The sequence below is a fragment of the Anomaloglossus baeobatrachus genome, chromosome 3 (assembly GCF_048569485.1).
Source record: "Anomaloglossus baeobatrachus isolate aAnoBae1 chromosome 3, aAnoBae1.hap1, whole genome shotgun sequence".
NCBI lineage: Eukaryota > Metazoa > Chordata > Amphibia > Anura > Aromobatidae > Anomaloglossus > Anomaloglossus baeobatrachus.
In genome coordinates, this window is record NC_134355.1 from 357,732,859 (window position 1) to 357,804,947 (window position 72,089).

Sequence of the window (72,089 nt, forward strand, 5' to 3'; positions counted from 1 at the left end):
TATGGACCTTCCAACCCTGAGAATACCAGACCACAGCTGTCCGCTTTACCTTGGCTGGTGATCCAATTTGGGGGGGACCCTACTTTTATTGTGTAATTATTAATATTTATAAAATAATTATAAAAAAAGAGCTTGGGGGGACCCCCACATTGGATCCCCAACCACGGTAAAGCTGCCAGCTGTGGTTTTCAGGCTACAGCCATCGGCTTTACCCTAGCTGGCTATCAAAAATGGGGGGACCCAATGTCATTTTTTTTTAACTATTTTTTAAATAGAAAAAAAGAATGGGCTTCCCTGTATTTTGATTGCCAACCAAGGTAACGGCAGGCAGATGGGGGTGGCAACCCATAGCTGTCTGCTTTATCTGCGCTGAGAATCAAAAATACCGCGGAGCGCTACGTCATTTTTTTTAAAGATTTATTTTTACAGCACTGTGATGTCCAGCAATCAAAATACAGGGAAGCCCATTTTGTTTTTAGTTATTTAAATAAATAATTAAAAAAAATATATATGGGAACAATTGTAGAAAAAGGGTTTCTGTACCGCGCCAATGATCACAATTCTGGAAGTCGGATTGATGTGGCTTTATTGTAGCACAGGTCTACGCGTTTCAGGAGCTCTGCTCCCTTCCTCAGGACCATAGAAACAACATCAAATCTACCACGATGGATACACACATACATTAAATAGAACCAGTGACGTCATAGTACCTCCCCGTATAGAAAAAAACGGCGGGAAAGGATGCAACGTGGAAGAAAAAACATGACGCAATACAGAAAAAGCATGATCAACAGAGAAAATACACAACTCTTATTTGGTTTAAGAGACCCAAATTCTGACAGATCATAATAAATTCAATGAACATTTAAAATGAATTTACATATAAAAAAAACTAATTTCAATTATATCTGCACAAATGAACACAGTTAATAAAATATATGGGCATATCCATACATATATATATATATATATATACATATACCCAGATCAATGAAACAACCCAAATCAAACAAGTGCTAAGTACAAAGTGGGACCAGAACTCGAGAAAGGTGAATGATATTTCAATAGTAAATGCCTACAAATCCATCTTAAGCGGGTAAAGCCCGCTATACCATGAGGACAATTGTAGTACAAAACGTGCAAAAAAACAGCAGCAAAAACCACCGACATGAAAGGTGTGCAAGGATCAGACAAAAACCACAAGAAACCCCCGATGTGGATATTATACATCTTATTTACCTGATGAGGAGTGACCCTTATACAATATATAGGTATTAAAAACCAATACCCCCACTCGGGCAATAATAACTAAGAAAAATGATATCGTGTTCATTTATTAACATGTAACACCATACACTCCTTTCACTATGGATTGAATGTCAAAGGATTCCAGGGAACCGCTCCCTACCCTCATTTTCAAAGTAGGTTCAAACAAGTTCAAAACCGTGGGAAAAAAACCAACTGCGGCTGCGCAAGCCGCTAGTATCAAAGGAGCGAGGTGAACAAAGTTCATACTCGTGGAAAAAAGGCAGGCGCGCATACGCTCGCGACTACCTAGTGCTCAAAGAAATAGAAGGCGGTCAAGGAGCACCACCAGTGTACAACACCGCCAAAAAGGAAATAACTGATATTTGTGAAACCACTACCATATCTAATAAGCAATGAAATATTAAGGCACATTAGCACAAGATACGGAGAGAGCCAAAACAAAAAGGGGGGGGGGGGAAACAACACAACGGGGAGTGAATAGTGGATAATTAACAGACATGCAGACGGAAAACACTCATACGGGACCTGTATCAACAATTGTCAATCACAAACGCGGATCTAACAAATTTTAACCAGTAACCAGAGAAATATACGGAAGACACCAAACATTTCATCCTATAACATCAATACCGAAAATACTAAACTATTTAATACTGGTCTATTAAAACCACATAAGAACGGTTAAAAATGTTCCCCAACTCCTAATTCTATGAATGCAAATATAGTTATGCCAGTAAAGATCAAGGAACATAGACAACATAAAAGAATATAGAAAATTATTAATATTAAACATACTTTCTCCATAGTAACTTCCGTTAGGAGTGGAAATAATTGAAGATCAAGGAACATAGACAACATAAAAGAATATAGAAAATTATTAATATTAAACATACTTTCTCCATAGTAACTTCCGTTAGGAGTGGAAATAATCTAATTATTTCCACTCCTAACGGAAGTTACTATGGAGAAAGTATGTTTAATATTAATAATTTTCTATATTCTTTTATGTTGTCTATGTTCCTTGATCTTTACTGGCATAACTATATTTGCATTCATAGAATTAGGAGTTGGGGAACATTTTTAACCGTTCTTATGTGGTTTTAATAGACCAGTATTAAATAGTTTAGTATTTTCGGTATTGATGTTATAGGATGAAATGTTTGGTGTCTTCCGTATATTTCTCTGGTTACTGGTTAAAATTTGTTAGATCCGCGTTTGTGATTGACAATTGTTGATACAGGTCCCGTATGAGTGTTTTCCGTCTGCATGTCTGTTAATTATCCACTATTCACTCCCCGTTGTGTTGTTTCCCCCCCCCCCTTTTTGTTTTGGCTCTCTCCGTATCTTGTGCTAATGTGCCTTAATATTTCATTGCTTATTAGATATGGTAGTGGTTTCACAAATATCAGTTATTTCCTTTTTGGCGGTGTTGTACACTGGTGGTGCTCCTTGACCGCCTTCTATTTCTTTGAGCACTAGGTAGTCGCGAGCGTATGCGCGCCTGCCTTTTTTCCACGAGTATGAACTTTGTTCACCTCGCTCCTTTGATACTAGCGGCTTGCGCAGCCGCAGTTGGTTTTTTTCCCACGGTTTTGAACTTGTTTGAACCTACTTTGAAAATGAGGGTAGGGAGCGGTTCCCTGGAATCCTTTGACATTCAATCCATAGTGAAAGGAGTGTATGGTGTTACATGTTAATAAATGAACACGATATCATTTTTCTTAGTTATTATTGCCCGAGTGGGGGTATTGGTTTTTAATACCTATATATTGTATAAGGGTCACTCCTCATCAGGTAAATAAGATGTATAATATCCACATCGGGGGTTTCTTGTGGTTTTTGTCTGATCCTTGCACACCTTTCATGTCGGTGGTTTTTGCTGCTGTTTTTTTGCACGTTTTGTACTACAATTGTCCTCATGGTATAGCGGGCTTTACCCGCTTAAGATGGATTTGTAGGCATTTACTATTGAAATATCCTTCACCTTTCTCGAGTTCTGGTCCCACTTTGTACTTAGCACTTGTTTGATTTGGGTTGTTTCATTGATCTGGGTATATGTATATATATATATGTATGGATATGCCCATATATTTTATTAACTGTGTTCATTTGTGCAGATATAATTGAAATTAGTTTTTTTTTATATGTAAATTCATTTTAAATGTTCATTGAATTTATTATGATCTGTCAGAATTTGGGTCTCTTAAACCAAATAAGAGTTGTGTATTTTCTCTGTTGATCATGCTTTTTCTGTATTGCGTCATGTTTTTTCTTCCACGTTGCATCCTTTCCCGCCGTTTTTTTCTATACGGGGAGGTACTATGACGTCACTGGTTCTATTTAATGTATGTGTGTATCCATCGTGGTAGATTTGATGTTGTTTCTATGGTCCTGAGGAAGGGAGCAGAGCTCCTGAAACGCGTAGACCTGTGCTACAATAAAGCCACATCAATCCGACTTCCAGAATTGTGATCATTGGCGCGGTACAGAAACCCTTTTTCTACAATTGTTCCCATATATATTTTTTTTAATTATTTATTTAAATAACTAAAAACAAAATGGGCTTCCCTGTATTTTGATTGCTGGACATCACAGTGCTGTAAAAATAAATCTTTAAAAAAAATGACGTAGCGCTCCGCGGTATTTTTGATTCTCAGCGCAGATAAAGCAGACAGCTATGGGTTGCCACCCCCATCTGCCTGCCGTTACCTTGGTTGGCAATCAACCTTTTTCTACAATTGTTCTCTGTTATCTGCCGCCTGGGGTTGCCGCTGCCTGGATCCATTTGTATATGCGATTACAGTTGTTGTGACTATCACAACTACAGTTGGTGAGTATAATTGCTCCCCTTGCCTATTACCCTGTGCCTATAAGGGTAAGACCCTATTGCGCTTTATCCTCCACAGCTCTCCTTTTTCGTTAAAAAATATATATGGGCTCCCGCTGCATTTTTTGTATTGCTAGCTAAGGGTAATCCAAGCAGCTACTGGCTGCTAATCCCCACTGCTTGGTGTTACCTTCACTGGCAATGGAAAATCCAGGGAAGCATTTTTTTTTTTTTTTGCCAAAAAACTACAAAAAAAGGACGTGAGCTTCGCCATATTTTTGTATGCTAGCCAGGTATAGCAGGCAGGTGCTGGAAGAGTTGGATACAGCGCCAGAAGATGGCGCGTCTATGAAAGTGCCATTTTCTGAGGCGGCCGCAGACTGCAATTCACAGCAGTGGGGCCCAGAAAGCTCAGGCCAACCTGTGCTGCGGATTCCAATCCCCAGCTGCCTAGTTGTACCTGGCTGGACACAAAAATGGGGCGAAGCCTACGTCATTTGTTTTCTAATTATTTCATGAAATTCATGAAATAATAAAAAAAGGGCTTCCCTTTATTTTTGGTTCCCAGCCGGGTACAAATAGGCAACTGGGGGTTGGGGGCAGCCGTAACTGCCTGCTGTACCTGGCTAGCATACAAAAATATGGCGAAGCCAACATAATTTTTTCAGGGGGCAAAAAACTTCTGCATACAGTCCTGGATGGAGTATGCTGAGCCTTGTAGTTCTGCAGCTGCTGTCTGTCTGTATGGAGAAGAGCAGAAAGCAGCTGCAGAACTACAAGGCTCAGCATACTCCATCCAGGACTATATGCAGAAGTTTTTTGCCCACCAAAAAAATGACGTGGGCTTCGCCATATTTTTGTATGCTAGCCAGGTACAGCAGGCAGCCACGGGCTGCCTCCAACCCCCAGTTGCCTATTTGTACCCGGCTGGGAACCAAAAATATAGGGAAGCCTGTTTTTTTTAATTATTTCACTTATTTCATGAAATAATTAAAAAACAAATGACGTGGGCTTCGCCCCATTTTTGTGTCCAGCCGGGTACAACTAGGCAGCTGGGGATTGGAATCCACAGCACAGGTTAGCCCGAGGTTTCTGGGCGCCTCTGCTGCGAATTGCAGTCCGCAGCCGCCCCAGAAAATGGCGCTTTCATAGAAGCGCCATCATCTGGCGCTGTATCCAACTCTTCCAACAGCCCTGAAGCCGGGTGGCTTGTTGGGTAATAATGAGTTAATACTAGCTTTGTTTTGCTAGCTAGTATTAAGCCAGAGAATCTTAATGTCAGGCACGTTTGACCTGGCCATTAAGAATCTCCAATAAAGGGTTAAAAAAAGACACCACACAGAGAAAAAATACTTTAATAGAAATAAATACACAGACACATTAGAGACTCCATCTTTATTACCCCCTGTCAGCCCTCCACGATCCATGGTCTTCTGTCTTCCTCGTTCAACAAATGCAGCTCTGCTCCATCACTGCTGCATGGGGGAAGACGCTGCTGCTCCCCGTGCAGCCTTCACTCCATGAGTGATCAGTGCTGCTGGTTGTCAGCGGCAACGCTGACAGATGCGTTACCATAGCAACGGTGCTCCCGGAGCCGCGGTTAGCGGTGACGTCACCGCTAACTGCGTTGCTATGGCAACGGTGATCTCCGTTAATGACCGGCTGTGTCAGCCGGTCCCTAACGGAACGGGGAGTCGACCGTGTGCTAGAGCATGTCGCCGGTACACGGCGATACACAAATGTGCACCGTGTACCGGAGAGATGCACTCGCAGGTCCTACATGACGCGTCATAGTCATGTGACCAGTCTGTAGCCAATGAGATAATAGCCACGTGACTGGTCACATGGCTATTTTGATGTCACGATAGGTCCTGCATCTCTGCTGGCAGTGCTGGTCACCGGGAGGATTCAGCGATCATCGGATGGAATAGCGGCAGGAGACAGAGTGCAGGAGGGATCGCGGGGACCGGTAAGTGTTATGGCAATGTTTATTAACTGTTTGTGTACATTTATCATGCATTTTTATGTGTTTGTGATTGCCTCCCATTATATCCTATAGGTTCGAGTTTGGTTCGTCGAACGTTTGACGAACCGAACTCGAACGAGACCTCCGTTCGGCGAACCGAACTCGAGCCGAACCACGGCCAGTTCGCTCATCTCTACTTAACAGGTTCATTTGCAATGTTCTGACATGTTGGAATTCCACTCTGCACATGTTGCAGCGACTGTGGCAGTAGTAGCAAACCCTGGTGCACTATGCCATGATGCATAACCTTGGACAACACAGTACGGATGTGGGGCAAATCACAATTGCAGAGTTGGTAAAGATGAAGGACCGCTCCACCCTCCTGCACAGTTTCAAAATGGCTACAAAGATGATTAGCGTCGATGATGCTGTCATCAGCATCACTATTCCATTCATCTACATGTTGGAGAACACTTTGAATAGTCTGAAGGAGGAGGTGGGGGTCACAGAGTTAGAGGAGGAAGCAGAAGAGAATGAGGACAGAAATACCATTTCTTGAAAGGTTCGGTTAGTCTTTGCACTGGTGGGTGTCATGGGAGGGTAGAGTCCATTGATTGAGGCGGGCTCATGCTAACAGACAAAGTGGTAGTAAAAGTGCAAAAGCCGAGGAACAAATAGAGGAAGAAGAGGTGATGGGCGCAGAAAACTCTGGAGACAAAGAAGATATTGAACCCATCTCTTTTGTCAATGGTTGGTGGGAGGGGACGGAAGAGGCAAGCTTGAGCATTACCCCGCCACCAACACAACTTTGACTTGGACCGCATGGAAGCGTCTGACACGTTAGCACCTTTTTATTTCACTATTTGCAACATGATGTCCGTATTGTTAGTATTAGAAATAGTGCTGACTACTGAGTGGCCACTCTGTTAGATCCATGGTACAAAAGTCAATTTAACAAGATGCTTCCACCCCTAGAAAGGGAGGAGCCAATGCTGGATTATCAAAACAAGCTTGTAGACTATCTGAAAAGTAGTTTTCCACAAGACAGCATTGAGGCACACAGCGTGAATTTCCCCCACAGGAATGTTGCATCATTAACACAGAAACATTAGCAGCAACAGCAGTTCAAGTGCCAGAAGCAATTACTGGGATTTTTGTAACACACTTTTTACACCATCTCATTCACCAGCAGAACAGAATAGAAGTCTGACACATAGTGAACGACTGAAGAGGATGGTGCAAGAGTATCTACAGTTCAACATCAATGCCATAAGCGGGGATTGGATCCTTTTGCATCTTGGTCTTCAAAAATGAAAGATTGGCCTGAGCTCGCCAGTCACACCTTGGATATTTTGGACTGCTCTGCTGCCAGCTTTCTCTCAGGTTTTCAGCGCTGCTGGCAATGTATTGACAGATAAGCGCATCCAGCTGTCCCCTGAAAGCATAGACTGCCTAACATTCATAAAGATAAACAAGTTGTGGATGTCTAATGACTTTACCACCCCAGTCCCAGACAGTGCAGACTAGGCGATCATGTACTGCCAGGCTTCTGTGAGCAAGAGACTAACGCATGTATCTTATTTTTAAAATCTAAATTCCAGGCTACATCTGGTGTGTTGTACCTCCCTGCTGTTTTAAGATGCTTTGGAGAGGGGGGGAAATTGATGCTACTGTACTACTGTCTGCCTGAAAGGTTTTTAAATGTAGAGACTCTAAGATGGGTCTCCAAATTGTGTCTTGGGGTAATGCCAGTGTTCTGTGAGCAAGAAGCCTATGCCTGTCTGTCATCTTGCTGTCTCTGGTGAAGGTAGAAATGTTGATTCGAGTCTTGTTAATGGCTGGTCCCACTCTGCCATGTTGCTTTGTTGGGCTATTTGTAGTGTGTGCCAATTGTTGACACTTTTCCTGTTGCCTGATCTTAATTTTTGGAAATGTGGAGACTCAAAGTAGGGTCTCCAAGTTGGCATTGGTCTCTAGTGTCAGTCTTCTGGGAGCAAGAGGCCTACGTCTGTCTGTCATGCATCTCTAGATTTTTCACTTTTAAATACCAAGCCAAATCCTGTGGGTTGCATGAACCATATCTCCCTGCTCTGTTAAGGCCCTATGGGGAGGGGGGCAATTGATACTACTGTACTGTGGTTTGCCTGAAAGATTTTTAAACATTTCTGTTGAACTTTACAGTTTAAATGCCAGGCAACATCCTGTGTGTAAGTCAATTCAATAAGGCAGTGCTTCAATTAATATGAATCAGAGAATGCAGTGACACAGATGCAGAGTTGTGAAACACTATCCAAGGTGAGTTTGATAAATGGCTGTCTCCAGTGAACCTGAAGTCAGGGAATGCCATGTGCGATTGCGGTGCAAACCTGGTGGCGTACAGAGATTTGTAGGACACTATGATGTCCTGGATGCGCTGCTGTAGAAGGCACAGTCGCTGTGTGCTCACTTTTAAAAATTAAGCTGCCAGGCACACAGCCTGTGTGTTGCATGGACCATACCTCCCTGGTCTTTTAAAGACCTATGAGGAGCAGGGCAACTAACTGTACTGTAATGCTATCTGCCTGAAAGGATTTTGAATGTAGAGATTACAAGTAAAGGTCAGAAAGTTGTGTCTTGTGGGTAGTGCCAGTCTTCTGGGAGCAAGAGGCCAACACCGATCCCTCTAGTATGTCTTCTTTTTTAGAATTGAAATTCCGGGCCACAGTCTGTGTGTTGCATGGACCGTACCTCTTTGCTCTTTTAACATTCTATGCGGAGAGGAGTAAATGATGCTACTGCACTGCTGTCTGCCCGAACAGTTTTTAAACATTCCTGTTGAGTTTTAAGATTGAAATTCCAGGCAACACCCTGTGTGTAAGTCAATGGAATCAGGCAGTGCTTCAATTATTATGCATCAGAGTTGTGGAAAACTATACAGACTGAGTTTGATAAATGGCTGTCTCCCCTGAATCTGGAGCCAATGAAAGCCATGTGTAATTGTGGTGCAAACTTACTGGTGGTACTACGCCTGGGCTACATTACAAGTGCACTGCATGGATCAATTTGATTGTATAGAATTTTTTAAGGCACTATTATGTCCTGGATGCACTGCTGCAGAGTGCTCACTTTTTAAAATTAAAATTCCGGGCCACAGCCTGTATGTTGCATGGACCATACATACCTCCCTGCTCTTTTAAGGCCCTATGGGGAAGGGGACAATTGATGCTACTGTACTGCTGTCTGCCTGAAAGGATTTTGAATTTTGGAATTTTGAGACTATTAGAAATGTCTCAAAGTTGTGTCTTGTCTGTACTGTCAGGGATATGGGCACAGCTGCCTTATACCTGTCTCTCATGCACCTCTATATTTCTTATGTCAATAGCCTAGGAAGCTAATAGCTATGCCTAAACAGTGGTACTGCACAGCAAAACACATTTTTGCCATTTTGAGAATTTTTTGACCTTTCTAAAGGTATTTTCTCTGCCTTATGTTTGGCTTTCCGTTTCATTCAATGGGGATTGGAAAGGTCCGATAAAGGTTCGACGAACATACCACTTGTTTGGTTGGGTTCTGCGAACCGAACTTTTAGAGGTTTGCTCATCTTTACTCAAAACTGAAGATGAGCAAACCTTTGGAGGCTCTGTTTGCCAGCACTAAACAAATCGAACCTCCATGTGTCCGAACCTTGCCCAAGGAGGTTTAAAAACAGTGATTGGCACTTTTGAGTCTCTGCCCACATACAGCCATCCATAAGCAGATCACTTCTGGTAGAGAGAGGGTGGGCATTTTCACATTTGTTTTTCAGTTGCACACTACATGTGATCATGCTGTTGGTACCCCCAGTGCGAGCAAGCCATTCAAACACTACGAGCGGCCCCATAGGGCTGAGCACCAAGCAAACCTGAGCACAGCATTGCTCGTGCGAGTTAAGTTCACACTTAAAGCATTCGAACTCTGAACCAGAGTCCTGTGTTTTTAAGTTGGTGTTTGTTTCAAAAACTGAACCTCAGGTTAAAAAATCTCTACTCATAACATATCTTGTCATAGTTGACCAAAGAAGTTGAATGCAAATGGTCATTGTCATATCCAGAGGCTGTTCTTTCAAAATAGATAATATATATATAAGTGCTTCCAGCATTGCTGCAGACAGTACGGGGCAGGGGGGGCAGCCTGTCAGTGGGAAGACTTTATGCTGGATACTGAATCAAATTGGTCTGAATGGCTGTCGTTCTATAAGGAAGGCTCCTCTAAAGATGATGCACAAGAAAGCCTGCAAACAATTGGCTGAAGATAGAGTAAGGGCATGAATTCCTAGAACCATGTACTGTGATCTTCTGATCCAAGATAAACTTATTTGGTTCAGATGATGTTAAGCTTGTGTGGTGGTAACTAGAGATGAGCCACCACCCTAGTGTTCGAGTTCGGTTCGTCAAACGGCGGGTGTGTTCATCGAACGTTCAACGAACTTTCGTCGAACACTTTCGAACACCATTGAAAGCAATGGCAGGCAAACACAAACACATACAAACATGCACAAACACGAACGCACACAACCATATTATGCTCACTTTACCTCCCGTTCCATCGCCGACCTCCTGGGACTTGCAGTTTGCCGTTACAAGATGTGTATCGGGTAACCATCGCGACCGATGCCAGAATTTCCGCTGACAGAGCGCTGACGTCAAAAGCAGGAGCCGCTTGCCTCTGATTGGACAGCGTGCTGCCTTTGAGTAGTGTATGACAGAGGAAGTTCCTCCCTCATCGATAGTTACCCGATACACATAGTTCGCCGCTACAGGATGTGTATCGGGGAACTATCGTGATGTGGGAGAAAATTCCTCTGTCAGACACTACTCACAAAGGCAGTGCACTGTCCAATCAGAGGCAAGGGGCTGCTGCCTTTGACGTCAGTGCTCTGGCAGTGGAAGTTCCGGCATTGGTCGCGATGGTTACCCGATACATATCTTGTACCGGTGAACTGCAAGTCCCAGGAGGCCGACGATGGAACGGAAGGTAAGGTGAGCAAAATATGTGTGTATGCATGTATCTTTGTGTATGTTTGTGTGTGTTTGTGCATGTGTGGAATGGCACAATAGGGGAACAGGATGGGACATTTAACAAGTTGTGGAAGGAATTGTCTGCATTGCAACAATTTCCTATGGGAAATCTTGCTTTGCTAAATGAGGAACTTGGTTAACAAGCACCCTCCCAGAACGGATTGTTCTCATTGTTCCACTGTATTAACATTGAATTACAGTATTACTGTGAAAAGCCAGTTACGCTTTTGGCGATCGAACCGTTATCGAACATAACCTCGAACTGTTGAACTTGAAGCTAACTATTCACATTCATCGAACGACTCGAACATCGCCTAAAACAGGTCAAATTTGAGATTGGCGAACAGTTCGATTTGAATACCGCTCATCTCTAGTGGTAACCAGCTGAGGGATACAAAGACAAGTGTGTCTTGCATACAGTCAAGCATGGTGATGGGAGTGTCATGGTTTGGGGCTGCATAAATGCTGTTGGCTGTGAGGTGCTACAGTTCATTGAGGGAACCATGCCAACTTGTACTTTGACACACTGAAGCAGAGAGCAAGATCCCCTCTCTTTGTATTCCAACATGATAATGACTCCAAATACAACTCCAAGAAGACCACTGCCTTGCTAAAGAAACTGAGGGTATAAGTGATGGACTAGCCAGCATGTCTCCAGACCTAAACTTTATTGAGCCTCGGAGGGGCATCCTCAAATTTAAGGTGGAGGAACACAAGATCCACCAGCTCCATCATCATGGAAGATTGAAGAGGATTCCAGTGGCTCCAGTGAAGCTCTAGTGAACCTCATCCCCAATAGAGTTAAGGCAGAGCTTGAAAATAATGGTGGCCACACAAAATATTCACACGAGTAGCACAATTTAACCATTTTCACTTAAGGGTGTACTCACTTTTTTACCAGCTGTTTAGACTAATAGCTGAGTTGCATTATTTAGAGGGCATACCAAATTTACACAACTATAAAAGATTTACACTGATTACTTTACATTGTATTAAAGTGTCATATCTTCATTGTTGTGCCATGAAAAGATACGATAAAATGTTTTAAAAAATGCGAGGGGTGTACCCACTTTGTGACATACTGTATTTATCTATCTATACGTACTGTATACCGTATTTTTCGGACCATAAGACGCACTTTTTTTCCCCCAAATGTTGGGGGAAAGTTGGGGGTGCGTCTTATGGTCTGACTATAGGGCTGCGGCCGGGAATGAGGGTGCTGCGGGTCATCGGGGGCACGAGCAGGCAGCAGCAGCGCCTGCTCGTGACCACGTGGGCCCGCTCATTACATATGCACGCCCATCCTCCCGCCCATCTCTCAGCGCTGAAGCCGGCACTGACAGGTGGGCGGGAGGATGAGCGGGGACGCGCGCATAGCAAAGAGCCGGCATGATCACCCCTGGCAATTACAGCCTGGAGTGATCATGTGCGGCTGTATTCACTGCCCCCCGCGCGTCATTACCAGCGCGGGGAGCAGTGAATCAGTACACTCACCCGTCCCCGTGTGTGGAGCCGCCCCCCTGCTGCACGCGATGACTTCCTGTCTGTGCCGGTCAGCTGATCTGTGCTGGTCAGCTGATCTGTGCCGAGCTGGTCAGCTGATCGGCACAGACAGGAAGACATCGCGATGTTGCAGGGGAACGGCTCCACACACACAGATCAGCGTGCCAGAGAGGAAGATGATCGGTGCTGCAGGGAGTGAGGAAAAGGTGAGTATAAACGTTTATTTTTTTCTCTGTGCTATAGGATACAGGCCATATACCAGGATGGTATATGAGCACGATGGGAGTATATGAGCAGGCAGGATGGGAGTATATGAGCAGGCAGGATGGGAGGGCATGTGAACAGGCTGGATGGGGGGGTATGTGAACAGGCTGGATGGGGGGCACGTGAACAGGCTGGATGGGGGGGCATGTGAACAGGCTGGATGGGAGGGCATGTGAACAGGCTGGATGGGAGGGCATGTGAACAGGCTGGATGGGGGGGCATGTGAACAGGCTGGATGGGGGGGCATGTGAACAGGCTGGATGGGGGGGCATGTGAACAGGCTGGATGGGGGGGCATGTGAACAGGCTGGATGGGGGGCATGTGAACAGGCTGGATGGGGGGGCATGTGAACAGGCTGGATGGGGGGGCATGTGAACAGGCTGGATGGGGGGGCATGTGAACAGGCTGGATGGGGGGGCATGTGAACAGGCTGGATGGGGGGGCATGTGAACAGGCTGGATGGGGGGGCATGTGAACAGGCTGGATGGGGGGGCATGTGAACAGGCTGGATGGGGGGGTATGTGAACAGGCTGGATGGGGGGGTATGTGAACAGGCTGGATGGGGGGGCATGTGAACAGGCTGGATGGGGGGGGCATGTGAACAGGCTGGATGGGGGGGCATGTGAACAGGCTGGATGGGGGGGCATGTGAACAGGCTGGATGGGGGGGGTATGTGAACAGGATGGATGGGGGTTTATAGCAGGATCATATACAAGGCAGGAGGATCATTACCAGGATGGGGTACCTTAGTAGAGAATTTGGGGACATTACCCCCATAACAGTGTCAGCAGCAGATCCTCGCCCTATAACAGTGTGTCAGGACCACATTTTTTGCTTAAAGTTTTATTTTCCCATTTTCCTCCTCTAAAACCAGGGTGCGTCTTATAGTCCGGTGCGTCTTATAGTCCGAAAAATACGGTATATATATATATATATATATATATATATATACATACAGTACATATAGATAGATAAATAGATAGATAAATACAGTATGTCACAAAGTGAGTTTACAAGCACACTCCCAGAACGGATTGTTCTCGTAAACCAAGGTTCCACTGTATATATTGTGCCATTCTACACATGCACAAACACACACAAACACACACGCACACACCCATATTATGCTCACCTTACCTTCCGTTCCCTCGCTGGCCTCCTGGTTCTTGTAGTTCGCCGGTACAATTGGGTAACCATCGAGACCAATACCGGAGCTTCCGCTGCCAGCGCGCTGACGTCAAAGGAAGGAGCCGCTTGCCTCTGATTGGTCAGCGTGCTGCCTTTGTGTATATTTCACATTGTTTTGTTTATTTTAGTGTATTAAATACAAGGATGCCTTTCATAATCTGCTCTATAGAGTATAAAACCATAAAAAGTATAATCTTTGCAGGTTATTTCCCATGTCTCATTGAACTTTGCGGTTTATTACTTCTGTAATAGATCTTCTTAGAATTTAGATAACAATGCAGCTTACTAAATACTGAAAGAAAAGAATTGGATGTGACCTTTTACTCCTTTTTAGTCAATAGCGCTCTACATGTAATAATTATGCTAACATCCATTTATAATCAGCTGCTAGTGTCCACACTATAGAAATGGAAGTATGCTAAATGGTTTTCTCATTAATATATTTTTAAATATCAAAAGCATTATAGATTGCCTTAACATCTTGATTATTCAACTTTCGAGGTTGTTAGCTTATCAGAATCTCTCTATTTATGACTGAATTAGACTGACTACAGACGGGTAGTCCACTTAACATTTACTTGAGTGGCTTTTGTTATAGAATTGTGACTAATAGAGAACAGCTGTACGTGTTCACAGCAAATCTGAGATTTGAAAAGATTTATAAGCATGTTATGGAAGAAGCTAAAAACTAATTCTAGAATAGGTCATAATTGTTGAGTGCAGGAATGTAGCTACTGGGGGGGCAAGGGTATAGTCGCCCCGGTACCTGCCCTCGGAGTGGCCCACATGAGGCAACTGCTACTCTTTACTACCATATATCGGCGTGCTGCGCATGCCAATATAGTTAAACTCTGTGGTAGAGCAGGTAGACATCATCTCCCTGCACTTGCCTCTCTCCACTCTCTGACTCTGGCATTGTTTAGCCTGTGGCCTATAGAACAACAGGGCCCTTGATGGAATGGAATTTTTCCTGTGAGAGGTGACATCACAGGAAGGGGCAGAGCCTTCTCCCACAGAGCTGATGGCAGGAGGCATCATTGTGTTGCAGCTGCTAGTGAGATAAGGCTCCTGGTGAGATTGAACTTCAAGAGGGCTAAGCTGCTGTATAATGGAGCCATGTTCTTTTATACATAGGACTAAGTGTGAGTGATCTGAGACAGTGTTTTCAGGGCACAGATAAGTGGATATTCTTACATGGGGGCTTCATATGGAGGGGTTGCATAAGGAAGGGGCTGCATATTGGGGAGACTGAACATAGAAAGGGGTGATTATACATCTGTCTGGCTGTTTGTAGAAAGGGGTGATTTTGTATGTGTGGTACTGCATGCTGGGTGCTGTGCAGGAAAAGATGTGATGTTACTCCCATAAGGCAGCATGGGAAATAGGGTGACGTTACTTGCTTGGAGTTACATGTTGGATCAATAATATTACATGCATGGGGAAGGGTGAAGTTATACAAGGGGGACTAGGTTGGGGGGCTGCGTGGTGATGCACGTCATCGTGCTGGGGCTCTGATGTCCTGTGCGTATATCGGTACTATGACAGCACGTTGGTGTGCTCTAGTCTTGCTGGTGGACATGTCAGAATCCTGGATTAGGTAAGTGAATGATGTTTTTTATTTACAGTTAAACTTGTGTTGCAACTTTGTGGCATGATAAAAATGGGGGACCCTCATAAATTGTGCTGGACTCGCATACGTTGTAGGGACTACTATAAAAGCCCTCATAAAGTGTGATGGCCATTGTACAGCCTTTAAAAAACTTGTGGGGACCATTATTTAGCATGGGAACTTATGGGAGGGCCATTCTACAGCTTGGGGGCTAATGCGGGGGCTATGATTTTGTTTATAGGTCAATGGAAGTACAGATGAGCAAACCTGTTTGGTAAACATTCGCCAATTTCAAATTCAGTACAAGACTTAGTTTGTTCTTTTGGGCTCAGGAACACCGAGCACTTTCCTCAAAAGTCGGTAATGTTTGTTTTTGTTTGTTTTCTGCCACTGTACACTGACCACGTTTCCAAAAGTGCTTTTTTAATAGCATTTTCTGCTTTTGTATAGGATTGTGGTGCTGTCTGATGTGCTGATGTGTTAAATCAAGGAGAAAAATTGTAGGAAAAATACCCTGACTATAAATAAATAAATTGCAAGTGCTTAATAACAGGGTACTTAGTATATACATTTTTGCAAAAAGGTAAGAAGCAATTCACATGCTTGTAATGTTGCATGTTTATTGAACATTTGTTACAGCTTAGTTTTTTGGTGTTTTTTGATGTGTTAAATCAGTGGAGGAGGCAAGGACTCTGGACCAGGAGAAGGCTTTTGTGGTGCAGCACCATTTATTTTTTCTTAACTTTATTTGTGGATGCTGCCGCAGCCAATTACAGCCCAGAAAACATCCACAAGGTTCAGACAGAAGGGCTTCTGTGATTGTCTGCACAAGTCACATGTCCGTGTGCATAGAAATTGTGGACATGTTGCGTCGGTGCTATTTTGTGAATGTGAAACATTAGGGAACGTGCTGGTGCCATGGCTGCTAAACACTGAACTTAGCTAGGGGTTTAATGCTAGGTAGTTGAGATAGATAGGAGACCAGTTATTTAGAATAGGGACTTGCAGTGTAGGTGAGCTTAGTTAGGGGTTTAATACTAGGCTGTTGAGATAGATAAGAAAGCGATAGTTTAGAATAGGGATGTGCGGTGTAAAGAAAAGTGTGTGTGTGTGTGCCACAAATCAGCACATTTCATGATCGAAATAGGGATTAGTACTTGTAGTGCCTGCTTAAGAGTTGCCAGTGAAGCATGTAAATACAGTTAGGTCCAGAAATATTTGGACAGTGACACAATTTTCGCGAGTTGGGCTCTGCATGCCACCACATTGGATTTGAAATGAAACCTCTACAACAGAATTCAAGTGCAGATTGTAACATTTAATTTGAAGGTTTGAACAAAAATATCTGATAGAAATTGTAGGAATTGTACACATTTCTTTACAAACACTCCACATTTTAGGAGGTCAAAAGTAAATGGACAAATAAACCAAACCCAAACAACATATTTTTTTTTTCAATATTTTGTTGCGAATCCTTTGGAGGCAATCACTGCCTTAAGTCTGGAACCCATGGACATCACCAAACGCTGGGTTTCCTCCTTCTTAATGCTTTGCCAGGCCTTTACAGCCGCAGCCTTCAGGTCTTGCTTGTTTGTGGGTCTTTCCGTCTTAAGTCTGGATTTGAGCAAATGAAATGCATGCTCAATTGGGTTAAGATCTGGTGATTGACTTGGCCATTGCAGAATGTTCCACTTTTTTGCACTCATGAACTCCTGGGTAGCTTTGGCTGTATGCTTGGGGTCATTGTCCATCTGTACTATGAAGCGCCATCCGATCAACTTTGCGGCATTTGGCTGAATCTGGGCTGAAAGTATATCCCGGTACACTTCAGAATTCATCCGGCTGCTCTTGTCTGCTGTTATGTCATCAATAAACACAAGTGACCCAGTGCCATTGAAAGCCATGCATGCCCATGCCATCACGTTGCCTCCACCATGTTTTACAGAGGATGTGGTGTGCCTTGGATCATGTGCCGTTCCCTTTCTTCTCCAAACTTTTTTCTTCCCATCATTCTGGTACAGGTTGATCTTTGTCTCATCTGTCTGTCCATAGAATACTTTTCCAGAACTGAGCTGGCTTCATGAGGTGTTTTTCAGCAAATTTAACTCTGGCCTGTCTATTTTTGGAATTGATGAATGGTTTGCATCTAGATGTGAACCCTTTGTATTTACTTTCATGGAGTCTTCTCTTTACTGTTGACTTAGAGACAGATACACCTACTTCACTGAGAGTGTTCTGGACTTCAGTTGATGTTGTGAACGGGTTCTTCTTCACCAAAGAAAGTATGCGGCGATCATCCACCACTGTTGTCATCCATGGACGCCCAGGCCTTTTTGAGTTCCCAAGCTCACCAGTCAATTCCTTTTTTCTCAGAATGTACCCGACTGTTGATTTTGCTACTCCAAGCATGTCTGCTATCTCTCTGATGGATTTTTTCTTTTTTTTCAGCCTCAGGATGTTCTGCTTCACCTCAATTGAGAGTTCCTTAGACTGCATGTTGTCTGGTCACAGCAACAGCTTCCAAATGCAAAACCACACACCTGTAATCAACCCCAGACCTTTTAACTACTTCACTGAATACAGGTTAACGAGGGAGACGCCTTCAGAGTTAATTGCAGCCCTTAGAGTCCCTTGTCCAATTACTTTTGGTCCCTTGAAAAAGAGGAGGCTATGCATTACAGAGCTATGATTCCTAAACCCTTTCTCCGATTTGGATGTGAAAACTCTCATATTGCAGCTGGGAGTGTGCACTTTCAGCCCATATTATATATATAATTGTATTTCTGAACATGTTTTTGTAAACAGCTAAAATAACAAAACTTGTGTCACTGTCCAAATATTTCTGGACCTAACTGTAAATATTGCTATGTATTACTGCCTGCTCAAAAGTTCTAGCTATTAATATTTAGCTGTGCATGGCCTAAAAAGTTGCTAGGGTAGTATGTAAAAAGGGGTTCTTGCCAATTTTAATTGCTTGCTGAAATTTACTCAAACACATATATAGGCATTGCTAGTTAACCGTGCATGGCCTAAAAAGTTACTTGGGAAGTGTGTAAAAAGTGGATCTTGGCAATTTTAATTGCCTGCTGAAAATTCCTCATACACATTTATAGGTATTGCTAGTTAGCCATGCGTGGCCTAAAAAGTTAGTAGGGAAGTATGTAAAAAGTGGTTCTTGCCAATTTTAATTGCCTGCTGAAATGATGCTAATACATTTAGGCTATGTTCACACAGGACATTTTTGCAGTGTTTTTTTCCTCACCAAAAAGCCTGATCTCTTGGCAGGATGTCTCCTGGGAGTCATCTGCAGTTATGGTGCGCTTTTTGGTTTCTATGGCTTTTTTATGGCCTTTTTACAGCGTTTATTCTGTCATGTCAAGATCAGCAGGGGTTCAAAAGTACCCGAGTGCTGGGCCGGGATTGACCTTGATTCGACACTCCAAGAGTAAAAAGAAAAAAGGTAGAGAAGAAAAAGTAAAGCAAGCGCGCTATACTTACAAGTCTCCGACATAGCTGTACCTGCTCCGTAGATGCTAGAGTGTATTGGCTCCTTCCAGGTATGACGTTGTTTCAACATACCCCTATTACATGAGGGGCAGGGGAGCAAAGCATGACATAGTGGATGGGAGAAAACATTGCCAAGCTCACTAATGAAGCCAGTCACGCCCACTAACCCAGCTGGTCACGCCCACTAACCTGCAATGAGCCCATATATTCTATGCTCAACCGTACCTGCTCCGGCGGCCCCTCCTACTTCCTAAGCTGCTCATTAGCCTCATGCATATTCCCTGCTCTCCCAGTGCACCGGCATCTGTGATTGCAGTCAGATGTGCCCCAAGCTTTTGTGATAGCGTCAGACTACAACCAATTGATTGTTCTCAGTGAGAGAAACAAAATTATAATTTTGTAGTTGTGATACCTTTTAATCGCTAACTAAATAAAATAAAATGGCGTTACAAAGCAAGCTTTCGAGACTTCTCAGGTCCCTTCATTAGGCATGGTATGACAAAATATCTGAAGAAACAAAATATATACACAAACAGAGCAGAGGGATGGCATAATAAAAGGATATTTAAATAAACAAACACTGAGCTTAGAGAGTGAATTGTTACTTAGCTTTGATTAGTGGTGTAAAAGGTTTATTGTCCCAATATCTATGTAGGATCAGAGGCATGGTGCCCTAGCAGTCTCTGGAGCAGACTCCTCAGATTTTGTAGTGGGTCATCAATCCTCCTGACAGGTTGAGTCCTGTGTGGACAGAGCTAAACATTTTAATGAATTTGTTCTCCCAGACCCTTCGATGATTTTGTGATCTGAAGTTGCCTTTTAATATGACGACTGGGTGATTGGGTGCAGGAATATGGTGTAAAAACTTAGTGCCGGAATCTGGTGCAGACAATTTCAGCACCAAATGTGCATATCCTGGCAAAATACTGTGGCAAAAATCATGACAAAAACCCGTGACAAAAAACCAGCGGATTTTTGCCAGGAGGTGTAGATTGGGGACAGGAATATGGTGTAAAATTTTCAGCACCAAATCTACATCTGTTGGCAAAAAACCCCCATGGTTTTCTGTCAGGAGATGCAGGTCTCACCTGATGTGAGGTCACTGATTTTACTGCGGTCACCTGAGGTCAGATTACCTGTGTTTCCAAGTGGAGGACAGTGGGAATCTCAAGCTGTGACCGCAAATAACTTGAGTGACATCATCGCTCATTGCTGCTCATTCATTCTCTGGAGCTCACAGCTGGCAGTCTTGTTCTATGGCACTCGCTGTGAGATTCAGATGTAGCAGAGCTGAATCACCATGGGACCTCATGTGGATTACGTCGGACCTGGAGGGGTGTTTGGGGGGGTTAATAAAGGGGTGAAAGAGGATATTTTTTGTCTTTTATTCTTTTATTATTTATTATTAATAAAGGATTTTTCATTGTTTGTGTTTATTTACTGTCACTGACAGGTTAGTGATGTGGGTGGTCTCATATACGCCTGTGGTAAAGCACCGGGCTTGTCACATCTAATGGATGCGACAATTCTAGGCGGCTTGAGGCTGATATTTTTAGGCTGGCTTTATCATGGCTGGGTATGAAAATTGGAGCGAACCGCACGTCGGTTTTGTAAAATTATTTATGTAAATAAAAATAAAAAAAAGCTGCACGCGGTTCCTCTTCTTTTCATTCACAGCCAAGATAAGCTGTATCCATGGGCTTTATATGTGATGGGTATCAGAATACCGGGGGGGACCCTGCACCAATTGCTTTATTTAATACTGACCCGCATACAGCATCTTTCAGTGATTTTACAAAATCTCAGGGTAACAGATGGGGTAAGTATAAATATTCTTAGGCCACTCCAAAAGTTTATATTAAACAAAAGGCAGAAAAGGAGCATTAAAGGGCCATACATCATAATAAATAAATATTGAGACTCCTTGTAATGAAAAATTTATTGACAAATTTATTTCAACATCACAGTAACAAGGAGACAACATTACAATTAATAGAAAAAGTGCATAAGTGCAGGAAAAATGGTTCCAGAAAAAGTTCCCAGACCATGGGCCCCTGCCATAGTGGCTAACATCACTGGGTCAGCAGTAAAAGTCCAGTACATTATAAGTAATACATATATTGCCGCTTACCCATCAGGAAAAAAGGTGCAAGAGTGCTATGCAAACGCCCAGGCAGGGGTCCGGTACAGAGGAAGGAAGCCCCAACGCGTTTCACTGCGTTAGCTTCTTCGAGGGGCAGTGTGTAGCCAGGGTACCGCATGGTGGGTCTTTATAAACCCCCCAAATATAATAGGGATTGTCTTCACCTGCGCCGCAAGTGTCCCGATCCATATCACCCATCCGCCCACCACTTCCGGGTCTCACCAGCGGAAGTGACTCTAACATGACGTCACCCTCCACCGCTAGAGAGATCCTCAGTGCGAGCGGAGTGGAGAGAGGTGGGAGGCGCGCGCCGCGGACATCCCAGGTATGGGCAAGGAAGTGGGCGTCCCCAGCTTCACAAGACCATATTAAACATGGCGTGAACCACGTCATTAATGGGCCGAACCTAAGCATGTAAATACAAATACCGGGGCCCAATCCCTTAGCTGTTAGTCTGGGAAAGGGGTGTGGCTTGTGGGAAGCAACAGGTGTTGCTAGGCAGAGTTGGCAGAAAGGAAAAATGACAGTTGAAAGGAGCCAGAGAGTGAGAGGGGTGTGAGGATTGTGAGGAGACCCCCAAAAGGCGACTAGGAGGTAGTAGCCTGAGGGTAGATAGATCCCAGGCACTACGCACGAGGGGGTACTGGACCCCAGAGTAGACAACAGCTCCAAGCGGGGACCCTATATAACAAGAAAAAACAGCATAAAAACAACCTCCACTCAAAAATATTATGTATTGCAAAGTGTGCACAGTACCAACATTCCAAGCTGTACTATTGAAAAAATGAGATTTTTGGCAAAAAATTGCAATTTTTCGAGCCACCCCGCCAACGTCACGGCAAATCTCCTGGGGCAGTCCTAACACTAAAATATTTTTATTTAAAGTGTGCCATGTGGCCTCACATATGCAAAATTAGGACTGCACAGCACGTACCTTGTGCTTTTCAGTCACCGTCTCCATGACTGATTCATGGTTGTGGGCGGGACAGGCCCGAGCACGTGCTGCTTAGAATAAATAGCCAGTGGACAGGGTTGGATGGCAAGTGTGAACAGCCACCAACCGCCAAAAATCAGGACAGATGGAAAAATAAACATGAGGTGCACTGCAAGATGAGAACCAACTGGGACCCTATATAACAAGAAAAAACAGCATAAAAACAACCTCCACTCAAAAATATTATGTATTGCAAAGTGTGCACAGTACCAACATTCCAAGCTGTACTATTGAAAAAATGAGATTTTTGGCAAAAAATTGCAATTTTTCGAGCCACCCCGCCAACGTCACGGCAAATCTCCTGGGGCAGTCCTAACACTAAAATATTTTTATTTAAAGTGTGCCATGTGGCCTCACATATGCAAAATTAGGACTGCACAGCACGTACCTTGTGCTTTTCAGTCACCGTCTCCATGACTGATTCATGGTTGTGGGCGGGACAGGCCCGAGCACGTGCTGCTTAGAATAAATAGCCAGTGGACAGGGTTGGATGGCAAGTGTGAACAGCCACCAACCACCAAAAATCAGGACAGATGGAAAAATAAACATGAGGTGCACTGCAAGATGAGAACCAACTGGGACCCTATATAACAAGAAAAAACAGCATAAAAACAACCTCCACTCAAAAATATTATGTATTGCAAAGTGTGCACAGTACCAACATTCCAAGCTGTACTATTGAAAAAATGAGATTTTTGGCAAAAAATTGCAATTTTTCGAGCCACCCCGCCAACGTCACGGCAAATCTCCTGGGGCAGTCCTAACACTAAAATATTTTTATTTAAAGTGTGCCATGTGGCCTCACATATGCAAAATTAGGACTGCACAGCACGTACCTTGTGCTTTTCAGTCACCGTCTCCATGACTGATTCATGGTTGTGGGCGGGACAGGCCCGAGCACGTGCTGCTTAGAATAAATAGCCAGTGGACAGGGTTGGATGGCAAGTGTGAACAGCCACCAACCGCCAAAAATCAGGACAGATGGAAAAATAAACATGAGGTGCACTGCAAGATGAGAACCAACTGGGACCCTATATAACAAGAAAAAACAGCATAAAAACAACCTCCACTCAAAAATATTATGTATTGCAAAGTGTGCACAGTACCAACATTCCAAGCTGTACTATTGAAAAAATGAGATTTTTGGCAAAAAATTGCAATTTTTCGAGCCACCCCGCCAACGTCACGGCAAATCTCCTGGGGCAGTCCTAACACTAAAATATTTTTATTTAAAGTGTGCCATGTGGCCTCACATATGCAAAATTAGGACTGCACAGCACGTACCTTGTGCTTTTCAGTCACCGTCTCCATGACTGATTCATGGTTGTGGGCGGGACAGGCCCGAGCACGTGCTGCTTAGAATAAATAGCCAGTGGACAGGGTTGGATGGCAAGTGTGAACAGCCACCAACCGCCAAAAATCAGGACAGATGGAAAAATAAACATGAGGTGCACTGCAAGATGAGAACCAACTGGGACCCTATATAACAAGAAAAAACAGCATAAAAACAACCTCCACTCAAAAATATTATGTATTGCAAAGTGTGCACAGTACCAACATTCCAAGCTGTACTATTGAAAAAATGAGATTTTTGGCAAAAAATTGCAATTTTTCGAGCCACCCCGCCAACGTCACGGCAAATCTCCTGGGGCAGTCCTAACACTAAAATATTTTTATTTAAAGTGTGCCATGTGGCCTCACATATGCAAAATTAGGACTGCACAGCACGTACCTTGTGCTTTTCAGTCACCGTCTCCATGACTGATTCATGGTTGTGGGCGGGACAGGCCCGAGCACGTGCTGCTTAGAATAAATAGCCAGTGGACAGGGTTGGATGGCAAGTGTGAACAGCCACCAACCGCCAAAAATCAGGACAGATGGAAAAATAAACATGAGGTGCACTGCAAGATGAGAACCAACTGGGACCCTATATAACAAGAAAAAACAGCATAAAAACAACCTCCACTCAAAAATATTATGTATTGCAAAGTGTGCACAGTACCAACATTCCAAGCTGTACTATTGAAAAAATGAGATTTTTGGCAAAAAATTGCAATTTTTCGAGCCACCCCGCCAACGTCACGGCAAATCTCCTGGGGCAGTCCTAACACTAAAATATTTTTATTTAAAGTGTGCCATGTGGCCTCACATATGCAAAATTAGGACTGCACAGCACGTACCTTGTGCTTTTCAGTCACCGTCTCCATGACTGATTCATGGTTGTGGGCGGGACAGGCCCGAGCACGTGCTGCTTAGAATAAATAGCCAGTGGACAGGGTTGGATGGCAAGTGTGAACAGCCACCAACCGCCAAAAATCAGGACAGATGGAAAAATAAACATGAGGTGCACTGCAAGATGAGAACCAACTGGGACCCTATATAACAAGAAAAAACAGCATAAAAACAACCTCCACTCAAAAATATTATGTATTGCAAAGTGTGCACAGTACCAACATTCCAAGCTGTACTATTGAAAAAATGAGATTTTTGGCAAAAAATTGCAATTTTTCGAGCCACCCCGCCAACGTCACGGCAAATCTCCTGGGGCAGTCCTAACACTAAAATATTTTTATTTAAAGTGTGCCATGTGGCCTCACATATGCAAAATTAGGACTGCACAGCACGTACCTTGTGCTTTTCAGTCACCGTCTCCATGACTGATTCATGGTTGTGGGCGGGACAGGCCCGAGCACGTGCTGCTTAGAATAAATAGCCAGTGGACAGGGTTGGATGGCAAGTGTGAACAGCCACCAACCGCCAAAAATCAGGACAGATGGAAAAATAAACATGAGGTGCACTGCAAGATGAGAACCAACTGGGACCCTATATAACAAGAAAAAACAGCATAAAAACAACCTCCACTCAAAAATATTATGTATTGCAAAGTGTGCACAGTACCAACATTCCAAGCTGTACTATTGAAAAAATGAGATTTTTGGCAAAAAATTGCAATTTTTCGAGCCACCCCGCCAACGTCACGGCAAATCTCCTGGGGCAGTCCTAACACTAAAATATTTTTATATAAAGTGTGCCATGTGGCCTCACATATGCAAAATTAGGACTGCACAGCACGTACCTTGTGCTTTTCAGTCACCGTCTCCATGACTGATTCATGGTTGTGGGCGGGACAGGCCCGAGCACGTGCTGCTTAGAATAAATAGCCAGTGGACAGGGTTGGATGGCAAGTGTGAACAGCCACCAACCGCCAAAAATCAGGACAGATGGAAAAATAAACATGAGGTGCACTGCAAGATGAGAACCAACTGGGACCCTATATAACAAGAAAAAACAGCATAAAAACAACCTCCACTCAAAAATATTATGTATTGCAAAGTGTGCACAGTACCAACATTCCAAGCTGTACTATTGAAAAAATGAGATTTTTGGCAAAAAATTGCAATTTTTCGAGCCACCCCGCCAACGTCACGGCAAATACATAATATTTTTGAGTGGAGGTTGTTTTTAACAGCTCCAAGCGGTCTGCTGATCCAGCCGTGTGTGGTGACTTCCAGTGTACCACACCACCCATAGGCTCAGGGACACAGCCTCATATATAGGACCCGGGAGAGGGCACAGAGAAGTAGCCTACCCCACAAGGGACCGCGAGGCCTGTCATACTGGGCCCAGAAAGACAAAGAAGTGGAGCACCGCAGGTCACCGACAGCTTCAGGCAAGGGGACCATCAGCTCCGCATGTGCACGGAGGGCTCAACTGGGACTCACGTCAGCACTGGGACAAAGGAAAGTCGGTTGACCAGCCGTGCCAAACTGCAATTGCAACATCCTGTGCGTAAATTACCAGTTAATCTGCAAGAACTGTGTCGTGTTTATTACTGGCACACCACAAGGCGCAGCACACCTACATGGGACTTAAGCCCTACTGGTGGAGGGTGCAAACACACTTGCTGCTATACCATCTGTCCCTAAAACCACAGCAGCGGCGGGACATCTTATTACCGCAACCCACCAGTGGCGTCACAAGTGACATATAAAATAACCCTGTTAACGAGCGCCTCCCCCAGGTAACGGAACCGGGCACGGCTACCTGTGACGGCGATCCCCATTATCCACCACCCGGAACCGAGTATCCCAAGGGCCTGGGGTGTGTCAGCGCTCTACACTACGTGGCCTATATACAGACATACACTAATGAGTAAAAGGGTAACAATGTTTTGAGCTACTGACTTTCAAGCTCCATATCTCACCATCCACTACAGCTTTGAGTGTGAGACTACCTTCATTTTATAGACAATCATCTTGGCTATTTCAGACAGAAATTTGATTTGCAACTATTTAGCATATGAATAGTTATGCATATTCTTGTCATGTCACTGCATCCTAAGCATGTTTTCAATCAGACTCAAGCGTGTCTAGAGCGAAATGTGATCTCAGGTCTCTTCAACACTACGGCTGAGCGTACCCAGACTGTAAAAGTCCGGATCCACGCAGTTTCAAAGATACCCGGGTGCCGGACCCGGACATCTTTGAAGCCTGTGTGACAGTGTATGGCTGCAATCACTGAAAGATATATTAAACAAAAGGCAGAAAAGGAGCATTAAAGGGCCATACATCATAATAAATAAATATTGAGACTCCTTGTAATGAAAAATTTATTGACAAATTTATTTCAACATCACAGTAACAAGGAGACAACATTACAATTAATAGAAAAAGTGCATAAGTGCAGGAAAAATGGTTCCAGAAAACGTTCCCAGACCATGGGCCCCTGCCATAGTGGCTAACATCACTGGGTCAGCAGTACAAGTCCAGTACATTATAAGTAATACATATATTGCCACTTACCCATCAGGAAAAAAGGTGCAAGAGGGCTATGCAAACGCCCAGGCAGGGGTCCGGTACAGAGGAAGGAAGCCCCAACGCGTTTCACTGCGTTAGCTTCTTCGGGGGGCAGTGTGTGGCCAGGGTACCGCATGGTGGGTCTTTATAAACCCCCCAAATATAATAGGGATTGTCTTCACCTGCGCCGCGCGCGTCCCGATCCATATCACCCATCCGCCCACCACTTCCGGGTCTCACCAGCGGAAGTGACTCTAACATGACGTCACCCTCCACCGCTAGAGAGATCCTCAGTGCGAGCGGAGTGGAGAGAGGCGGGAGGCGCGCGCCGCGGACATCCCAGGTATGGGCAAGGAAGTGGGCGTCCCCAGCTTCACAAGACCATATTAAACATGGCGTGAGCCACGTCATTAATGGGCCGAACCTAAGCATGTAAATACAAATACCGGGGCGGACCTAAACACACTGTATAATACAAAGTGTGTGGTCCAAATCAAACCCCGAACAGTAGTTAGAAATATACATTAGTACGGGCCATAACGATACATATACATTCAGGGGGTATATAAATATACCATGGAAATCATAGAAGGAGCATATATTCCACAGGAGCAGAACATAAACATAGTAAAATCACATATATAACAGGGGGAAATGTGTAGATACAAGGTATTAAATGTAACACCATCTCCATATATTTTTTCTCTTTATTTATTCTGTATCCTTCCTCCACTTTCACCCCTATCATTAGGTAGTATAAAGATCAGTCAATGTATATATGTTCCGTGGCAAAATAAATTGGAGCAGGTTTTTAATGATGATACAGATAATTCTATGACACATAATTCTAGAGAGACAGAAGTTCTTATTGAGAGGTTGAAGTTTTCATTGAACCAGAAAACACGAGTCTGGTGGAATAAGGCATTCATGGAGAGATATCTGAGCAAGGGTCTTATACCCAGGGGACTACGGATACAAGTGTTCCCGTCCTTCAGTGTGGAAAGTGATGACATTAGGAAGGAGTGGGAGGATGTGGCAACTAATTGTTCCAGGGGTTTCATGGAACTCCTGGTGAAGATCAATGTAGCAACACTCTCCCGGTTGGATGGTGAGATTGAGGACCTGAAGAAGGATTTATCCTCTAAACTATCAGAAGAGTCCCTAGGTAAATTTAATGAGGAGTTAGAAAAATCTTTCTCTAAATGGGAAAAAGAAATCATCGACATTAAAGCAAAGAAATACAAGAGGGACTCAGGGGATTTTAGAAATAACTCCGTCTACAGATGGAAGCATCCTCAGAAAAATCAGAGGAAAAAGAAAGGGGCAGGAATGTTGGATCATTCCAAATCCTTCTCAGCCTCATCTCTCTTATCTTTGGATGAGGATCTTTCAATAAAGAAAAGCTTTACAACTCCCTTGTTTAATAAGTGGGGTAATAGTAAGGATAAACTGGCGTCTACATCTACTAAGAGGAAGATTACTCCCCCTGAACCGGTGAAGAAAATGAGTAAAAATAAAACTAACAACCTAGAGGTGATTAACCTTTCAAATATTATACTCTCCAAATCTCAGAAAGAGGTTTTGGAATTGGGTCTATCTTTCATACCTAACACCAGTTTTGATTACTTTACAGCACTTAAAGATTTAAATTTATTTTCATGAAAAATGGTCCTCCAGAAACTGCACGCTCAGAAGGAGTTGCCGAATACTGGTCGGGAGATATCTGAGACCGAGACCTTGGAGATACTGGAGGAGTTGGATGGTGGCTGTTCCTCGGCGCCTGGAGGTAAATTCCCCTAAAATATTTATCCACGGTCCACCACGTTCCCCCCTTTCTCACTCTGCCCAGCAGTGGAGATTTTCCACAAATTGGTATCTAATGACTTTAAGAAATTAGGGGGCAGCAAATCGGGCAGGGATAACCTTACCCATGACCAAAGAACTGCTTTGGGTGAGTTGAGATCCCTGCCCGATATTGTTATTAAACCGGCTGACAAGGGGGGGAACATGGTCCTCTGGCCGACTAAAATGTATGAACGGGAGGCCTTCAGGCAGCTAAGGAACAAATCATCGTACTCAACTCTATCCTCCAATCCAACTAACAAGTTTACGGCTGCTCTTTTTGAGATATTAGATCTGGCTTTTCAAAAGGGTTTGATACCCAAGAAGGTAATGGAGGGCCTTTTAACTAAAGATCCTAAAATTCCAACCTTCTACCTACTCCCAAAAGTCCACAAAGATCCCCTTGTCCCCCCAGGCCGTCCGATAGTCTCCGGCATTGGAGGGCTGTCTGAACCGGTATGCAGGTTCATTGATTTTTACCTGCATCCCTTGGTTCAGACTTTGCCCTCCTATGTCGGAGATACTACTAACGTCCTGAGGCAGATAGATGGGATCTTTGTGGACCCTGATGTCATCCTAGCCACGGTGGACGTGGAGTTATTGTATTCCTCGATCAAACATGAGTTTGGTCTCTGAGCGGCGAGGTTCTTTCTGGAGATGAGCGGTCTGGATGCACCGATGATTGAATTGATTATGGAATTACTTTCTTTTATTTTAACTCACAATTATTTTTTGTTTAAGGATCGTTTTTTTCTACAGGAGTGCGGCACTGCGATGGGCGCGGCGTGCGTGCCTTCGTACACTAACCTCTTCCTAGGTTTCTGGGAGAAGGAGGTGTTTGGCGAGGGCATGCACGCCGCGTTCCAAGCGCAGTGCTGGCTCCGTTTTATTGATGATATTTTGATTTTTTGGAAGGGCACTTTTTCTGATTTTTCTCAGTTTATTTCTGATTTGAATTTAAGTAATTATAATATTAAGTTGACTTTCAAATGTCATGCTACTCTTATTGATTTTTTGGACATTCATATTTCGGTGCATCCCGACCGCTCTATCCAGACAACGATCTATCGGAAGGAGACGTCAGTAAACAGTCTACTCCACTCTTCATCCGCTCACACTCCCTCCACAGTCTCTGCAATCCTGATTGGCCAGTATTTGAGAGCCAAAAGAGTCTGCTCGAACAGAAATTCTTTTGAGGAGCAGGCTCAAGACCTTCGGGAGAGGTTTTTATCAAGAGGCTATAGTGGAAGGAGTGTGCGAAGGGGATACCATCGGGCTCAGAGGACATCACGTGATGAGTTATTTGCTCCCAAGCGAAAGGAAGTATCTGCTCCAGTCGCCCGCTTTATCTCCACTTATAATGACAAGTGGCGGGAGATGGGAGCCATGCTTAAACGCCATTGGAGGGTACTCAAAACGGAGCCATCCATTGGACCAAATTTACCAGACTGTCCACCAATGACAGCGAGAAGGGCCTTCAATTTGCGTGATACCCTGGTCCGTAGTCATTACGTGGCCAGGGTGCCACGCTTATTTTGGAGTGGAGAACCACATTGGGGGTTCTTCCCTTGTGGCACATGTCTTGCCTGTCGCAACATGGTAAGGGCAACTTCGTTCTTATCGGCTGATGGTGGTCGAGAATTTCAGATCCGACACCACATTACTTGTCGGACAAGTAATGTGGTTTACTATGCCACATGTGGGTGCAACCTTGTATATGTGGGACTCACAACGCGGGAGTTAAGGGTGCGTACACGTGAACACGTGAGGAACATCTTAGCGGCACCTGATTTTGATTTGGATGATCCACGGTTGACCACATTACCCCGTCATCACAAGGTGAGGCATGGCTGTGACCCCACCCAGTTTAGGGTGAGGGGCATTGACGTGGTACACCTTGGGATGAGGGGGGGTGATTACAGCAAGGCCCTTGCCCAAAGGGAATGTAGCTGGATAGTCCGTTTGGGGACCATAACACCGAACGGTCTCAATGAGAAATTGAGCTTCTCGTCATTTTTGTAAAAAAAATGTTTGGAACACAATTTATTAATTGGTTCTAATTTAAATCTCTTCTGTCTCTCTGGGGGCAACTCATGTGTGTATTTTACATATGTGTTGTTTTTAACTGATTTTAATTTTCGTTCCCTTTCTTTTCTCTTTTTTGTTTTGTGTTTGTGGCTTTTTGTATAGGTGCCTCTAATGGTGTGTCTTTTCTGCATATTCTCCTTGAACCATGGAATATCTATGAATTCCATCTGTGGAAGAAACTATTCTGTCCCATTTGGGATGTTTATTGTTCACTAGGACCGGGACATATATACATTGGACTGATCTTTATACTACCTAATGATAGGGGTGAAAGTGGAGTAAGGATTAGAGATGAGCGAACCGGTCGCGGTTCGGCTCAAGGTGGTTCGCCGAACGGAGGTCTCGTTCGAGTTCAGTTCGTCGAACGTTCAACGAACCGAACTCGAACGTATAGGCTATAATGGGAGGCAATCACAAACACATAAAAATGCATTATAAATGTACACAAACAGTTAATAAACATTGCCATAACACTTACCGGTCCTCGCGATCCCTTCTGCACTCTGTCTCCTGCCGCTATTCCATCCGATGATCGCTGAATCCTCCCGGTGACCTGCACTGCCAGCAGAGAAGCAGGACCTATCGTGACGTCAAAATAGCCATGTGACCAGTCACGTGGCTATTATCTCATTGGCTACAGACTGGTCACATGACTATGAACGTCATGTAGGACCTGCGAGTGCATCTCTCCGGTACACGGTGCACATATGTGTATCGCCGTGTACCGGCGACATGCTCTAGCACACGGTCGACTCCCCGTTCCGTTAGGGACCGGCTGACACAGCCGGTCATTAACGGAGATCACCGTTGCCATAGCAACGCAGTTAGCGGTGACGTCACCGCTAACCGCGGCTCCGAGAGCACCGTTGCTATGGTAACGCGTCTGTCAGCGTTACCGCTAGCAGCCAGCAGTGATCACTCACGGAATGAAGGCTGCACGCTGCTTCCCGATTGTAGTGAGCATTGTAGTGAGGATGGAGGTTCCTCAGCCCCAAGTGATGAGCTGGTGAATCTCATCCTTCCTCACTACAATCGTCACTACTACTACACTAGAAAGAAAGAAGACAGAAGAGCAGGATCGTGGAGGGCTGACAGGCGGTAATAAAGATGGAGTCTCTAATGTGTCTGTGTATTTATTTCTATTAAAGTATTTTTTCTCTGTGTGGTGTCTTTTTTTTAACCCTTTATTGGAGATTCTTAATGGCCGGGTCAAACGTGCCTGACATTAAGAATCTCTGGCTTAATACTGGCTGGTAAAACAAAGCCAGTATTAACTCATGATTACCCAACAAGCCACCCGGCTCCAGGGCTGTTGGAAGAGTTGGATACAGCGCCAGATGATGGCGCTTCTATGAGAGCGCCATTTTCTGGGACGGCTGCGGACTGAAATCCGCAGCAGAGGCGCCCACAAACCTCGGGCTAACCTGTGCTGCGGATTCCAATCCCCAGCTGCCTAGTTGTACCCGGCTGGACACAAAAATGGGGCGAAGCCCACGTCATTTGTTTTTTAATTATTTCATGAAATAAGTGAAATAATTAAAAAAAAACGGGCTTCCCTATATTTTTGGTTCCCAGCCGGGTACAAATAGGCAACTGGGGGTTGGAGGGAGCCCGTGGCTGCCAGCTGTACCTGGCTAGCATACAAAAATATGGCGAAGCCCACGTCATTTTTTTGGTGGGCAAAAAACTTCTGCATACAGTCCTGGATGGAGTATGCTGAGCCTTGTAGTTCTGCAGCTGCTGTCTGCTCTTCTCCATACAGACAGACAGCAGCTGCAGAACTACAAGGCTCAGCATACTCCATCCAGGACTGTATGCAGAAGTTTTTTGCCCCCTGAAAAAATTATGTGGGCTTCGCCATATTTTTGTATGCTAGCCAGGTACAGCAGGCAGGTACGGCTGCCCCCAACCCCCAGTTGCCTATTTGTACCCAGCTGGGAACCAAAAATAAAGGGAAGCCCTTTTTTTATTATTTCATGAATTTCATGAAATAATTAGAAAACAAATGACGTAGGCTTTGCCCCATTTTTGTGTCCAGCCAGGTACAACTAGGCAGCTGGGGATTGGAATCCGCACCACAGGTTGGCCTGAGCTTTCTGGGCCCCACTGCTGCGAATTGCAGTCTGCAGCCACCTCAGAAAATGGCATTTTCATAGAAGCGCCATCTTCTGGCGCTGTATCCAACTCTTCCAGCACCTGCCTGCTATACCTGGCTAGCATACAAAAATATGGCGAAGCTCACGTCCTTTTTTTGTAGTTTTTTGGCAAAAAAAATAAAAAATGCTTCCCTGGATTTTCCATTGCCAGTGAAGGTAACACCAAGCAGTGGGGGTTAGCAGCCAGTAGCTGCTTGGATTACCCTTAGCTAGCAATACAAAAAATGCAGCGGGAGCCCATATATATTTTTTTTAATTATTTATTTAAATAACTAAAAATAAAATGGGCTTCCCTGTATTTTGATTGCTGGACATCACAGTGCTGTAAAAATAAATCTTTAAAAAAATGACGTAGCGCTCCGCGGTATTTTTGATTCTCAGCGCAGATAAAGCAGACAGCTATGGGTTGCCACCCCCATCTGCCTGCCGTTACCTTGGTTGGCAATCAAAATACAGGGAAGCCCATTAATTTTTTCTATTTAAAAAATAGTTAAAAAAAAAAATGACGTTGGGTCCCCCCATTTTTGATAGCCAGCTAGGGTAAAGCAGACGGCTGTAGCCTGAAAACCACAGCTGGCAGCTTTACCGTGGTTGGGGATCCAATGTGGAGGTCCCCTCAGGCTCTTTTTTATAATTATTTTATAAATATTAATAATTACACAATAAAAGTAGGGTCCCCCCCAAATTGGATCACCAGCCAAGGTAAAGCGGACAGCTGTGGTCTGGTATTCTCAGGGTGGGAAGGTCCATAGTTATTGGGCCTTCACAGCCTAAAAATAGCAGGCCGCAGGCACCCCAGACGTGGCGCATCCACTAGATGCGCCAATCCTGGCGCTTCACCCCAGCTCATCCCGTGCCCTGGTGCAGTGGCAAACGGGGTAATAAATCGGGTTGATACTAGCTGTAAAGTCACCTGAGATCAAGCCCAGCAGTTTGTGATGTCATGGCGTCTATTAGATACCCAACATCATAAACTGTCAGTACTAACAAAAACAAAAAATCGACAAAAGAAATTTATTTGAAAAAACAGTCCCCAAAACATTTCCTCTTTCACCAATTTATTGTAAGAAAAAAAATAAAGGTGTCCCATGACGACTCTGGACCGTCTGGAATATGGGGGGGAGACACTCAGGGAACATATCCCCCATTTTCTAGGAGTGCGGACCCTTCATGTGAGGAGTGTGGGTGCAATGAATCTGCACTCACTCTCCCCGGGTCCACAGCAGCAGAGTCCATGTCGTAATGGTTGCTACCAAAGCTGCAATGCCCTGCTCATGAGGTAAGGGCATGCCTAATCAGGAGAACTACTGTAGAGGAAACTCTGCTCACTGGTATATAGGTGCTCAGAGGTAATAATAGATAAAATTAGTGAGTAACCTCGGCACTCTAAATCTCCCAGACTAAGTCAGTAAGTCACAATGGATAGTAATGCAAAATCACTCTTTATTGGTCCATATTAAGAAAAAAAATTTTTTCATAAGCATATATGTTTTTGTCCAAAACAAGTTACAAATGACGTTTCGGCCTGAGCCTTCGTCAGATTGGACTTATCTGCATGTAATCATGTAAAATGACAATAATCAGTATCACATAAGAGTGAGAGAACAATAACATAAACTCGAACAATGTAGAGGTACAATTGGGATGCAGCAAAAAAATTGCAACACAGCAAGAAATGAAACACATGATACAAATGTCATAATACAGTACAAGGACAATATAGTAATGACAGATATGGGGTCAGAGTAGACTTAGACAGCTCTGGTACGAAAGAGATGTCAATCATAAAGTAACATGTGCAGTAGGTGTAGAGCTACAGTATGCATGGCAGAGCCAATGGGTAGACCAACCATAGAAAAAGAACGGAGAAAAAGTGGAGAAAAAGTGGAGAAAAAGTGGAGCATAAGAGGAGAAAAAGTGGAGAAAAAGTGGAGAAAAAGTGGAGATTAAGAGGAGAAAAAGTGGAGAAAAAGTGGAGCATAAGAGGAGAAAAAGTGGAGAAAAAGTGGAGAAAAAGTGGAGCATAAAAAGGAGAAAAAGTGGAGAAAAAAGTGGAGAAAAAGTGGAGCATAAGAGGAGAAAAAGTGGAGAAAAAGTGGAGCATAAGAGGAGAAAAAGTGGAGAAAAAGTGGAGAAAAAGTGGAGCATAAGAGGAGAAAAAGTGGAGAAAAAAGTGGAGAAAAAGTTGAGAAAAAGTGGAGAAAAAGTGGAGAAAAAGTGGAGAAAAAGTGGAGCATAAGAGGAGAAAAAGTGGAGAAAAAAGTGGAGAAAAAGTGGAGCATAAGAGGAGAAAAAGTGGAGAAAAAGTGGAGAAAAAGTGGAGATTAAGAGGAGAAAAAGTGGAGAAAAAGTGGAGCATAAGAGGAGAAAAAGTGGAGAAAAAGTGGAGAAAAAGTGGAGAAAAAGTGGAGATTAAGAGGAGAAAAAGTGGAGCATAAGAGGAGAAAAAGTGGAGAAAAAGTGGATAAAAAGTGGAGATTAAGAGGAGAAAAAGTGGAGAAAAAGTGGAGCATAAGAGGAGAAAAAGTGGAGAAAAAGTGGAGAAAAAGTGGAGAAAAAGTGGAGAAAAAATGGAGCATAAGAGGAGAAAAAGTGGAGAAAAAAGTGGAGAAAAAGTGGAGCATAAGAGGAGAAAAAGTGGAGAAAAAGTGGAGAAAAAGTGGAGAAAAAGTGGAGCATAAGAGGAGAAAAAGTGGAGAAAAAGTGGAGCATAAGAGGAGAAAAAGTGGAGAAAAAGTGGAGCATAAGAGGAGAAAAAGTGGAGAAAAAAAGGAGAAAAAGTGGAGAAAAAGTGGAGATTAAGAGGAGAAAAAGTGGAGAAAAAGTGGAGCATAAGAGGAGAAAAAGTGGAGAAAAAGTGGAGAAAAAGTGGAGAAAAAGTAGAGATTAAGAGGAGAAAAAGTGGAGAAAAAGTGGAGCATAAAAGGAGAAAAAGTGGAGAAAAAGTGGAGAAAAAGTGGAGATTAAGAGGAGAAAAAGTGGAGAAAAAGTGGAGCATAAGAGGAGAAAAAGTGGAGAAAAAGTGGAGAAAAAGTGGAGATTAAGAGGAGAAAAAGTGGAGAAAAAGTGGAGCATAAGAGGAGAAAAAGTGGAGAAAAAGTGGAGAAAAAGTGGAGAAAAAGTGGAGCATAAGAGGAGAAAAAGTGGAGAAAAAAGTGGAGAAAAAGTGGAGCATAAGAGGAGAAAAAGTGGAGAAAAAGTGGAGAAAAAGTGGAGAAAAAGTGGAGGATAAGAGGAGAAAAAGTGGAGAAAAAGTGGAGAAAAAGTGGAGCATAAGAGAAGAAAAAGTGGAGCATAAGTGGAGAAAAAAGTGGAGAAAAAGTGGAGAAAAAGTGGAGCATAAGAGAAGAAAAAGTGGAGCATAAGAGGAGAAAAAGTGGAGAAAAAGTGGAGAAAAAGTGGAGAAAAAGTGGAGATTAAGAGGAGAAAAAGTGGAGAAAAAGTGGAGCATAAGAGGAGAAAAAGTGGAGAAAAAGTGGAGAAAAAGTGGAGAAAAAGTGGAGCATAAGAGGAGAAAAAGTGGAGAAAAAGTGGAGAAAAAGTGGAGATTAAGAGGAGAAAAAGTGGAGAAAAAGTGGAGCATAAGAGGAGAAAAAGTGGAGAAAAAGTGGAGAAAAAGTGGAGCATAAGAGGAGAAAAAGTGGAGAAAAAAGTGGAGAAAAAGTGGAGCATAAGAGGAGAAAAAGTGGAGAAAAAGTGGAGAAAAAGTGGAGAAAAAGTGGAGCATAAGAGGAGAAAAAGTGGAGAAAAAGTGGAGCATAAGAGGAGAAAAAGTGGAGAAAAAGTGGAGAAAAAGTGAAGAAAAAGTGGAGAAAAAGTGGAGCATAAGAGGAGAAAAAGTGGAGAAAAAAGTGGAGAAAAAAGTGGAGAAAAAGTGGAGCATAAGAGGAGAAAAAGTGGAGAAAAAGTGGAGCATAAGAGGAGAAAAAGTGGAGAAAAAGTGGAGAAAAAGTGGAGATTATGAGGAGAAAAAGTGGAGAAAAAGTGGAGCATAAGAGGAGAAAAAGTGGAGAAAAAGTGGAGAAAAAGTGGAGAAAAAGTAGAGAAAAAGTGGAGAAAAAGTGGAGAAAAAGTGTAGATTAAGAGGAGAAAAAGTGGAGAAAAAGTGGAGCATAAGAGGAGAAAAAGTGGAGAAAAAGTGGAGAAAAAGAGGAGAAAAAGTGGAGAAAAAGTGGAGCATAAGAGGAGAAAAAGTGGAGAAAAAAGTGGAGCATAAGAGGAGAAAAAGTGGAGAAAAAGTGGAGCATAAGAGGAGAAAAACTGGAGAAAAAGTGGAGAAATAGTGGAGAAAAAGTGGAGAAAAAGTGGAGATTAAGAGGAGAAAAAGTGGAGAAAAAGTGGAGCATAAGAGGAGAAAAAGTTGAGAAAAAGTGGAGAAAAAGTGGAGAAAAAGTGGAGAAAAAGTAGAGATTAAGAGGAGAAAAAGTGGAGAAAAAGTGGAGCATAAAAGGAGAAAAAGTGGAGAAAAAGTGGAGAAAAAGTGGAGATTAAGAGGAGAAAAAGTGGAGAAAAAGTGGAGCATAAGAGGAGAAAAAGTGGAGAAAAAGTGGAGAAAAAGTGGAGAAAAAGTGGAGATTAAGAGGAGAAAAAGTGGAGAAAAAGTGGAGCATAAGAGGAGAAAAAGTGGAGAAAAAGTGGAGAAAAAGTGGAGAAAAAGTGGAGCATAAGAGGAGAAAAAGTGGAGAAAAAAGTGGAGAAAAAGTGGAGCATAAGAGGAGAAAAAGTGGAGAAAATTGGAGAAAAAGTGGAGCATAAGAGGAGAAAAAGTGGAGAAAAAGTGGAGAAAAAGTGGAGCATAAGAGGAGAAAAAGTGGAGAAAAAGTGGAGAAAAAGTGGAGAAAAAGTGGAGAAAAAGTGGAGAAAAAGTGGAGAAAAAAGTGGAGAAAAAGTGGAGCATAAGAGGAGAAAAAGTGGAGAAAAAGTGGAGAAAAAGTGGAGAAAAAGTGGAGAAAAAGTGGAGATTAAGAGGAGAAAAAGTGGAGCATAAGAGGAGAAAAAGTGGAGAAAAAGTGGAGAAAAAGTGGAGAAAAAGTGGAGCATAAGAGGAGAAAAAGTGGAGAAAAAGTGGAGAAAAAGTGGAGAAAAAGTGGAGATTAAGAGGAGAAAAAGTGGAGAAAAAGTGGAGCATAAGAGGAGAAAAAGTGGAGAAAAAGTGGAGAAAAAGTGGAGAAAAAGTGGAGCATAAGAGGAGAAAAAGTGGAGAAAAAAGTGGAGAAAAAGTGGAGCATAAGAGGAGAAAAAGTGGAGAAAAAGTGGAGAAAAAGTGGAGAAAAAGTGGAGAAAAAGTGGAGCATAAGAGGAGAAAAAGTGGAGAAAAAGTGGAGCATAAGAGGAGAAAAAGTGGAGAAAAAGTGGAGAAAAAGTGGAGAAAAAGTGGAGAAAAAGTGGAGATTAAGAGGAGAAAAAGTGGAGAAAAAGTGGAGCATAAGAGGAGAAAAAGTGGAGAAAAAGTGGAGAAAAAGTGGAGATTAAGAGGAGAAAAAGTGGAGAAAAAGTGGAGCATAAGAGGAGAAAAAGTGGAGAAAAAGTGGAGAAAAAGTGGAGCATAAGAGGAGAAAAAGTGGAGAAAAAAGTGGAGAAAAAGTGGAGCATAAGAGGAGAAAAAGTGGAGCATAAGAGGAGAAAAAGTGGAGAAAAAGGGGAGCATAAGAGGAGAAAAAGTGGAGAAAAAGTGGAGAAAAAGTGGAGCATAAGAGGAGAAAAAGTGGAGAAAAAAGTGGAGAAAAAAGTGGAGAAAAAGTGGAGAAAAAGTGGAGCATATGAGGAGAAAAAGTGGAGAAAAAAGTGGAGAAAAAGTGGAGCATAAGAGGAGAAAAAGTGGAGAAAAAGTGGAGAAAAAGTGGAGAAAAAGTGGAGATTAAGAGGAGAAAAAGTGGAGAAAAAGTGGAGCATAAGAGGAGAAAAAGTGGAGAAAAAGTGGAGAAAAAGTGGAGAAAAAGTGGAGCATAAGAGGAGAAAAAGTGGAGAAAAAGTGGAGCATAAGAGGAGAAAAAGTGGAGATTAAGAGGAGAAAAAGTGGAGAAAAAGTGGAGCATAAGAGGAGAAAAAGTGGAGAAAAAGTGGAGAAAAAGTGGAGCATAAGAGGAGAAAATGTGGAGATTAAGAGGAGAAAAAGTGGAGAAAAAGTGGAGCATAAGAGGAGAAAAAGTGGAGAAAAAAGTGGAGAAAAAGTTGAGAAAAAGTGGAGAAAAAGTGGAGAAAAAGTGGAGATTAAGAGGAGAAAAAGTGGAGAAAAAGTGGAGCATAAGAGGAGAAAAAAGTGGAGAAAAAAGTGGAGAAAAAGTGGAGAAAAAAATGGAGAAAAAGTGGAGCACCCTTTGGTACCTTTCATGTGGCACTAAGGGGTGCTTAGCTTTGTATTTAGCCAAAAAAATGAAAAAAAAAATGACGTAGGGTTCCCCCTAGTTTTGTAGCCAGCTAGGGTAAAGCAGACGGCTGCAGCCTGCAGACCACAGCTGGCAACCTCACCTTGGCTGGTAATCCAAAACTGAGGGCACCCCACGCTGTTATTTTAAATTAAATAAATAATTAAAAAAAAAAACACGTAGGGGTCCCCCAAAATTGGATCACCAGCCAAGGTAAAGCAGACAGCTGGGGCCTGATATTCTCAGACTAGGGAGGTCCATGGTTATTGGAATCTCCCCAGCCCAAAAATAGCAGGCCGCAGCCGCCCCAGAAGTGGCGCATCCATTAGATGCGCCAATCCTGGTGCTTCGCCACAGCTCATCCCGCGCCCTGGTGCGGTGGCAAACGGGGTAATATATGGGGTTAATACCAGATGTGTAATGTCACCTGGCATCAAGCCCTGGGGTTGGTGAGGTCAGGCGTCTATCAGATACCCGACATCACCAACCCAGTCAGTAATAAAAAAAAATAGACGACAAACACATTTTTATTTGAAAAAACACTCCCCGATACATTCCCTCTTTAACCAATTTATTAGATTGAAAAACAAATCCAGGTCTGGTGTAATCCAAGGGGTTGCCATGACAATCCACACTGTCCCAGTCAATGAAGAGCAGGATGTTCCCCATTGGCTGGGAGAGCAATGCAGTGACCTGAGCTAACATCAATGGGTCAGCCCAGGTCACTGCAGGGCATGATAAGTGCTGCTGTCAGCGAGGTACATTACCTGCGCTGATCTCCAGCACTGCCGACAGCCCCTGTCACTGAGGTCAATGACCGGCGCCTTCACATCAAGTATCGCGAGAGGTCCGTGACGTCACCGCCAGTGTCAGTCTCGGGTCGGAAGCGATAGGTGATGTGACAAGCGGCGGCCATGGAGGAAAGTGACAGCGCTGAGGTCGGGATGGCGGGACTTCATCACCGCAGGTAAGCCGAGCGGGGGGGGGGGGGTGCGTGTGTGAGAGTGTGTGTGTGTGTATATGTATGTATACATGCCGCGGGCAGGAGGGGGCGGAGTGAGCTGAGCGGGCGGGAAGTGTGGGCTTCCTGCACGTAACTAAGATAAACATCGGGTTACTAACCAAAGCGCTTTGCTTGGATACCCGATGTTTATCTTGGTTACCAGCTTGTGGCAGGCTGCCAGCGATGGCTCCTGCTCACTGTAGCTGTTAAAAGCCCTGCTTTTTGCTGCTAGAACCGTTCTCGAACGTTTCTAGAACTATCGAGCTTTTAGCAAAAAGCTCGAGTTCTAGTTCGATCTCGAACAGCCCAACAATCACTCGAGCCTAGAACTGGAGAACCACGAACCGCGAACCGCGCTCAACTCTAGTAAGGATACAGAATAAATAAAGAGAAAAAATATATGGAGATGGTGTTACATTTAATACCTTGTATCTACACATTTCCCCCTGTTATATATGTGATTTTACTATGTTTATGTTCTGCTCCTGTGAAATATATGCTCCTTCTATGATTTCCATGGTATATTTATATACCCCCTGAATGTATATGTATCGTTATGGCCCGTACTAATGTATATTTCTAACTACTGTCCGGGGTTTGATTTGGACCACACACTTTGTATTATACAGTGTGTTTAGGTCCGCCCCGGTATTTGTATTTACATGCTTAGGTTCGGCCCATTAATGACGTGGCTCACGCCATGTTTAATATGGTCTTGTGAAGCTGGGGACGCCCACTTCCTTGCCCATACCTGGGATGTCCGCGGCGCGCGCCTCCCGCCTCTCTCCACTCCGCTCGCACTGAGGATCTCTCTAGCGGTGGAGGGTGACGTCATGTTAGAGTTACTTCCGCTGGTGAGACCCGGAACTGGTGGGCGGATGGGTGATATGGATCGGGACGCGCGCGGCGCAGGTGACGAAAATCCCTATTATATTTGGGGGGTTTATAAAGACCCACCATGCGGTACCCTGGCCACACACTGCCCCCCGAAGAAGCTAACGCAGTGAAACGCGTTGGGGCTTCCTTCCTCTGTACCGGACCCCTACCTGGGCGTTTACATAGCAATCTTGCACCTTTTTTCCTGATGGGTAAGTGGCAATATATGTATTACTTATAATGTACTGGACTTGTACTGCTGACCCAGTGATGTTAGCCACTATGGCAGGGGCCCATGGTCTGGGAACTTTTTCTGGAACCATTTTTCCTGCACTTATGCACTTTTTCTATTAATTGTAATGTTGTCTCCTTGTTACTGTGATGTTGAAATAAATTTGCCAATAAATTTTTCATTACAAGGAGTCTCAATATTTATTTATTATGATGTATGGCTCTTTAATGCTCCTTTTCTGCCTTTTGTTTAATATATCTTTCAGTGATTGCAGTCATACACTGTCACACAGGCTTCAAAGATGTCCGGGTCCGGCACCCGGGTATCTTTGAAACTGCGTGGATCCGGACTTTTACAGTCTGGGTACGCTCAGCCGTAGTGTTGAAGAGACCTGAGATCACATTTCGCTCTAGACACGCTTGAGTGTGATTGAAAACATGCTTAGGATGCAGTGACATGACAAGAATATGCATAACTATTCATATGCTAAATAGTTGCAAATCAAATTTCTGTCTGAAATAGCCAAGATGATTGTCTATAAAATGAAGGTAGTCTCACACTCAAAGCTGTAGTGGATGGTGAGATATGGGGCTTGAAAGTCAGTAGCTCAAAACATTGTTACCCTTTTACTCATTAGTGTATGTCTGTATATAGGCCACGTAGTGTAGAGCGCTGACACACCCCAGGCCCTTGGGATACTTGGTTCTGGGTGGTGGATAATGGGGATCGCCATCACAGGTAGCCGTGCCCGGTTCCGTTACCTGGGGGAGGCGCTCGTTAACAGGGTTATTTTATATGTCACTTGTGACGCCACTGGCGGGTTGCAGTAATAAGATGTCCCGCCGCTGCTGTGGTTTTAGGGACAGATGGTATAGCAGCAAGTGTGTTCGCACCCTCCACCAGTAGGGCTTATGTCCCATGTAGGTGTGCTGCGCCTTGTGGTGTGCCAGTAATAAACACGACACAGTTCTTGCAAATTAACTGGTAATTTACTCACAGGATGTTGCAAGTGCAGTTTGGCACGGCTGGTCAACCGACTTTCCTCTGTCCCGGTGCTGACGTGAGTCCCAGTTAAGCCCTCCGTGCACATGCAGAGCTGATGGTCCCCTTGCCTAAAGCTGTCGGTGACCTGCGGCGCTCCGGTCCTTTGTCTTTCTGGGCCCAGTATGACAGGCCTCGCGGTCCCTTGTGGGGTAGGCTACTTCTCTGTGCCCTCTCCCGGGTCCTATATATGAGGCTGTGTCCCTGAGCCTATGGGTGGTGTGGTACCCTGGAGGTCACCACACACAGCTGGATCAGCAGACCGCTTAGAGCTGTTGTCTACTCTGGGGTCCAATACCCCCTCGTGCGTAGTGCCTGGGATCTATCTACCCTCAGGCTACTACCTCCTAGTCGCCTTTTGGGGGTCTCCTCACAATCCTCATACCCCTCTCACTCTCTGGCTCCTTTCAACTGTCATTTTTCCTCTCTGCCAACTCTGCCTAGCAACGCCTGTTGCTTCCCACAAGCCACACCCCTTTCCCAGACTAACAGCTAAGGGATTGGTTCTCACATCTGAGCACTGTTAACCCTCTACATGCTGCGCCCAGGTCTCAGGGAATGTGCCCCTACCTGTGTGTGAGGTGTGGGTTGTCAGCATAGGGTGTTCCAGAAAGCCTTAGGATCCTGCAGATCACTGGGGTAGCATATCCCAGGGTGCTGAATTAGCATATTTGGGTACCTGTAAATTAATTAAATATTACATTTTTGTGAGCCCTATTTTTTATTTTGTTTTTGTAGTATGTCAAAGTGCAAAGACCCCTCCAGGGCTCAGAACCCTTTCCCACCCATATTTACCAGAAAAGGTTTTAATTGCGAGCTATGCCTGGTTCACTTTTTACTCCCCTGTCAGATGAGGCCTGGTTTGGCATGGAGAGGTAGCACACTATCGTTTGGAAACCATCCATCCTTAGATACACCATGGTTGGATGGATTTTAATGTTTTCATTAATAGCAGTGTGCTGGCGCATTGTTTATAAATAAATACATTTTTAAAAAACATATGTATATATTTAAAGATAGATAGATAGATAGCTAGATAATGGATAGATGGATAAATAGATAGATAGATAGATAGATAGATGGATCGATGGATAGATAGGTAGATAATGGATAGAGGAATAGATAGATAGATGGATAGATAGGTAGATAATGGATAGATGGGTAGATATATGGATAGATAGATAGATAGATGGATAGATAGATAGATAATGGATAAATGGATATATAGATAGCTAATGGATAGCTAGGTAGATGGATAGATAGGCAGATAAGTATATAGATAGATGGATAGATAGATGGATGGATAGATGGATAGATAGATAGATAGATAGATAGATAGATAGGTAGATAATGGATAGATAGATAGAGGAATAGATAGATGGATAGATGTATAGATGGATGGATAAATAGATAGATAGGTAGATCGATAGATAGATAGATAGATAGATAGAATCCAACATTTTCACACTGGCCTTTAGGCATTACACTAAACTCTTACATCCTACTGTGTACAGAAGACTTTAGCAGTTTTATTATCATCACCTCCATGATTACAATGAAATGTAACACTTCTATATACAGCAGATAAAACAGAATCCACAATTGAGAATAGGTGACATTACAGCTCCTTTCCTCCCTTCCAGTCCCAATATGTGTGTGTTTTCGATTCTTTTTATATTTGTGCAATCAGACAATGGCTTGAATTTAACCCCCTCATTTTCGACAATTGCAGCCAAAACTGCAGTTAAAACAGAACAACTTGCGTCATTGCTAAATAAGTTGAAACCACTTCAAGCAGAGTGTGGCTGGTTGTGGGGAAAATGGCATTTAATAAAATAATTTCTGTTTTTATATCTGTTATTTCTAAGCTGCAGCAAACATGAGGCAAAAATACGAGCTGGATAGATGTAAAATAACTGAAAGTGCGCTATCATTCTAACAAATTACAGAATTGAGATGAGGTCTTGATTTCAATGCATTGGTCTTGTTCTCACTGCATTCCTTTGCTCATATCTCAATCTCTTCATTGATGGAAGGCATCTTTCTTCACTAGGCACTTGCCTATTTTTCACTGTCTGTCACTTATCTACAAAACAGATATACTGTTGCACTTATTTGCCTTCAACAACTTGTCTCCACACATAAGCCTAAAATCCTTGAAATACAGTGCATAGTTGTCAAGTCCACTACCAAGATATATTTTCCGGTTCACAACTGATAACTATGAACTTGATAAATTGTGACAAACTGCTTTGATAAGACTGTAGGAGCAAACGATAACAAGGGTCCTGATTCAGACACGCATTTTATAAAGCAGACAAGGCACCTCTAGGCACATACCTTTCCTGATATATACCTCAATATCTTTTTGAAAGTTGGAAGAAATAAAGCAGATTTTCTGCATCTATATATCATATTCCCAAGTCACTGACAACTCAAATAAATTTTAGTTTTTTCAATCTCCACGACACTTTATGTTTATAGAACAAACTAATCATGGTTTACCAAAGAAACTGATTACCACTACTCAAAAGTCTGGTAGCGAGTTACTTGAATTTTATTCTTTTTTTTATTAATGTTGGTGAAGTTTTCTGCTTAGTTCAGAGGCATGTAGATTATGATAATGAACAGTCGGTTTTCTTCTTAGAACTTTACTAATAATATATACAGTATGTTCCATACATAACACAATGCAAAATGTGTATACATTGCTAAAGTAATGTGTATGCAAGCTTTTATAAACATACACTGCATGTAGAATTAGTTGACAAGGAAGTATTTTGACCATATCATTATTTTTATGCCTGTTTTTCATCTTTAAACTAGATAAACCTGAATACTTATTGGACGAAGCAGATCAGGTGATGTATATTGTGTAATGAGGGAGGGTGTGGCCTTAAGGCCACTTTACACGCAACAACATCACTAACGAGATACTGCTGGGGTCATGGAATTCATGACACACGTCTGGCCTCGTTAGCAACGTTGTTGCGTGTGACACCTATAAGCAACCGCTAGCGATCTGAAAAACTGCAAAAATTGTTGAATATTGACTTGTCGTTCCTTTCCCAAATATCGTTGCTCATTTTGGACACAGGTTGTTCGTCATTCCTGAGGCAGCACACATCGCTACGTGTGACACCCCGGGAACGATGAACAACAGCGATCCTGCGTCCTCCGGCAACAAGGTTTGAGTGATGTCAATGTGGCTGCTCTCCACTAGAGTTTAGCGCGGTTCGCGGTTCGAGGTTCTCCAGTTCTAGGCTCGAGTGATTTTGGGGCCTGTTCTAGATCGAACTAGAACTCGAGCTTTTTGCAAAAGCTCGATAGTTCTAGAAACGTTCGAGAACGGTTCTAGCAGCAAAAAAACAGCTAATTCCTAGCTGGCTTTCCGCTGTAATAGTGTAAGTCACTCTGTGACTCACACTATTATGACATTTCAGTGTATAGTGTGCGGGAAGAGCGCCTTCAGATCACTGCTGTTTGTATAATGGCGATCGCCATTTTTTTTTTTTTCCTTGTCTTCCTTCCCTAAGCGCGCGCGTGTAGTGGGGCGGGCCAGCATGTCAGCCAATCCCAGACACACACACAGCTAAGTGGACTTTTAGCCAGAGAAGCAACGGCATGTGTGATAGGATGTCCATGTCACATGTCCCTGCATTATAAAACCAGATATTTTCCTCCAGCACGCCATTATCTGCCTTCTGCGTCTTTGGTGTCAGACATCACTGGCGCAGCTCCGTCCTACAATCCTATCGCCGATACAGCTGTATGCGCTCCATCCACAGCGCTGGACAGCTTAGGGAGAGCACTTTCTATCAGTCCTTTTAAGGGCTCGTACCGGCAGGGTCAGAGCCATAGGTGACAGGTCCTGAAAACAGAGACAGCGTTTGTGTAGCCAAGGTCAGGGATTTCGTCGCTGCACTTCCCCATTAGGAGGGAATAGAAAGGCAGGCTTCCATTCCTCTACCCAGAGCCCCACAATCCTGGCACTGTACCCTCCTGTCCTCTGCACACTCCAACTCATTATAACTTAGCCATTATACTAGCAAACACTCAGTGTACCTAGTGGCATCCTAAACGTGGCTATTGGACTTTGCTATAGTCCCACTAGTGCAAAAATATTTGCAGCACCTCTGCCTGCATTGCACACTCCAACTCATTATAACTAAGCCATTATACTAGCAAACACTCAGTGTACCTAGTGGCATCCTAAACGTGGCTATTGGACTTTTGTCTAGTCCCACTAGTACAAAGATATTTGCAGCACGTCTGCCTGCATTGCACACTCAAACTCTTTTTGAGCACTGAAGACAGCAGCAGCACTGCTGCAGACAGCAGACAGCACTTCAGCAGCACTGAACACAGGTTCCGAGAGAACGCTGGCTGCAGGACACGACAAGATCCCCAAGGCGTACGTGGCGAGCTCAGGCAATTTATCAAGATTGGAAGCCTAAAATGAGCAGGGCTCAATTTGCACAATAATGGAATCGATGTTTCCTTGCATATACTCATATATCTGTGTGTCCTCCTCTTTTTCCTTGTCCAGCTGTTTTGTTTTCGCATGAGTATATGTCCTTGTCACTTTCCCATGTGTTTGTGTTGTGTTGTGAGTTGTTTGTCACCTTTTGGACACCTTTGAGGGTGTTTTCTAGGTGTTTTTATGTGTTTGTGAATGCCTGCCATTGTTTCCTATGCGGTTCGAGTTCGGTTCGTCGAACGTTCGACGAACCGAACTCGAACCGGAGCTCCGTTCGGCGAACCGACCTCGAGCCAAACCGGGACCGGTTCGCTCATCTCTACTCTCCACCCCTCCGCTTCTATTGGTGGCCCGCTGTGTGATGTCGCTGTGACGCCGCACGAACCTCCCCCTTAAAAAAGAATTTGTTCGCCGGCCACAGCGACGTCGTTAGGAAGGTATGTGCTGTGACGCGTACTAGCAATATTGTTCACCACGGGCATTGATTTGCCCATGATGCACGTACGACGGGGGCGGGTGTGATCGCTAGCGACATCACTAGGGATGTCGCAGCGTGTAAAGCGGCCATAAGGTTATGAACACCCTTTATCAAGGGGTGAATCATTTATTAGGCAGCTTGTTTGCCTCAGGCAAAATGGGTCAAATAGAGATTTAAATGATTCTAAAAAGTCAAAAATTGTTAAAAATCTCGTAGCTGGATGCAGCACTCTTGGAAATACTGTAGTATCAGGGCATGATCATAGAACAATAAAAAGTTTTGCTGCAAATATTCAAAGGGGTCGCAAAATGTGCAAAGAAAAAAGATTGAGTCCTCTCAATGTGAGAAACAAAATAATAATCTTGTATTTAAGATACCTTATAAAGGTTAACAAAAAAAAATATCTTATGTTACAAAGCAAGGTTTTGAGACTATTTAGCTCCCTTCATCAGGCATGGTATAACAAAGTATCTGAAGACTTCAGTGCTGGAGAGGAGAAGGGGTTAATGCCTCGCTGTCGCCAAGGAAGGATGACAAAATAGTTGATTTAATATTAACAGTTTTTATTCCATAAGTCTACGCATTTGAAGGTTCAAGACCTCTTCTTCAGGACCAAAAAAAGAAAAATGAAGTTTTTTTTTTTCTGGTACTGAAAAAGAGGTCTTGAACCTATGGAACAAAAACTTGTAATATTAATCAATAATTTTTTCATCCTTCCTTGGCGACAGCACGGCATTAACCCCTTCTCCTCTCCAGCACTGAAGATTCATCCACAAGCATCCCTAGAAGTCAATTAGTTCAATATGGAGGAAAAAAAAGAACAATAATTGCGTACCTCTGTTCACCAACAACCCACAGCTTGAAGTGCTGAGAATAACTGCTAGTAAACTTCACCATATCCTACACAAGGATGAAAATAATATTCAAAGGTCTTTGATGTGCTACAGGCAACCTCTTAATTTCATGATCAAAAGCTCAATGCCGTCTTATACACCAAGGGAAACTTATACTTATGTTGTGAAGGGACGCAAAAATGGAAGGAGTATGGCATAACTGCAAACTTGTACATTAGCAGTTAATCAACATGATGAAAAAAAAAGGAACACACCAGATAAGTCAGGAATAAAGTTGTGGAGAAGAGTAAAGCAGGGTTAGGTTATAAAAAAAATCTCTAAACATCTCACAGAGCACTATTCAACCATTATGCAAAAATGGAAGGAGTATGGCATAACTGCAAACTTACCAAGACATGTCTGTCTGCCTAAACTGACATCCCAAGGAAGGAGAGAACTAATTACTGAAGCAGCCAAAAGACGCATGGTCACTTTGGAGGAGCTGTAGAGTAGAGATGAGCGAACCGGTCGCGGTTCGGCTCGAGGTCGGTTCGCCGAACGGGGGTCCCGTTCGAGTTCGGTTCGTCGAACTACTGTAGAGGAAGCTCTGCTCACTGGTATATAGGTGCTCAGAGGTAATAATAGATAAAATTAGTGAGTAACCTCGGCACTCTAAATCTCCCAGACTAAGTCAGTAAGTCACAATGGATAGTAATGCAAAATCACTCTTTATTGGTCCGTATTAAGAAAAAATTTTTTTTCATAAGCATATATGTTTTTGTCCAAAAGAAGTTACAAATGACGTTTCGGCCTGAGCCAGTCCAGATTGGACTTATCTGCATGTAATCATGAAAAATGACAATAATCAGTATCACATAAGAGTGAGAGAACAACAACATAAACTTGAACAATGTAGAGGTACAATTGGGATGCAGCAAAAAAATTGAAACACAGCAAGAAATTAAACACATGATACAAATGTCATAATACAGTACAAGGACAATATAGTAATGACAAATATGGGGTCAGAGTAGGCTTAGACAGCTCTGGTACGAAAGAGATGTCAATCATAAAGTAACATGTGCAGTAGGTGTAGAGCTACACTATGAATGGCAGAGCTAATGGGTAGACCGACCATAGAAAAAGAACGGAGAAAAAGTGGAGAAAAAGTGGAGAAAAAATGTAGAAAAAGTGGAGAAAAAGTCGAGAAAAAGTGGAGAAAAAATGTAGAAAAAGTGGAGAAAAAATGGAGAAAAAGTGGAGAAAAAGTGGAGAAAAAATGGAGAAAAAATGGAGAAAAAATGGAGAAAAAGTGGAGAAACAGTGGAGAAAAAGTGGAGAAAAAGTGGAGAAAAAATGGAGAAAAAATGGAGAAAAAGTGGAGAAAAAATGAAGAAAAAGTGGAGAAAAAATGGAGAAAAAGTGGAGAAACAGTGGAGAAAAAGTGGAGAAAAAGTGGAGAAAAAATGGAGAAAAAGTGGAGAAAAAGTGGAGAAAAAATGGAGAAAAAGTGTAGAAAAAGTGGAGAAAAAGTGGAGAAAAAGTGGAGAAAAAATGGAGAAAAAGTGGAGAAAAAGTGGAGAAAAAATGTAGAAAAAGTGGAGAAAAAATGGAGAAAAAGTGGAGAAAAAGTGGAGAAAAAGTGGAGAAAAAGTGGAGAAAAAATGGAGAAAAAGTGAAGAAAAAATGGAGAAATAGTGGAGAAAAAGTGGAGAAAAAGTGGAGAAAAAATGGAGAAAAAATGGAGAAAAAGTGGAGAAACAGTGGAGAAAAAGTGGAGAAAAAGTGGAGAAAAAATGGAGAAAAAATGGAGAAAAAGTGGAGAAAAAATGGAGAAAAAGTGGAGAAAAAATGGAGAAAAAGTGGAGAAACAGTGGAGAAAAAGTGGAAAAAAAGTGGAGAAAAAATGGAGAAAAAGTGGAGAAAAAGTGGAGAAAAAATGGAGAAAAAGTGGAGAAAAAGTGTAGAAAAAGTGGATAAAAAGTGGAGAAAAAATGGAGAAAAAGTGGAGAAAAAGTGGAGAAAAAATGTAGAAAAAGTGGAGAAAAAATGGAGAAAAAGTGGAGAAAAAGTGGAGAAAAAGTGGAGAAAAAGTGGAGAAAAAGTGGAGAAAAAATGGAGAAAAAGTGAAGAAAAAATGGAGAAAAAGTGGAGAAAAAGTGGAGAAAAAGTGGAGAAAAAATGTAGAAAAAGTGGAGAAAAAATGGAGAAAAAGTGGAGAAAAAGTGGAGAAAAAGTGGAGAAAAAATGTAGAAAAAGTGGAGAAAAAGTGGAGAAAAAGTGGAGAAAAAGTGGAGAAGAAGTGGAGAAGTGTTAGAAGAAGTGGAGAAGAAGTGGAGAAGTGTTTGTTCATGCCAGATGGGAGATAAATAATTTTTTACCGGCGCTGTCATTTACTGTAACGTGATCATCGGTGTACGGTGTATACCTGTGATCACGTGAGCGGGGACCGGAAAAACCGTCCTGAATCATGATCTCCAGGGTCTCAGCTATCCCTGAAACCCCGGAGATTTTCTGACGATGGGGGGCGTTATTCACTTATTTCTGCCTGCTGTTTATAAACGGCAGATCAGAATAAGGCTACATTAACACGACCGATCCATTTTTGTGGTCTGCAAAAAACAGTCCGTTTGTTTTCACGGGTGCATCCGTGTGGCATCCGTTTTCGTTCCGTAGACGGTCCGTATGTCATCTGTTTGTCAACCGTGTGCCTTTCTTTTTTTTGTGTACTGCAAAAAAACTGAATGAGGGTAAATGCGTAAATTTACCCAGGATCCATAGCTTCATCCTACATGAGGCGGTCACATGTTCACTCCAGTGCCATTTTCTACTGCTTTTCACAGCGTAGAGCGCTCTGGTGATTTTCTTGTGCTTGTGCACTTCATATCAGTCTTTTCTGTCATTATAATGGCAGAAAGACACATAATGTCCCACTCTCCTGCATTTTGTAATTTTGCACCCTTTGGTGCCTTTCATGTGGCACTAAGGGGTGCTTAGCTTTGTATTTAGCTAAAAAAATGAAAAAAAAAAAAATGACATAGGGTTCCCCCTATTTTTGTAGCCAGCTAGGGTAAAGCAGATGGCTGCAGGCCACAGCTGGCAACCTCACCTTGGCTGGTAATCCAAAACTGAGGGCACCCCACGCTGTTATTTTAAATTAAATAAATAATTTTAAAAAAAAAACACGTAGGGGTCCCCCCAAAATTGGATCACCAGCCAAGGTAAAGCAGACAGCTGGGGTCTGATATTCTCAGACTAATGAGGTCCATGGTTATTGGACTCTCCCCAGCCTAAAAATAGCAGGCCGCAGCCGCCCCAGAAGTGGCGCATCCATTAGATGCGCCAATCCTGGTGCTTCGCCCCAGCTCATCCCGCACCGTGGTGCGGTGGCAAACGGGGTAATATATGGGGTTAATACCAGATGTGTAATGTCACCTGGCATCAAGCCCTGGGGTTGGTGAGGTCAGGCGTCTATCAGATACCCGACATCACCAACCCAGTCAGTAATAAAAAAAAATAGACGACAAACACATTTTTATTTGAAAAAACACTCCCCAAAACATTCCCTCTTTAACCAATTTATTAGAAAGAAAAACAAATCCAGGTCTGGTGTAATACAAGGGGTTGCCATGACGATCCACACTGTCCCAGTCAATGAAGAGCAGAATGTTCCCCATTGGCTGGGAGAGCAGTGCAGTGACCTGAGCTAACATCAATGGGTCAGCCCAGGTCACTGCAGGGGATGACAAGTGCTGCTGTCAGCGAGGTACATTACCTGCGCTGATCTCCAGCACACTGACAACCCCTGTCACTGAGTTCAATGACCGGCGCCTTCACACCAAGTATCGCGAGAGGCCCGTGACGTCACCGCTAGTCAGTCTCGGGTCGGAAGCGAGAGGTGATGTGACAAGCGGCGGCCATGGAGGACAGTGACAGCGCTGAGGTCGGGATGGCGGGACTTCATCACCGCAGGTAAGCCGAGCGGGACCATGTGTGCAGAGTGTGTGTGTGTGTGTGTATATGTGTGTGTATGTATGTATGTATGTATGTATGTGTACATGCCGCGGGCAGGAGGGGGCGGAGCGAGCTGAGCGGGGAAGTGTGGGCTTCCTGCACGTAACTAGGATAAACATCGGTTACTAACCAAAGCGCTTTGGTTGGATACCCGATGTTTATCTTGGTTACCAGCTTCTGGCAGGCTGCCAGCGATGGCTCCTGCACACTGTAGCTGTAAAAAGCCCTGCTTTTGCTGCTAGAACTGTTCTCGAACGTATCTAGAACTATCGAGCTTTTGCAAAAAGCTCGAGTTCTAGTTCGATCTCGAACAGCCCCCAAAATCACTCGAGCCTATAACTGGAGAATCTCGAACCTAGAACCGCGCTCAACTCTACTGTAGAGATCCACAGCTCAAGCGGGAGAATTTATCTATAGAATAACTACACAGCTAGCATGTGGAAAAAGGTGCTTTAGTCACATCAGACCAAAGTAGATCTTTTAGGGCTAAATACAAAATGTTATGAGTAGCGTAAAATGTAAATTGCACATGACCCTGATAACACCATCTACACTGTCAAACATGTTGGTGACAGCATCATGCTGTGAAGATGTTTTCTTCAGGAGGGACAGGAAAACTAGTCAGAGTTGATGATAAGATGAATGGAGCTAAATTCAAGGAATTGAAGGAGGAAAACCTGTTAGAGGCTCCATTAGACTTTGGGCTGGGGTATAAGTTCTCCATCCAGTAGAAGAACTTAGCATACTGCATGGGCTACTATGGCATGGCTTAGATAAAAGTATATTCATGTGTGTGAATGTCCTAAACAAAGTAAAGACATAAATCCCATTTCGAATCTGTGGCAAGACTAGACTATTTCTCTTCACAAACACTCTCTATACAAACTCACTGATCTAGAGCTGTTTTACAATTGGCAAAAATATTAGCCTCTAGATGTGCAAAGCTATAGACACACACCCCAAAAAAATTACAACAGTAATCGCAGCAAAGCTGGTCCTGGAAAATACTGACATGGGGGGGGGCTCAATACAAGTGAACCTCACAATTTTTAGATTTATATTTTTTAAATATTTAGAAACTGTGTATCATTTCCTTCCCACTTAAGAAAGAGTTGCTAGTTGGTGTTAGTATATCGTATAAAATCTCAATAAAATAAATTAAGTTTGTGGCTGTAACACAAAAAAATGTGGATAAGTTCACAGAGTTAGAATATATTTTCAAGACACTGTAAATGGGTTCTGGTTATTGCATGAAAGGACCATGGACTAAGTTTTGTTTGTTTTTTTTAAAAACCCTCTGTGTTATCTTCTCTTTGCACTTCCCATTGTGAATGCTCACACCGCACACATTGTCAGCTACACATGCCGACTAGACATGTGTGTTGTCATTTAATGCAAATGAATTGAATGAGGCTGGATATATCTAGTCGCAATGTGGCCGGACATATGCAAATCAAATATTTGCAGGCACTTGACGACACAACACAATGCATGTGCTGTGTGGATTCATAGGTCTGCATTCACACAAGGTGACTGCAGACTTGAGGTCCAAGCCAGAACAATGCCTTTAAGTGAACAGGCACCTGTAATATAGGCAACCTGTACAATGTGTGCTTTTAGCTATTCTCGTTATCTTACAACAAAAGTAGACAGGATCCTCTTATCTGTTTGGCTGTCACTTTGTCGATCCTAGCCTAAAGGTGGTGTCACACACAGCGACGATGACAACGACGTTGCTGCTACGTCACCATTTTCTGTGACGTTGCAGCGATATCCCGTCACTGTCGCTGTGTGTGACATCCGGCAACAAGCTGGCCCCTGCTGTGAGGTCGTTGCTCGTTGCTGAATGTCCTGCTTCATTTTTTCGTCGTCGCTCTCCCGCTGTGACGCACACATCGCTGTGTGTGACAGCGAGAGAGCGACGAAATGAAGCGAGCAGGGAGCAGGAGCCGGCGTCTGGCAGCTGCGGAAAGCTGTAACCACTGTAAACATCGGGTAACCAAGGGAAGACCTTTCCCTGGTTACTCGATATTTACCTTCGTTACCAGCCTCCGCCGCTCTTACTGCTAGTGCCGGCTCCTGCTCTGTGCACATGTAGCTGCAGTACACATCGGGTAATTAACCCTATGTGTACTGTAGTTAGGAGAGCAAGGAGCCAGCGCTAAGCAGTGTGCGCGGCTCCCTGCTCTCTGCATATGTAGCGACGTTATGATCGCTGCTGCGTCGCTGTGTTTGACAGCTAAGCAGCGATCATAACAGCGACTTTCAAGGTCGCTGTTACGTCACAGAAAATGGTGACGTAACAGCGATGTCGTTGTCGTTGTCGTTATGTGTGACACCAGCTTTATAACTTATGCCTCTGCAAAGTTCTTCTTGCTGGTGAATAGACATCATCCTATTAATCTGCAGAGGATAAACCTTGAGACTAATTCCCTGAAATTCATGGTTTCACATGAATTAGAATATTTTCAGATTCAATTTGTGGTTCATCTGGCATTATTTCCCACACTGCTGAAGTTAACGTAATTTTATGATGCTGTGTGAGCCGACCCATAATAGCCTACAGCTATGACATCTTGCAATTCCTCTTACATTGTATAGTATTGCTGAGTTCCCGAGTCATCTCAGTAGAGGACATTTTGCATGGCAGAGTGGTTTTCTGTCTCCAGAATCACTGGGTAAGTCACTCACCTGTATAATGTAAGCTTCTATGGAAAGCAGGGTCCTCGCTGTCACCTGTAGAGTGTAAGCTCTTATGGTCAGTAGTGTTCGTTCTGTTTCCTCTGTCCCACATGCATTTTCCCAGCAATTACAAGCTTTTCAGTTTTGAGATTCATACAAATTTATTTGCCGTCAATGAATTTCAAAAGATCTGCTCATATCTACTGGTGAGACAGAAATAAACTTTTAATCTAAGGTTTACCACTTACAAATCATAATTACAGAATAGTGATGGGCTGACTTGGATTGTAAAAGATCAGATCCATGCAGTTTCAAATGTACCCAAGCGCTGGATCTGGAAATTCTCAGGGAATTACGGCTAATGATCCGGGTCCGGTAATTCTAGAAATAAAAAAAATAAATAAAAATGAAGTAAGTGCTTCACACTTAACAAGTGTCTGGCGCTGCTGTAACTGCTTTTGGCTCTTTCATTCTTCTTTTAGGGCCTCTCATTATCACTAATGCATATGCACTGCTTCTCTGTCCACCGGCCATCCTGGCATCTGTAATTGGTTGCAGTCAGATCCGCACCCAGGCTGTGACAGTGTCCGACTGCTTGCAATCACCGACCCTTTTTGCGAGTCTATATCATGGTGTAAAAATAAATTAATTAATTAAAAAAAAAAATTGGTGTGTGGTCCTCTCATATTATGATACCCAGCGCAGATAAAGCATATGGCTACAGGCTGCAGCCCCCAGCCATACACTTATCTTGGCTGTGTATCAAAATAAGAGGTACCACAAGTGGATTTTTTTTAATTATTTAAATAAATAATTTTTAAAAAATCATGTGTGGTCGTCCCACCAATTTTGATACCTGGCTAAAATAAAGCTGGTGCCTGGTATTCTCAAACTGGGGAGGCCCACAGTTATTGAGCTCCCCAGCCTAAAAATAGCAGCCTGCAATCACCCAGATTTGACACATTAGAAGTGACAGTCCAACCACTTTATCCGGCTTTCTAAATATTTTATAAAATATAAATTTTAATATTGTGTTCTAATAACTGTAAATAAAATTTTGAGTGACCAGTTGCCACCAGAAGTCATCTAATTAGTAATTGAATCCACCTGTGTGTAGTTTATTCTCAGTATAACAAATGTATCACTACCACATCAAGCCACATGCGGTTTGATGCATTTTTTGCTAGGAGGTGTAGATTGGGTGCAGGAATATGGTGTAAAAATGTCATAAAATTTGCATTTCTTGGCCCAAAAATGCAAACAAAAGTTGTTCGGTCAGGAGGTGCAAATTTGGTGCTGAAATCTGGTGCAAACATTTCAGCACCAAATTTGCACTTCTTGGAAGAAAACTGCATCAAACCTTTTTTTTGCATTTTTGGGCCAAGAGATGCAAATTTGGTGATGAACTTATTATTAGAGATGAGCGAACCGGTCCCGGTTCGGCTCGAGGCCGGTTCGCCGAACGGGGGTCCCGTTCGAGTTCGGTTCGTCGAACGTTCGACGAACCGAACTAGAACCAATAGGCTATAATGGGAGGCAATCACAAACACATAAAAATGCATTATAAATGTACACAAACAGTTAATAAACATTGCCATAACACTTACCGGTCCTCGCGATCCCTTCTGCACTCTGTCTCCTGCCGCTATTCCATCCGATGATCGCTGAATCCTCCCGGTGACCGGCACTGCCAGCAGAGATGCAGGACCTATCGTGACGTCAAAATAGCCATGTGACCAGTCACGTGGCTATTATCTCATTTGCTACAGACTGGTCACATGACTATGACACGTCATGTAGGACCTGCGAGTGCATCTCTCCGGTACACGGTGCACATATGTGTATCGCCGTGTACCGGCGACATGCTCTAGCACACGGTCGACTCCCCGTTCCGTTAGGGACCGGCTGACACAGCCGGTCATTAACGGAGATCACCGTTGCCATAGCAACGCAGTTAGCGGTGACGTCACCGCTAACCGCGGCTCCGGGAGCACCGTTGCTATGGTAACGCGTCTGTCAGCGTTACCGCTAGCAGCCAGCACTGATCACTCACAGAGTGAAGGCTGCACGCTGCTTCCCGATTGTAGTGAGCATTGTAGTGAGGATGGAGGTTCCCCAGCCCCAAGTGATGCCCCTCACTACAATCGTCACTACTACTACACTAGAAAGAAAGAAGACAGAAGAGCAGGATCGTGGAGGGCTGACAGGGGTAATAAAGATGGAGTCTCTAATGTGTCTGTGTATTTATTTCTATTAAAGTATTTTTTCTCTGTGTGGTGTCTTTTTTTAACCCTTTATTGGAGATTCTTAATGGCCGGGTCAAACGTGCCTGACATTAAGAATCTCTGGCTTAATACTGGCTGGTAAAACAAAGCCAGTATTAACTCATGATTACCCAACAAGCCACCCGGCTCCAGGGCTGTTGGAAGAGTTGGATACAGCGCCAGATGATGGCGCTTCTATGAGAGCGCCATTTTCTGGGACGGCTGCGGACTGAAATCCGCAGCAGAGGCGCCCACAAACCTCGGGCTAACCTGTGCTGGGATTCCAATCCCCAGCTGCCTAGTTGTACCCGGCTGGACACAAAAATAGGGCGAAGCCCACGTCATTTGTTTTTTAATTATTTCATGAAATAAGTGAAATAATTAAAAAAAACGGGCTTCCCTATATTTTTGGTTCCCAGCCGGGTACAAATAGGCAACTGGGGGTTGGAGGCAGCCCGTGGCTGCCAGCTGTACCTGGCTAGCATACAAAAATATGGCGAAGCCCACGTCATTTTTTTGGTGGGCAAAAAACTTCTGCATGCAGTCCTGGATGGAGTATGCTGAGCCTTGTAGTTCTGCAGCTGCTGTCTGCTCTTCTCCATACAGACAGACAGCAGCTGCAGAACTACAAGGCTCAGCATACTCCATCCAGGACTGTATGCAGAAGTTTTTTGCCCCCTGAAAAAATTATGTGGCTTTGCCATATTTTTGTATGCTAGCCAGGTACAGCAGGCAGGTACGGCTGCCCCCAACCCCCAGTTGCCTATTTGTACCCGGCTGGGAACCAAAAATAAAGGGAAGCCCTTTTTTTATTATTTCATGAATTTCATGAAATAATTAGAAAACAAATGACGTAGGCTTTGCCCCATTTTTGTGTCCAGCCAGGTACAACTAGGCAGCTGGGATTGGAATCCGCACCACCGGTTGGCCTGAGCTTTCTGGGCCCCACTGCTGCGAATTGCAGTCTGCAGCCACCTCAGAAAATGGCATTTTCATAGAAGCGCCATCTTCTGGCGCTGTATCCAACTCTTCCAGCACCTGCCTGCTATACCTGGCTAGCATACAAAAATATGGCGAAGCTCACGTCCTTTTTTTGTAGCTTTTTGGCAAAAAAAAAAAAAAATGCTTCCCTGGATTTTCCATTGCCAGTGAAGGTAACACCAAGCAGTGGGGGTTAGCAGCCAGTAGCTGCTTGGATTACCCTTAGCTAGCAATACAAAAAATGCAGTGGGAGCTAACATATATTTTTTTTAATTATTTATTTAAATAACTAAAAATAAAATGGGCTTCCCTGTATTTTGATTGCTGGACATCACAGTGCTGTAAAAATAAATCTTTAAAAAAATGACGTAGCGCTCCGCGGTATTTTTGATTCTCAGCGCAGATAAAGCAGACAGCTATGGGTTGCCACCCCCATCTGCCTGCCGTTACCTTGGTTGGCAATCAAAATACAGGGAAGCCCATTAATTTTTTCTATTTAAAAAATAGTTAAAAAAAAAAAATTACGTTGGGTCCCCCCATTTTTGATAGCCAGCTAGGGTAAAGCAGACGGCTGTAGCCTGAAAACCACAGCTGGCAGCTTTACCGTGGTTGGGGATCCAATGTGGAGGTCCCCTCAGGCTCTTTTTTATAATTATTTTATAAATATTAATAATTACACAATAAAAGTAGGGGACCCCCCAAATTGGATCACCAGCCAAGGTAAAGCGGACAGCTGTGGTCTGGTATTCTCAGGGTGGGTAGGTCCATAGTTATTGGGCCTTCACAGCCTAAAAATAGCAGGCCGCAGGCACCCCAGACGTGGCGCATCCACTAGATGCGCCAATCCTGGCGCTTCACCCCAGCTCATCCCGTGCCCTGGTGCAGTGGCAAACGGGGTAATAAATCGGGTTGATACTAGCTGTAAAGTCACCTGAGATCAAGCCCAGCAGTTTGTGATGTCATGGCGTCTATTAGATACCCAACATCATAAACTGTCAGTACTAACAAAAACAAAAAATCGACAAAAGAAATTTATTTGAAAAAACAGTCCCCAAAACATTTCCTCTTTCACCAATTTATTGTAAGAAAAAAAATAAAGGGGTCCCACGACGACTCTGGACCGTCTAGAATATGGGGGGGAGACACTCAGGGAACGTATCCCCCATTTTCTAGGAGTGCGGACCCTTCATGTGAGGAATGTGGCTGCAATGAATCTGCACTCACTCTCCCCGGGTCCACAGCAGCAGAGTCCATGTCGTAATGGTTGCTACCAAAGCTGCAATGCCCTGCTCATGAGGTAAGGGCATGCCTAATCAGGAGAACTACTGTAGAGGAAGCTCTGCTCACTGGTATATAGGTGCTCAGAGGTAATAATAGATAAAATTAGTGAGTAACCTCGGCACTCTAAATCTCCCAGACTAAGTCAGTAAGTCACAACGGATAGTAATGCAAAATCACTCTTTATTGGTCCGTATTAAGAAAAAAAAATTTTCATAAGCATATATGTTTTTGTCCAAAACAAGTTACAAATGACGTTTCGGCCTGAGCCTTCGTCAGATTGGACTTATCTGTATGTAATCATGAAAAATGACAATAATCAGTATCACATAAGAGTGAGAGAACAATAACATAAACTCGAACAATGTAGAGGTACAATTGGGATGCAGCAAAAAAATTGCAACACAGCAAGAAATGAAACACATGATACAAATGTCATAATACAGTACAAGGACAATATAGTAATGACAAATATGGGGTCAGAGTAGAATTAGACAGCTCTGGTACGAAAGAGATGTCAATCATAAAGTAACATGTGCAGTAGGTGTAGAGCTACACTATGCATGGCAGAGCTAATGGGTAGACCGACCATAGAAAAAGTAGAGAAAAAGTGGAGAAAAAGTGGAGAATAAGTGGAACATAGGAGGAGAAAAAGTGGAGAAAAAGTGGAGAAAAAAGTGGAGAAAAAGTGGAGAAAAAGTGGAGAAAAAGTGGAGAAAAAGTGGAGATTAAGAGGAGAAAAAGTGGAGAAAAAAGTGGAGAAAAAGTGGAGAAAAAGTGGAGCATAAGTGGAGAAAAAGTGGAGAAAAAGTGGAGCATAAGAGGAGAAAAAGTGGAGAAAAAAGTGGAGAAAAAGTGGAGCATAAGAGGAGAAAAAGTGGAGAAAAAGTGGAGAAAAAGTGGAGCATAAGAGGAGAAAAAGTGGAGATTAAGAGGAGAAAAAGTGGAGAAAAAGTGGAGCATAAGAGGAGAAAAAGTGGAGAAAAAGTGGAGAAAAAGTGGAGAAAAAGTGGAGAAAAAGTGGAGCATAAGAGGAGAAAAAGTGGAGATTAAGAGGAGAAAAAGTGGAGAAAAAGTGGAGAAAAAGTGGAGAAAAAGTGGAGAAAAAGTGGAGCATAAGAGGAGAAAAAGTGGAGAAAAAAGTGGAGAAAAAGTGGAGAAAAAGTGGAGAAAAAGTGGAGATTAAGAGGAGAAAAAGTGGAGCATAAGAGGAGAAAAAGTGGAGAAAAAAGTGGTGAAAAAGTGGAGAAAGTGGAGAAAAAAATGGAGAAAAAGTGGAGAAAAAGTGGAGAAAAAGTGGAGAATAAGAGGAGAAAAAGTGGAGAAAAAGTGGAGAAAAAGTGGAGAATAAGAGGAGAAAAAGTGGAGAATAAGTGGAGAAAAAAATGGAGAAAAAGTGGAGAAAAAGTGGAGAAAAAGTGGAGCATAAGAGGAGAAAAAGTGGAGAAAAAGTGGAGAAAAAGTGGAGCATAAGAGGAGAAAAAGTGGAGAAAAAAGTGGAGAAAAAGTGGAGAAAAAGTGGAGCATAAGAGGAGAAAAAGTGGAGAAAAAGTGGAGAAAAAGTGGAGCATAAGAGGAGAAAAAGTGGAGAAAAAGTGGAGAAAAAGTGGAGCATAAGAGGAGAAAAAGTGGAGAAAAAGTGGAGAAAAAAGTGGAGAAAAAGTGGAGAAAAAGTGGAGAAAAAGTGGAGAAAAAGTGGAGATTAAGAGGAGAAAAAGTGGAGAAAAAGTGGAGAAAAAGTGGAGCATAAGAGGAGAAAAAGTGGAGAAAAAAGTGGAGAAAACGTGGAGAAAACGTGGAGAAAAAGTGGAGAAAAAGTGGAGAAAAAGTGGAGCATAAGAGGAGAAAAAGTGGAGAAAAAGTGGAGAAAAAAGTGGAGAAAAAGTGGAGTAAAAGTGGAGAAAAAGTGGAGAAAAAGTGGAGAAAAAGTGGAGATTAAGAGGAGAAAAAGTGGAGAAAAAGTGGAGAAAAAGTGGAGCATAAGAGGAGAAAAAGTGGAGAAAAAAGTGGAGAAAACGTGGAGAAAACATGGAGAAAAAGTGGAGAAAAAGTGGAGAAAAAGTGGAGAAAAAGTGGAGCATAAGAGGAGAAAAAGTGGAGAAAAAAGTGGAGAAAACGTGGAGAAAAAGTGGAGAAAAAGTGGAGAAAAAGTGGAGCATAAGAGGAGAAAAAGTGGAGATTAAGAGGAGAAAAAGTGGAGAAAAAGTGGAGAAAAAGTGGAGAAAAAGTGGAGCATAAGAGGAGAAAAAGTGGAGAAAAAAGTGGAGAAAAAGTGGAGAAAAAGTGGAGAAAAAGTGGAGATTAAGAGGAGAAAAAGTGGAGCATAAGAGGAGAAAAAGTGGAGAAAAAAGTGGAGAAAGTGGAGAAAAAAATGGAGAAAAAGTGGAGAAAAAGTGGAGAAAAAGTGGAGAATAAGAGGAGAAAAAGTGGAGAAAAAGTGGAGAAAAAGTGGAGAATAAGAGGAGAAAAAGTGGAGAATAAGTGGAGAAAAAAATGGAGAAAAAGTGGAGAAAAAGTGGAGAAAAAGTGGAGCATAAGAGGAGAAAAAGTGGAGAAAAAGTGGAGAAAAAGTGGAGAAAAAGTGGAGCATAAGAGGAGAAAAAGTGGAGAAAAAAGTGGAGAAAAAGTGGAGAAAAAGTGGAGCATAAGAGGAGAAAAAGTGGAGAAAAAGTGGAGAAAAAGTGGAGCATAAGAGGAGAAAAAGTGGAGAAAAAGTGGAGAAAAAGTGGAGCATAAGAGGAGAAAAAGTGGAGAAAAAGTGGAGAAAAAAGTGGAGAAAAAGTGGAGAAAAAGTGGAGAAAAAGTGGAGAAAAAGTGGAGATTAAGAGGAGAAAAAGTGGAGAAAAAGTGGAGAAAAAGTGGAGCATAAGAGGAGAAAAAGTGGAGAAAAAAGTGGAGAAAACGTGGAGAAAACGTGGAGAAAAAGTGGAGAAAAAGTGGAGCATAAGAGGAGAAAAAGTGGAGAAAAAAGTGGAGAAAACGTGGAGAAAAAGTGGAGAAAAAGTGGAGAAAAAGTGGAGCATAAGAGGAGAAAAAGTGGAGATTAAGAGGAGAAAAAGTGGAGAAAAAGTGGAGAAAAAGTGGAGAAAAAGTGGAGAAAAAGTGGAGCATAAGAGGAGAAAAAGTGGAGAAAAAAGTGGAGAAAAAGTGGAGAAAAAGTGGAGAAAAAGTGGAGATTAAGAGGAGAAAAAGTGGAGCATAAGAGGAGAAAAAGTGGAGAAAAAAGTGGAGAAAAAGTGGAGAAAGTGGAGAAAAAAATGGAGAAAAAGTGGAGAAAAAGTGGAGAAAAAGTGGAGAATAAGAGGAGAAAAAGTGGAGAAAAAGTGGAGAAAAAGTGGAGAATAAGAGGAGAAAAAGTGGAGAATAAGTGGAGAAAAAAATGGAGAAAAAGTGGAGAAAAAGTGGAGAGAAAGTGGAGAAAAAAATGGAGAAAAAGTGGAACACCCTTTGGTGCCTTTTAGTGATGAGCGAGTACTAAAAAGCTCGGGTGCTCGAAGCTCGGGCCGAGCCTCCCAAGATACTCGTGTACTCGGCCCGAGCACCGAGCCCAATGTTATCCTATGGGAGACCCGAGTATTTTTGTGAAATGACCCCCCGGCAGCATGGAGAAACCCTAAAAATGTCACAAAAGTCTCAGAAGAGTGCTCAAATGACATGGCATCAGCATGGGGAAGACCCCTTGAAGCATTTATCACTGAAAAGTCACAGATGTGAACAATTTTGTCCGAGTTTTACGCCATTTTTACGGACTCACCAGAAAACCTTCCAAAATGACACCAAAATGAATTTTCATGGCGGAAATGTTAAGGGCACATACTCAATAGTGAGATAGAGCTGGTGTATGTTACTTTTTGAGATTAATACATGAAAGATTTTACATGAAAACCTTGTGTGGCACTCCGATGTCCAAAACGCACGTTTTGTGCTTTTTACTAGCGATGTCGGTCATTTTTTTTTTTTATTCTATCTCCCTCAGTCCGTCGGTCTGTCTCTCTCTGTCTTGTCTGTCCCCCTCTCACAGTCTGTCGGTCAGTTCCCCCCCCCTCTCTCTTACTTACCGTTCCCCGATCACTGCCGCGGCGCTGCACAGCTGTTCAAACTCCGGTGGCTTTTCCTCTTTTGAAAAAGCCGGCCGCTCATTAATCAATCTCCTATTCCCTGCTGTCCTGCTTTTCGGCGCCTATGATTGGTTGCAGTGAGACACGCTCCCACACTGAGTGACAGCTGTCTCACTGCAACCAATCACAGCAGCCGGTGTGTGTATACTGTGCAGTGAAATAAATAATTAAATAATTAAAAAAAACGGCATGCGGTCCCCCCAATTTTAATACCAGCCAGATAAAGCCATACGGCTGAAGGCTGGTATTCTCAGGATGGGGAGCTCCACGTTATGGGGAGCCCCCCACCCTAACAATATCAGTCAGCAGCCGCCCAGAATTGCCGCATACATTAGATGCGACAGTTCTGGGGCTGTACCCGGCTCTTCCCGATTTACCCTGGTGCGTTGGCAAATCGGGGTAATAAGGAGTTAATGGCAGCCCATAGCTGCCACTAAATCCTAGATTAATCATGTCAGGCGTCTCCCCGAGATTCCTTCCATGATTAATCTGTAAATTACAGTTAAAAAACACACACACCCGAAAAATCCTTTATTAGAAATAAAAAACACTAACAAAGTCCCTCATTACCAATTTATTAACCCCGACAAACCCTCCATGTCCGGCGTACTCCACAGTCCTCCAGCGTCGCGTCCAGCTCTGCTGCATGGAAGTGACAGGAGCTGCAGAAGACACCGCCGCTCCGGTCACCTCCACGCAGCTAATGAGATGAGTAGCACGATCAGCTGAGCTGTCACTGAGGTTACCTGGATCCAGCGGTGGATGCAGCGGTGGCCGCGGGTAACCTCAGTGACAGCTCAGCTGATCGCGCTACTCACCGCCGCTCCAGTCAGCTCCATGCACCAACTGAGGTGAGTAGAGCGATCAGCTGCTGTCACTGAGGTTAATCGCGGCACCGCTGGATCCAGCGGTGGCCGGGAGTTACCTGACTGACAGCAGCTGATCGCGCTATTCCCTTCATTAGCTGCGTGGAGGTGACCGGCGGCTTTTACTATTTTGAAAAAGCCGGCCGCTCATTAAACAATCTCCTATTCCCTGCTTTCCCCGCCCACCGGTGCCTATGATTGGTTGCAGTGAGACACGCCCCCACGCTGAGTGACAGGTGTCACACTGCACCCAATCACAGCAGCCGGTGGGCGTGTCTATACTGTGCAGTAAAATAAATTAATAAATAATTTAAAAAAAACGGCGTGCGGTCCCCCCCATTTTAATGCCAGCCAGATAAAGCCATACGGCTGAAGGCTGGTATTCTCAGGATGGGGAGCTCCACGTTATGGGGAGCCCCCCAGCCTAACAATATCAGTCAGCAGCCGCCCAGAATTGCCGCATACATTATATGCGACAGTTCTGGGGCTGTACCCGGCTCTTCCCGATTTGCCCTGGTGCTTTGGCAAATCGGGGTAATAAGGAGTTAATGGCAGCCCATAGCTGCCACTAAATCCTAGATTAATCATGTCAGGCGTCTATGAGACACCCTCCATGATTAATCTGTAAGTTACAGTAAATAAACACACACACCCGAAAAAATCCTTTATTAGAAATAAAAAACACACACACATTCCCTGGTTCACCACTTTAATCAGCCCCAAAAAGCCCTCCATGTCCGGCGTCATCCAGGATGTTCCAGCGTCGCATCCTGCGCTGCTGCATAGAGGTGACCGGAGCTGCAGAAGACACCGCCGCTCCGGTCACTTCCACGCAGCAAATGAGGTGAGTAGCGCGATCAGCTGAGCTGTCACTGAGGTTACCCGCCGTCACTGGATCCAGTGACAGCGGGTAACCTCAGTGACAGCTCAGCTGATCGCACGGCTGTCTTCATTAGCTGCGTGGAGGTGACCGGAGCGGCGGTGTCTTCTGCAGCTCCTGTCACTTCCATGCAGCAGAGCTGGACGCGACGCCGGAGTCCGTGGAGTACGCCGGACATGGAGGGTTTGTCGGGGTTAATAAATTGGTAATGAGGGACTTTGTTAGTGTTTTTTATTTCTAATAAAGGATTTTTCGGGTGTGTGTGTTTTTTAACTGTAATTTACAGATTAATCATGGAAGGAATCTCGGGGAGACGCCTGACATGATTAATCTAGGATTTAGTGGCAGCTATGGGCTGCCATTAACTCCTTATTACCCCGATTTGCCAACGCACCAGGGTAAATCGGGAAGAGCCGGGTACAGTCCCAGAACTGTCGCATATAATGTATGCGGCAATTCTGGGCAGCTGTTGGCTGATATTGTTAGGGTGGGGGGCTTCCCATAACGTGGAGCTCCCCATCCTGAGAATACCAGCCTTCAGCCGTATGGCTTTATCTGGCTGGTTTTAAAAATGGGGGGAACCGCACGCCGTTTTTTTTAATTATTTAATAAATAATTAAAATTAATAATTAAAATTAATAAATAATTAAAAAAAACGGCGTGCGGTTCCCCCCATTTTTAAAACCAGCCAGATAAAGCCATACGGCTGAAGGCTGGTATTCTCAGGATGGGGAGCTCCACGTTATGGGGAGCCCCCCACCCTAACAATATCAGCCAACAGCCGCCCAGAATTGCCGCATACATTATATGCGACAGTTCTGGGACTGTACCCGGCTCTTCCCGATTTGCCCTGGTGCGTTGGCAAATCGGGGTAATAAGGAGTTATTGGCAGCCCATAGCTGCCAATAAGTCCTAGATTAATCATGTCAGGCGTCTATGAGACACCCTCCATGATTAATCTGTAAGTTACAGTAAATAAACACACACACCCGAAAAATCCTTTATTAGAAATAAAAACACACACATATACCCTGGTTCACCACTTTAATCAGCCCGAAAAAGCCCTCCATGTCCGGCGTAATCCAGGATGATCCAGCGTCGCATCCAGCGCTGCTGCATGGAGGTGACCGGAGCCGCAGCACACACAGCCGCTCCGGTCACCTCCACACAGCAAATGAACACAGCCGCGCGATCAGCTGCTGTCACTGAGGTTACCCGCGGCCACCGGTGGATGCAGCGGTGACAGCGGGTAACCTCAGTGACAGCAGCTGATCGCGCGGCTGTGTTCATTTGCTGTGTGGAGGTGACCGGAGCGGCGGTGTCTGCTGCGGCTCCGGTCACCTCCATGCAGCAGCGCTGGATGCGACGCTGGATCATCCTGGATTACGCCGGACAAGGAGGGCTTTTTCGGGCTGATTAAAGTGGTGAACCAGGGTATATGTGTGTGTTTTTTATTTCTAATAAAGGATTTTTTCTGGTGTGTGTGTTTATTTACTGTAACTTACAGATTAATCATGGAGGGTGTCTCATAGACGCATGACATGATTAATCTAGGACTTATTGGCAGCTATGGGCTTCCAATAACTCCTTATTACCCCGATTTGCCAACGCACCAGGGTAAATCGGGAAGAGCCGGGTACAGCCCCAGAATTGTCGCATATAATGTATGCGGCAATTCTGGCCAGCTGCTGACTGATATTGTTAGGGTGGGGGGCTCCCCATAACGTGGGGCTCCCCATCCTGAGAATACCAGCCTTCAGCTGTATGGCTTTATCTGGCTGGTATTAAAATTGGGGGGAACCGCACGCCGTTTTTTTAATTATTTATTTATTTATTTTACTGCACAGTATAGACACGCCCACCGGCTGCTGTGATTGGGTGCAGTGTGACACCTGTCACTCAGCGTGGGGGCGTGTCTCACTGCAACCAATCATAGGCGCCTGTGGGCGTGGAAAGCAGGGAATATGAGATGGCTGTGTACAGAGCACAGCGCGCCGGCCGGTATAAAGGCTCGGTCACGCTGTGCAGGCCGGCCAATCACTGCAATTCCACAACTAACAGGGCTGTGGCATTGCAGTGGTCTGCCAGCCAATCCCTGCATGAGGGCTGGCTCTCAAAAGAGCGCCAACATGCAGGGATGAAGACCACGAGTAAAGCACGAGTATTGCAAAATTACTCGGTACCCGCCGAGCAGCCCGAGTACAGTGATACTCGTGCGAGTACCGAGTAGTTACAAGCATGCTCGCTCATCACTAGTGCCTTTCATGTGGCACTAAGGGGTGCTTAGCTTTGTATTTAGCCAAAAAAATGAAAAAAAAATGACATAGGGTTCCCCCTAGTTTTGTAGCCAGCTAGGGTAAAGCAGACGGCTGTAGCCTGCAGACCACAGCTGGCAACCTCACCTTGGCTGGTAATCCAAAACTGAGGGCACCCCACGCTGTTATTTTAAATTAAATAAATAATTAAAAAAAAAAAACACGTAGGGGTCCCCCAAAATTGGATCACCAGCCAAGGTAAAGCAGACAGCTGGGGCCTGATATTCTCAGACTAGGGAGGTCCATGGTTATTGGAATCTCCCCAGCCTAAAAATAGCAGGCCGCAGCCGCCCCAGAAGTGGCGCATCCATTAGATGCGCCAATCCTGGTGCTTCGCCCCAGCTCATCCCGCGCCCTGGTGCGGTGGCAAACGGGGTAATATTTGGGGTTAATACCAGATGTGTAATGTCACCTGGCATCAAGCCCTGGGGTTGGTGAGGTCAGGCGTCTATCAGATACCCGACATCACCAACCCAGTCAGTAATAAAAAAAAATACACGACAAACACATTTTTATTTGAAAAAACACTCCCCAAAACATTCCCTCTTTAACCAATTTATTAGATTGAAAAACAAATCCAGGTCTGGTGTAATCCAAGGGGTTGCCATGACGATGCACACTGTCCCAGTCAATGAAGAGCAGGATGTTCCCCATTGGCTGGGAGAGCAGTGCAGTGACCTGAGCTAACATCAATGGGTCAGCCCAGGTCACTGCAGGGGGGTGACAAGTGCTGCTGTCAGCGAGGTACATTACCTGCGCTGATCTCCAGCACACTGACAGCCCCTGTCACTGAGGTCAATGACCGGCGCCTTCACATCAAGTATCACGAGAGGTCCGTGACGTCACCGCCAGTGTCAGTCTCGGGTCGGAAGCGATAGGTGATGTGACAAGCGGCGGCCATGGAGGACAGTGACAGCGCTGAGGTCGGGATGGCGGGACTTCATCACCGCAGGTAAGCCGAGCGAGCGAGCGAGCGAGCGGGCGGGCGGGCGGGCGGGCGGGGGGGGGGGGGTGGATGTGTATGTATGTATGTATGTGTACATGCCGCGGGCAGGAGGGGGTGGAGTGAGCTGAGCGGGAAAGTGTGGGCTTCCTGCACGTAACTAAGATAAACATCGGGTTACTAACCAAAGCGCTTTGCTTGGATACCCGATGTTTATCTTGGTTACCAGCTTGTGGCAGGCTGCCAGCGATGGCTCCTGCTCACTGTAGCTGTAAAAAGCCCTGCTTTTTGCTGCTAGAACCGTTCTCGAACGTATCTAGAACTATCGAGCTTTTAGCAAAAAGCTCGAGTTCTAGTTCGATCTCGAACAGCCCAAAAATCACTCGAGCCGCGAACTGGAGAACCACGAACCACGAACCGCGCTCAACTCTACTTATTATACCATATTCATGCATCTAATCTACACTTGCCGTCAAACAAAACATATCACGACCGCATCATATCGCATGCAGTTTTGATGCGGTTTCTTGCCAGGAGGTGCATAAATTGGGTGCAAATTTGATGCTGAAATCTGGTACAGACATGTCAGCATCAAATTTGAACCTCCTAGCAGAAATCTGTACCGAAATGGCATCAAACCCCTTTTTTTGCATTTTGGGCCAAGAAATGCAAGTTTGGTGATGACATTTTTACACCATATTCATGCACCCAATCTACACCTCTCAGCAAAAAAACGTAAAAAAATCACATGCGGTATGATGTGGTAGTGATGCTGTTATTTCCCAGGAGGTGTAGATTGGGTGCAGGAATATAGTGCCTTTATTTTTTTATTTTTTTAAATCTTTATTTATTTATTTATTTTTTTGTGTAAAAATTTCAGCACCAAATCTACTTTCATGCTTAAAAATCATGGTTTTCTGCCAAGAGATACAAGTCTCATCTGATGTGGGGTCATCAAGTTTCCTCAGATCACCTGAGGTCAGGTTACCTCCAACCACAGGTGGAGGTGGGAACCTCCAGCTGTAACCGCAACTAACCTGAGTGAAGTCACCACTGATCGCACGGCTCAGTCTTTGCCTGAAAACCACAGCGAATAGTTATTGTTCTATGGACGCTCGTTGTGCATTCAGATGTAGCTGAGATGAAATTGTCGTGGGACCTTGTGTGGATTATGTAAGACCTGGGTGTTTTGGCAGTTAATAAAGGGGTGAAAGAGGGTGTTGCTTTGTATTTTCTTTTCACATAAAGGATTTTTTGAGTGTTTGTGTTTTATTTCTTTTTACTTACAGATTAGTAATGGGGTGACCTCATAGATGCTTCAGGTTACTAATCTAGGGCTTAGTGGCAGCTGTTGGATGCCATTAATCCCTTATTACCCCGATTGCCACTGCACTGTGTTTGTCAATTTGGTAACCGATAACTTGCAAATATTGAGCCAACTAAATTCTTTCTCTACCTTCAATTGTACTAAAGAAGAGATCAGGGCATTACAGGAACTCGAACAGGACCGCCACATTGTCATCAAACCTTCTGACAAGGGGGGCAATATGGTGGTCTTGGATTCTGAAAAATATAAAAAAATGTGCTTTGATCTGCATGACATTGAGACTTGAGAGATATCGTGTTTTGAGATAGAATCCTACCAAAATATTTCTGTCTGAACTAAAGATCTTGTTGGAATGAGGTTTGGATTCTAAGGTTATTGATAAAAGGGATTATGACTTTTTATTGCCTCAGAGTCTGGTTGTTGCCACTTTCTGTTGGCTGCCTAAAATTCATAAAAGACTTGAACCACTTAAAGGCAGATCCATCGTGTCAGGAATCAACAGCATTTGCCAGAATCTGGGCCAATACCTCGATGGCATTTTGCGACTGTGTCATATCCCTACAATCCTACACCAGAGATTCCATGGATTTCTTAAGAAAAATTGAAAACATTTCTGTTGATGATGAGTGCATCTAAGTATTGATGTGAAGGTGCTCTATTCCTCTACACCACATGAGAAGGGGTTACAGGCTGTTAATTACTTTCTGTCAACCCAGAAGTGCCAATTTTCATGACATAATGCGTTCATATTAAAGGCACTTGAATTCTGTTTGATCAAAAATGTCTTAATTTTTGACTGCAAATTCTTCCACCAGCTCAGGGGCACCGCGAAGGATAGCCCTTCTGCCCCCTCGTATGCCAACTTGCTCCTGGGTTGGTGGAAGGAGACAATGGTTTTGCCAGAGAAGATGAGATGGAAGAGACTGCTAGGGTAGAACTCTGGGCGCGCTACATTGACGATGTTTTTGTCATGTGGTGTGGCCCAGAGGACATCCTGGAGAGCTTTGTCAAAAAGATAAATTACAATTCCATAGGTCTGCGATTCACATATGAAGTGAATCATATGATTTTACCTTTCTTGGACATTCTAGTTAGTAAAACAAAATCAAGTACCCTCGGAACATGCACTTTTAGGAAGCCAACCTCCACCAATTCTCTCCTGAGGTGGGAGAATAACTACTCATTACCCCTGAAAAGGGGAAACTGAAAGGCCAGCACCGCAGGATGCAGAGGAATTGTTCTGATGAGAGATCATTTAAACATCCGGCCGATGATTTCAGAACACGGTTCATGAAGAGGGGCTATCCTGAGAGGATATTATAAAAGGCTTACTATGAAACGAGATTGATGAGCAGATCGGAATGGTTGATCCCTGTCCCAAAGGAAAGTTGTGATGGACCAATTAGATTCATCATGACTTTCTCAAAAGGGTCTCGATGAGTGAAACATTTTAGATAAGCACTGATCTGTCCTTCGTATGGACAAAGATCTTGAGTCAAAGGTTGGTGAATACCCTCATGTCACCTACAGAAAGGGGAGGTACATTAAGGATAGGCTTGTCTACAGTCATTTTAGTGCGCCGAAACAATCTACATGACTAAAGTTGGACATAAAGGGCTGCTACAGATGATTCAAATGCATGACGTGTCCTTTTATTGTCCCGTAAAAAGTTTTTGATTCAAATGTCACCCAGGAACAGTTCACCATATGCCATTTTATCAACTAACGTTCCCAAGGCATTATATACAAAGCCACCTGCATGTGCGGGGTTGAATATGTGGAACAAATATAAGGGAATTTAGAAGGCGTGTAGGGGAACACATGGGAGACATAGAGCACAAGTGGGAGACCTCTTTGGCCTGTCATGTGAACAGTGTACATAGATCTAGGAAGGCCATTTTACCTTTTGTAGGCATCAACAAGGT